Raw genomic sequence first — 72,089 nt, forward strand, 5'->3', positions numbered from 1 at the left:
GTATCAGAAAGAAGCTAGAGAGGTACAGAAAGAAGCAAGAAAAGTGCAGGAAGAAGCAACAGAGGGCAGAAAGAGGGATAAGAGGTGGAGAAGGAGGCACGAGGGGTACAGAAAGCAGCAAGAGAGGTGCAGAAAGAGGGAAAAAGGGGTGGAGAAATAGACAAGAGAATTGCTGAAAGAAGCACCAGAGAGGCAGAAAGGGGTAAAGTGGGTAGAAAAGAGACACGAAGGGTGCAGAAAGAAGCAAGAGAGGTACAGAAAGAAACAAAATAAGTACAGAAAGAAGGAACAGAGGTGCAGAAAGAGGCAAGGGGGTGCAGAAAGAGGAAAGAGGGGTACAGTAAAAGTAATGAGGGGTGCAGAAAGAAGCAATAGGGGTGCAGAAAGAAGAACGAGGGGTTCAGAAAAGGGCACTAGGGGTGTAGAAAGAAGCAAGAGAGGTGTAGAAAGAGGCAAGAGAAGTACAGAAAGAAGCAACAGATGTCCAGAAAGAGGGAGGGGTGGAGAAAGAGGCAGTGTGTGAAGAAAGAAGAAAGAGACTTGCAGAAAGAAACAAAAGAAGTGCAGAAATAAGCAAGAGGGGTAAAGAAAGTGGGAAGAGGGGTTTGAAAGGGGCACGATGGGTACAGAAAGAAGCAAGAGAGGTACAGAAAGAAGTAACAGGGGTGCAGTAAGAGCGAAGAGGGGAGAAGAAAGAGACAAGAGAGGTGAAGAAAGATGTAACAGATATGCAGAGAAAGGTAATAGGGTGGTGAAAGAGACAGGAGGGGTGCAGAAAGGAGCAAGAGAGGTGCAGAAAGAAACAAAAGAAGTGCAGAAAGAAGAAACAAAGGTTTGGAAAGAGGCAAGGGGTGCAGAAAGAGGAAAGAGCGGTACAGTAAAAGTCATGAGGGGTGCAGAAAGAAGCAAGCGTGGTACAGAAAGAAGCAAGAAAAGTACAGGAAGAAGCAACAGAGGTGCTGAAAGAGGTGGAGAAAGAGGCAAGAGATATTCAGAAAGAAGCAACAGAGGGGAACAGGGGTGGAGTAAGTGGCAAGAGGGTTGCAGAAAGAAGTAAGAGATGTGCAGAAAGTAGAAGAGATGTGCAGAAAGAGGCAAGAAAAGTGTTAAAAAGAAAGAAAGGTGCAGAAAGAAGCAACAGAAGTGTAGAGAAAGGCAAGAGAGACGCAGAAAGAAGGAAGAGTGGTTTGCACAACATTAATAGCAATTTAAGGCCCACATTTAGCAAGTGACCATTCTAGGTTTGCAAAGAGCCTTCCACCACGCTGTAACACTCGTCACTGCATTCTTGGTAACGTATGAGCTGTTTGAGCTAGAAACACAGCTTTTTTGTTCAAATCTGCAGATTAGCCAGCAGATGATGGATTTTGTTGCTAATGCAGAAATTGTATAATAGTGCAAAAAGTCGGTGCAGTCAAACAGTTGCATAATTCCAGTGGCCCTGCTCATACCTTTGACTAGGTCCAGTAGTGCTCCTCAGTGGTTCCTTCTTTTTTTATCTCATTGAGTTCATAGTTTAGCTTCTATGGAAACAAGGAAGACTAAACCTGAGGTTACCACTTCACAACACAGACTACCACACCATATAATTGCTCTCCATAACACATAATCCCACTCTACATAATTCCAATACACTAAATACCACATAATTTCTATCCACATAATTTCACTGCACAATATACCAAATAATTCCACTACACACGTACATCCGCTCCACTCCAAAAAACATCAGTAAAAAAACTTTACATTTACAACACCAACAGCTCTAACTCTCACAAATGCGAAACCTATTACATTACAAATGCTTCTTTAACTAGTAGTCGCATTTGCAGAGTGGCGGAGAAAGGATGCTGGGCCTCCGACCAGCGCTCAGGAATTCCGCTGCATAGGACTTACAGGAGGTACCAGGAGGGCTTCTTCATCGGCTCTTGGTTGGGGATGAAGTCCCCTCATCTCCTGAGGGTCACTAAGGTCAACTAGCCCTCCTGTTATCTCTAGTAAGCCCCACACAGCTGGATTGCTGAGAGTGGTCTGAGGCCATGCCCCCATTTTCCACCATTCTGCAAACCCGCCTCCTAAGGATGCTCGGGAGATGAAGTCCACTTTAGTCCTTAGTTTCTCAGGATACAAGAGGACCTCATCGCCCCACCAGCAATGTGCCAAGAGGAGTGTTTGCAGAGTGGTGTAAAAAGGGGCATGGACTCAGACCACCTCCCAGCAATCCCACTGTGTGGGGCTTCCTGGAGGTACCTGATGGGCAAGTTGCCCCTAAGCACTCTTAAGATTCAAGTGGACTTAATCCCCCAACCCGGAACATGCCAGGAGGTGCGTTTGCAGAGTGGTGCAGGGAGAGGGCAGGGTCTCCGGCAAGATGCCAGCTTCTCCTCTTTTTAGTTAGAAGGGGGGGATGTGTGCCCTCCTTCTCTTAATATTTTTTGGGTCCTGGGTACCCCATCCCAAGGGCCTGAACCATTTTTTAAATAATTTTTTATAAAAGAAACAGGAAGGGGTCCACAGGGCCCCCCCTACTGAGGCCGACTTTGGCCCCAGGGACCCCATGCCCCGGAGCATGGCCATTTGTTTTCTTTAAAACTACAATTAAAGGAGGGGGCGCGTGGCCCCCCTCCTGAGGCCTTTTTTAGCCCTGGGTACCCCATCCCCTGGGGCTATGCCTCTTTTTGTTTTTTTTTAAGGCGGGGGCAACGTGTCCCCTTTCCTTGGGGACGTTTGACCCCGGGGACTCAATCCCCCAGGGCCTGGCCTCACGTTGTGGACCATGGGGGACCCCCAATGCCCCCGCGGTCCCTGCTGGCTTCCCACCTCCTGGGGAGCTGGCATTGCTTTTGAACACAGGGATCTGCAAACATGCAGGTCCCTTTGCCCAAAAGCAATACTGTTTTGCCCTCATGGAAGCAAGTGCAGTTTTCCTGCTCTCGCTTTCATGAAGCGAAGCAGAAGTTTGCAATGGCAGGGCAGGAGCAGTGCTCCCGTCAAGTCAATGCAAACTGCAATGTCCCGGGGTGGGCACCCCGGGACATTGCTGGAGCCGACCCTGGGGGGTGGTGGTCCCCAGGGCCAAGGAGAGCTCCTGGATGAGAGCTGCATGGCCCCCCTCCCAACTGATGTGAAGCCCAGGGGAGGTAGTGGTCCAGAACGGACACCCATATTTAAATGAAGAGTGCCCCGGGGAGGTGGACGTGCCGGGGCAGCATGGGGGAAGGACCCCCACAGACTTTTTTCACTAGGCCCCAGGGAGGGAGGTGGTAGTCCCTGGGGTTGCCGGGGCCCCCCGGACCCTTGCAACTTAATATTGGATTGCCCCCAGGACCTGGCCCCACAAGGGGAATAAAACAAACTGAGCACTGGAATCCTCACTTAATTCTGCAGGATTCGCTGATCCTACGTCCAGTCAAATGTGTTTGCCCTGGGGGTCCCTGTGGGACCCTCTGAAAAGGCCTAGGGTGTCAGGTTGTTCCCACACTGCCCCCTTTTCTTGTTTTTTACGTTTTTTCTTGTGACTCAGTTCTACTGATTTTAAGCGGTTTTTGTTTTGCGTCGGTTGACAAATCTTTGGCGTCGGTTGACAAATCTTTGCAAAATTTTATAAACAAATGGCCCTTTCCAGTCAGCTCCTGTCTTGAAAGTTATGGCTTGATTCGTCAAGCGGGGGCAGAGAAAAAAGGGGGGTCCCAAAACACGTTTCGTGACTACAGCCCGAACTGCTGAACGGAATTACACCAAATTTTGCTTATATATAAACATGAATGTAGATACAAACACAATTTCACCACTATTTTTAAAAAGAGCATTGGGTTCTGAGCACAGAGCGGGATGGTGCCGCTCATTGAAGATATACATTATGGATGGCGCTACATTGACAGGAGAACTATGCCACTGCTGCCCGAACATAAGGAAATAAGCTACAATATTCGGGGTAGAAAATATATAACAGTTTCAGGCACACATATGAAGGAAAACATTTACATAGCGGGAAAAACTTGACAATTGTATTGAAATATATTGTGATTGCATTGCTTTAATAGTTATGAAGTTATGCCAAAAAGAGACAGCAAGTCCCAACGAGGTGGAATAGGACTGCACCTGTGTGCGTATTGTGCACACAGCGAACATTGCCGCACTTCAACATCAAGTGTACACCACATTTCAAGTCTAATACATGGGGAGCACATTTGCCTCACCCATATTATTTGTCTGGATTTGGTATTCTCTTCATTGACACACCCAGATCTAAGGGTTTAATATGTGAAGCAAGAGAAGTAATTGTTCTTAGATGTAAATCACCGGAGAAGGTAAGTTCAGAAGACAGCACACATTGTATCAATGTAAGCTGCTGTGTTTCATTATTTTTATGCAAAACATTTCATGCACCCCACTGAAAATTTGACGTCTTTACCCATGGAGAATTATGTTCAAATCAAATTCATAAAGAACATGTGAAGAAAACTTAATTGAACACACAGCTTGATTCACCATTGTTAATTCTATTTATGATGTCACCGAAGACTGGATTTACTCTAACTGTACCAGTCAAGTTAGACTCGGTATGGGGTCAGGGCTTTAAGTGGATTTAAAAAACGGTGGGTCTCCCATAGCGGTCTGCCCAATGGAATTAAGGGTGTGGCTTAAAACACACAAAAAATGTGTGCTGAGCATAGTGTGCCGCCCAACTGGTATTTTGCTACTTCTGTCCCTTCATCCAGATCGATAACACAGCAAATAACATTATACGTACAAATTAGCAACAACTATAGCTTCGTTGTATATATTATTGAAAATGCATCCGTTCTTGTGGGCGAGGTTGTGGCGTACGGCTAGAGCTGATGACTATTGCGCTGAGAAAGCAGGTTCAAGACTGTCGTCCGCCCAACATCCTGGGGTCCGGAAGATGAACACGTCTATGTTTGTGATATATAAAACTGACAATCGAGTCACTCACTTTGAAAATACATCAGAATCAGTGAAGGGTGCTACTATTGCAGAGTTAAGTTTTGTTCCCCCCACCCCCAGGGTAAAAATCGAGAGTCCGATAGGCACCTGCTTTAAAGAACAGCCGGTGCTGAGCACCAATGCACACCACCAACTCATCAGAAAAATGAGGAAATAAACGATTGAAGACAGAATCTCCACACACGCACACAACAGCAAAGAACTCTTCAACGTCATCAAGGCGTTCGCCCAACCCACCAGCGAGTCGACTGACATCCCTCCCTCACAAGACCTCTGCGACAAACGCAGCACCTTCTTTCACCACAAAATGAAGAGCATTTATGACAACTTTGATGAAGACAACCAACACACAGAACCCCCACCAACCACTCCCAAACACCCTGAAGCCAATGATTGACAGCTGGACAGCCCCCACCACCGAAGATACACTGAAGATGATGACGTAAATTCACTCCGGGGCCCCCATATACCCCTGCCCCATCATATCTTCAACAGAGCCACCAACACTATCGCACCCATTCTCCGCCGCACCATGAACAGCTCCCTGGAGACTGCGTCGTTCCCCGATGACTGGAAACACGCCTAAGTCAACCCCCTCCTGAAGAAAGCCTTGATGGACCCCAAAGAACTCAAAAACTACATATCCATCTCCCTGCTCCCGTACCCTGTGAAAGTTATTGAGAAAGTCTTACACAGCCAACTCGCCACATTCATCGAAGAGCACAACATGACTGACTGACTGACTGACTGTTCTTATAGAGCGCACTAATGCCAAGGCGTCTTGGCGCTGTGTTAGAGTTAGGCAATATCTTAGAGGCATCTTACTAATGCTTGGGAAAGAGCCATGTTTTAATTTCCTTCCTGAACGCCAGTCTATTAGATAGACCTAGAATAAAGTTGGTGATAAGGCAGATCCCTGTGGGACTCCACCCGGCAAGGTAAATTCTTTTATCTTAGGCCATTCCAACAGATCATTTGTTTCCTGTCTGACAGAAAGGATGATAGAAGAGAAAGTGCTTTGTCCCTTGTTCCCGTCTCCTGCAGCCTTTGATTCAACACTGTATGATTCACCGTGTCAAAGGCTGCAGTTAGATCTAACAGGACTAATATAGCCCTTCCCCCTCCATATGTTACCTTACATATTTCACTGTTGCCATTATTAAGGCAGTCTCCGTAGAATGTTTAGCACGGAAACCATGCTGGGTGGTATCTAGCAGATTATTTGTCTCAAGTAAAGCCATCAGTTCACAATTAATGGCCTTTTCCAGTACCTTTGCTGCAAATGGCAGACCGGAGATAGTTCATCTCAACCTGTGGGTCCATTTTGGGTTTTTTCAAAAGTGGGCTTATATAGGCTTTTTTCCATGCCTTGGGGAACAATCCGTCCGCCAAACTTTTGTTAACACCTTAGATGTGGCGCAAATATCCCTCCCCAGTGCTGCGTTGTCCATTGGAACTAGTGCTGAATGGACGTCCAATGGACGTGCCCAGCACTGGGGAGGTAGTGCTGCCGTCGGCCAACGCCCCGACGCAGCACTTAAGAGGTTAACTTTTGGGGATAGGGCAGAGCTGATAACTTTAGATGCCATGTGAAGTATATAAGGGGGACACGGATCCAGGGGTGAGCCAGACTTAATACTCAGGACCAGTTCCTCCACCCTGTCTTCTGAGATTGGGGGGAATGATAACAAGACAGCTTGTTCCTTCATACATTCTAGGTGCACTATGTTTATTTGTTCTGTGTTATGTCTTGATTTTTCTAAACTGTCGTACACTGTTTGGACTTTGTTTTGGAAAAAAGTGGCTATTTTATTTACAAATTCTTGTTCTGACGTGAACACTATGTCACGTGGACATCTCATCAGTCCATTGACTGTTTGGAATAATTCTTTAGATGAATTTGCGGCTTCTTGGATCCTTATCGTAAAGTAGGCGGTCTTTGCTTGTATAATTGCGGCCTTGTATTCTTCCAGGACTTTGCAATATTTCTTTTTATGATCAGTGCTATACTGAGATCTCCAAAGTCGCTCTTTTTGTCTGCATTTGATCTTTATCCGCTTTAAGTCAGGTGAATACCATGGTGATGAGACCTTTTTTGGTGTAGATTTCTTTATTACCTCAGGTGCCACCTTGTCTACTGCTTTGTTTAGCCAATTTTAGAACATTTCAATAGATTGGTTTAAATCATTGGATATACCAGGTTCTTTTTATTAGAGTTGATAAAAGATTTGGTTTGTCTATTGATTTCCATATCCTATATTTATTATCTAGGGGGCGAGCAGTGCGCCTTCTAGTAGATGTTATTCGTGCTATATCAAAGTACACGGTGGAATGATCAGTCCACGGCAGTGGGCAGATTTTCCTGATTGATAAGCTAGAATTATTAGTACATATCCCATCTAGCGTATGTCCTGCTATATTTGTAGGCTCACTAATAATCTGAATAAAATCAAGGCTAGCTAACTTATCTAGCAGGCAATTTGTATCTGGATTACTTTTATCTTCCAAATGGAAGTTAAAATCCCCCAGGATTGTAAAATGCTCAGATTCAAAACAGGTTTCCAATTGATTAAAAATAGCTTTTAAGAAGCCTGCTTTGGGTCCAGGGGGTCTTTAAATTAGCAAGCCTGGGAATATTTCTACTTTATTATATTTTATGGAGAAGGAGATAGCCTCCATCTCCGCTATGAACTCAGGGCTTATTTTAACCGAATATGCCGAGCAGGTAAATTATTGCAACTCCTCCGCCCTTAGCTCCTACTCGGTCTTGATTAGTGACACAATAACCAGCTGGAGTTGTTATGTGCCAGTCTGGATCACTATTTTCATTTGCCCAGGTTTCTGTAAGAAAAACAAAATCAGGTTTTTCCAGTTGGATCATACATTCAAGCTGGAATTTGTGTTTTACCATTGATCTGGTATTTAATAAAATACATTTGATAGGAATTTTAGTACTCTGGGCCTCCATCTTTAGAGGGGGATATAATAATGCATTCCCATCACATATCTTGCAGTTAGCATGCAATATTTCTATTAGGCCTGGTGCTATGGTGTGTGGGTCACATACTAGATTATTTAGGCGATGTAATTGCTCATTGGTATAGACCAACCTAGTGGTTTGCACAGGACTTCTGGCCCTGGGCACGTCTCTGGCGCGGACGGGCGCGGATGGGTGCAGACGGGCTTGCCTTTGGCACGCCCGCTGTGCTCGTCCGCTGCGCGGACGATACATCCCTCCTTATTATAGGAAGTGACGTGGGAATGGAGTGAACCACGGTGGCGCCAGCAACAACTAGAGCGCTACTCTTCTATCGGGTCCACTTCCTGGACTCCGCGTTAGCGCTAGAGTTGTATTTAGTCTGCTGAGCCTCAGAGTCCTTGCAGAAAAATGCCCATACGTTTTTAAATATTTACATCAGTTTAAAAATACCAGCAGTTTGGCTGCCTTGCAGTATGCATCCTCTAACAACGAGCAAGCAGCGATTTGGCCCTTATATAGGAAGTGACGTGGGGAGGGAGTGAACCACAGTGGTGCCAGCAACAATTAAAACGCTACTCTTATAGCGGGTCCACTTCCTGTACTCCGCGTTAGCACCAGAGTTGTATTTAGTCTGCTGAGCCTCAGAGTCCTTGCAGAAAAATGCCCGTAAGTTTTAAAATATTTACATCAGTTTAAAATACCAGCAGTTTGGCTGCCTTGCAGTATGAGTCCTCGACTCCTCCCAATCCGGCTTCAGGAAAAACCACAGTACGGAAACATCCCTCCTTGCTGCAACATACGACAACCGCACCCTACTGGACAGAGGAGAAACAGTAGCTCTCATCTTCCTCAATTTCTCTGCGGCATTCAACACAGTCTCCCACTGCTCCCTAATACACAGACACTACAACACAGGGATCTAGAACAAGGCCCTCGACTGGATCTGCTCCATCCTGTCCGACAGGACGCAGTGGGTCAGACTCCCACCGTTCCTCTCGGACCCTACACCAAAGACCTGCCGAGTCTTTCAGCCCAACGCTCTTCAACATCTACATGACTCCACTCGCCCCCATCGTCAAAACCCACGGACTCAACATTGTGTCATATGCAGACAACACCCAACTCATCCTCTCCCTATCCAACGAACCCAACACCGCCAGTCAACACTTCCAAGAAGGCATGGCAGCCGTCGCCAAATGGATGAAAAACAGCTGCCTACAACTAAACACCAACAAGATAGAAATACTGACCATGGGCCCAAACCCTGATGCCTTGAACGACACCTGGTGGCCCCCCGCCCTCGGAAACCCACCCACCCCCACGGACCATGCACGCAACCTGGGAATCATCCTGGACTCCAAGCTCAAAATGGAACACTAGATCAACGTAGTCTTGTCCTCCTGCTTCCACACCCTCCGCCTCCTACGTCAGACCTTCAAATGGATCCCCCTCGAACACAGAAAGACAGTCACTCACACCCTGGTCACCAGCAGACTTGACTACGGCAACTCACTCTATGCCAAAATAAACAAAAACCTGACTGCAAGCTACAGAACATCCAGAACTCCACTGCAAGACTGATTCTCAACCTGCCAAAACACTGCCACATCTCCCAGCACCTGCGCACACTCCACTGGCTCCCCATCGAGGCAAGAGTCACCTTCAAAATGCTCACCCACGCACACAAGGCCCTCCACAACACCAGACCAGCATACCTAAACAGCTGACTCAATTTCAACGCACCCCAAAGGACCCTATGATAAGTCTAACTCGCCTATGCTGTGGTCCCATGCACCAGAAAAAAACAGATTAGGAGGTCGCTCCTTCTCCTTCCTCGCGGCCAAAGCCTGGAATGTACTTCCGCTCCGCCTCAGACAGACAACATTGCTTCCCACCTGTGCATGAAACCTCAAAACTTGGCTCTTTGACGGACCCCCCCTTGAGGGACTGGATCCTTCATGCCCCCAGCCCCAGAGCCTTAAGACCCTTGCGGGTGAGTAGTTGTGCTTAACAAAAGCCTGATTGATTGATTGATTGTGTGTCGCCCCATTGGTATTTTGCTGCATCTGTCCATTCCTGAGAGTTACTGCATGAGCTGCAGCCAGCACAGCTTTAAAGCACAGAGTGCAGACACTGCCCAATCAGCTGTGCACCTTTGTTACTATCTGGCCTATTGCTCCGCTCTGCACCTCCATGCAGGTAGAGGGCATGTTCATGATTTTTGCCAGAGTGTTTTTCTACATTCCACTGCATAGCGTGCCACAACCTATCCTTTTGTTGAGTTTACCTGCATGCATTGCTTGTGAAAGAAGAAGAGGATGGCAGAGAAGAGAAAAGAGTCACATACAATACTCTCCCCCTCCAGGTGTCTTAGGGAGGTCACACTCGCTGCAGTCATAAGATGTGATCGGCAGGTGAAGAATTTGAATGCGAGCGTGGTTAACCCAAGTCGATAAATTGAGTACTATTAAGTAAGACATAGCAAAGCCTTTTAATTACAGCGCTCAATCCGCTGAAGTGTAGTATGATGTGCTATATAAACAATGTTTTTTAATTTTATTAGTCATCTTTTTACCACTGTTGCCCACATTCACTCTAAACATGACTTTCATTGTTCCTTGCTCAAACACAAACTATTTGATCTTTCCGTATATTTCCTTTACAAATTCAAGAGTCCATAGGATTGGGCAGGCAGAATAAAGCACTTACACAGTATGCAAAACCTGAATTATAGAGGGGACATTCACATCTGGACGGGGTTGAGGGGAGTGTGCTGGGGCAATGTTGGAAATCCTTTGAGGAACCAAGAGAAGCTGGTGCCTGACTCACTCATATTCAGTGACCCCACAGTGGGGGAACACTCGACAGTAGGAGCCAGGTGTTTCTTCTTCATAGAGGACATTATCAGCAAATTGGCATTTAAGAGCGTGTCCTTCCATTTGTAGAAGAATTTAGGGCGTGTCTTTCTACGCCGTATGAAGGAATACATATATCTCTTTACTGTAGCTTCATGCTGGAGGCTGCAAAGTGTTGTAAGTGTTCTGAGTACCAAGAAGCTCTTATTTCCTCCTGGTTCTAGCTACTGGACTTTGTTCCTTTTGCATGCTGGCAGTTGTGAGGCATCCACATGCTACCATAGTACATACTTTGAACCAGGCTTTTCTATGGCCCACTTAGACTCAAGAGCTCTCATGCTCTGTTCCGCTGATCACCTCCTTTTGTTGAATTCCCTAAAGCAAGACTTGAAAGCACACCTTTTTCTGGTAAACTTTGAACAGATGCTGTTGTGCGGTAATTGACTAGTTATTGTCAAAATGATTTTGGGCGTCCCATTGTTCTGTAACATTGTATTGATGTGTATATTGATCGTGTAGTGTTTGAATAAATTCAAGAAAATACTAAAAACGTGTCTGATTGATTGGTTGATTGATAGATTGATTGAGAGTTTTATAACACTGCAAATACCCAGGAAAAGGACTGAATTAAAAGCCACAAGTTCAAGATCAGCTTGAGGACATTTCAGGAGCTCGCGAAAAGTCATCGTTCCAACAGTACTGGGTGTTTTCCAAGATTTGCATTATACCAGTGTGTGTCATGGAACCAAAACACAGGGAGTGTTTGTAGCAGCAGTGCATATGCATCGAACAGACTATAATATAGATGATGACTGGACTCAATTGAATTTAGAAAAGCTCCAACCTTTTCTCATAAAAATTTACATTTATATTTTTTTTTATATTTGTTTGTGAATTAAATACATTATTTCATAATTTGTGTATTAGTTTCATGAATGATTGTTTGTTCGTATTTTTTAAGGTTCAAAATGCTTATCCAGTGTCCACACCTTCCACTAAAGACTTAGTGAGGGCACCCAGATTCCAAAATGATTCAATGTGGGTTTCCGGGTTCCAGTAATAATTAAACGGGGGGGGGTCCGCAGAAGTCATAAGGTTAAGAACCGCTACTGCACTAGATGGGTCTAAATACTCCTGTGAATCCATTTTGGGTGCAAGAACATCTCTTCTTGGATATACTATTGGGCATTTTAAGAATGATTGGTAATATTGGCCTTTCTGGTAGGAGATCAAATTCCAAGGAGGAATCAGTTTCAGTTTCAGTTTGTAAATCTTTATTTCGGCATAGTAGCCATAAAAGAAAAGCATGCATAATTAAAACAAACATAGATGACATAAATTCATTTTTTATAGGAAAAAAAGGAATCTGTTAGGGTGCCCACCTCATGGTTTTGAAAGACAGAGTCCATCTTTCTGTCGTAAAACAACCTCGAAAGGTGAGATCACATTGCAACTATTCAAAGGGTCATCCCATAAAGCTGGTATACCCAACCAACCACATTCATTCTTGACATACATAAGCCAAGGTATTTTCCTAATCTTGGGCAAACTTATTATTTCTGCCAGTTCCAACCTGTAATTTGATAACTCAGGTGTTGCCCAGAGCCTGCGCCAAAAACCTTAAAGGTTTGACGCCAAGCTCATGGGTAATCGGTCTTACGCCCAAGTCTAACCTCAGTGGGAGGAGTGGAGTACTGGTGGTAGGACCAGGAGTTTTCTTAGAAATGTATTTTCGGTCATACTAATGTCAGGCTTGCAGGCATGGCCCCATAGTTCACCCCCATACATCGCCGCGCCCCTGGCTTGTGTTTTGTAAATCTCTAGCGGAGGTCCTATTGGCTTTATGGTCGAATTATTAGCAAGCTTTAGGATGCCCCCTGCCAATTGTGCCAATTTCAATTGAGACTTGATTTGCTGGGCGGCCACGTCATGCTCTTATTAATAGTTACCCCTAGGTAGTCGAATGTCTGGACCCTCTCCAGTCTAATAGTGCCTATACTTAGATTGGGGCGTGTAGTAGCCGGTGGATTGAAAATCATAAATTTTGTTTTTAGAACATTTATCTCCAATCCCCGCTCAATGCAGAAGGACTCGAATCCATCCAGTATACGTTGAATCCCCAATGGGGATTTTGAGAGCAGAAGGGTGTCGTCTGCAAACAGAATTGCAGACACCCTATTTCCCGCCAACTTTGGGGCATCGGTGTTTCGAACCGCATTCAGATGAGTAATCACTCCGTTGACGTAGAAACAGAACAGAGTCGGTGCCAAGACGCACCCCTGCCTTACCCCCAGTCAACTTAAAATCGTGTTGTCAGAGCTCCATTCCTCCCGCACCTGACCCGGGCGAAGTTAGCTTCATGGAGCCTAATCAAGATGTTTAAAAGATGATGCGGTATACCCAGCTCATAGAGCACAGACCACAATTTCTGGCGTGGAACCAGATCAAAGGCGGCACGTAGGTCCACGAACACCATGTAGAGGCTGCCACCCTCTAACGTGACCGTCTTCCAGAAAAGAAGAGATAAACGGAAGATTTGATCCATGGTGGACATGTTTTTTCTAAACCCCGCCTGGTAGGGGCTCATCACCGAGTGCTCATCAAACCAGTCCTGCAGATGATTTAGAATTAACCTGGCAAAGATCTTTTGTGGGACATCTATGAGGCTGATGGGCCTGTAGTTGGCTGGGAGCAGAGGAGAGCTCTTTTTATATAAAGGGACTATCTCTGCGCCCAGCCAAGTACAGGGCACATCCATGCCTCTCAGGACGGCATTATACAGGATGGATAAATATGGGTCCCATATCCTTGGTTCGTGTCTAAAGAGGTCTCCCGGGAGTTTATCCAATCCCGGAGCTTTGCCTGGTATAACTTTGCCAATTGCTTCACAGACCTCTTCTAGCGTGAATTCAAGGACCTCCTTAGGACGCGGTAGATATAGACAAGATCCAGTCGGTCCCCCCAGTTTCAGGGCCCTCAACTGAGCTATACAGACTGTGAAAATGCTCCTCCCAGACCTCTGCTGCAATGTGAGGTTCAATTGCCTCCACCGGCTCCCCAGAACCAGTGTTGACAATTGACCAAAATTCCTGGTAGTTTTTGGTCGCAAGGGCAGCTGTTAAATTTCTCCATTTATCATGGTCCCACTCTGTCTTAGCATTCTGAAGCAGTTGTCTATATTCTACTCTCCTTTCTTTTATTTGGAGTTTGTTAATGTTCTGTTTAAGTGCCTGTATAAGCTTGGAGTTGGACTTTCTACATGATGCATTGTACCAGGAGGTCGGATAGGGCCTCTTGGTCCGTTTTGGTGCCACGGGGTTGAACACTTCAGCCAAGGTGCTTGCTAGGGCAGCATGGAGTGCCTGTAGTTTGTGGTGGTAGTCGGTGGGGCAAGGTTGAGCAAGTAGGGCGCTCACCTCTTCAAATACGGGAACTATCCCTAAGTAGAGATTATGCAGTTCTTCCGGGTGTGATACCAAACTGTCCTATCTGACTCTACGCCTGTTGTTAGAAATGGTCAACCTGGTGTCTAAGTCCATGGAGCTCGTACGACTTTCATTTATAAATCCAGCTAAGCTTAGTTCCAGAATTAGAGCGTTGTGATCGCTCTCAATTCTAGAGGAGACCACAAAGTCAATAGCCCGAGGCCACAACCTTGTTTCGACCAAAATATAGTCCTGGTATAACTCGTGGCCCACTTTGTTGAATGTGCACTTTGCTGGCAGGTCCGAAGGCATACGACCGTTACAAGCCCTAATTGAGTGGTTCAGGGTTAGAGATGTGATTTGAATGGCTAGGGGAGACCATGACCCCGATACTGGGGCCTGGGGCAGTGAAATTGTCCAATGGTCATCCTCTGGCATTGACACTCCATCCCTTAGACCAGCCAAGGGCTCGTAGTGGCAGTTCAGATCACCCCCCACCACAAGGTGTGCATCACTGGGGATAGTGTGTAAGAAGGACGACAACTCCTCGATGGTTGGAGATTCCTTAGCTCCACTGACCGGCCGAGCGTATACATTACCAAGTGCAAGTTTGGAAAGATTAGGCCATTCAAGAACAACACATCTTGAGAATGAGTGGTCAATGTCATAGCCCTACAACCCTGGTGTGAACTCACCCAGATGGTGAGGCCCCCTGACCGGCACCCCTTTCCTTCCCAAATCGCCAGCACGCTAAAGGAAGCAAAACCCCTATGTAGCTGGTCGTCTCGGGCCCATGTCTCCTGGAAGAGGCATACATCACTCTTATCAATAAGGATCCCCATTTTGGGCACAACAATTTGTTAGGCAGCCCGCTACATTCCAGGACAGTATTCTAAATATAGAACGTATAGGGTACCCGGGGGAAATAGCAACCCCTACCCCTTCCCCACTGCTCCCTTGGGTCATGGGTTCTCCTACCAGAGTAACGTTTAGATCAGTTGTTTTGACGACTGGGGATAAATCACTAGGGACCTTGTTAACAAGTAATGGTAGAGTTTGCAAAGATGTGAAATTTATGCTCTCCCTACTGTGACCCATATAGCTGCCTACTCGGTGGTGTCCTATTTGTCCTCTATATGAAGTTGGTGGTTTGGACCCTCCGTTATTACGCCCGGACCTGATTGGGGTACATTTAATCCACCATATCCAAACAGCTGTAGCGGTTGAAGGTCGAAATGTGGGGAAATGTATATGGTTGGGTCAACCTATCCCTATTAATCCTTGCCTCCCCTCTATGTGCCACTCTCGTCCAATCAGATTCCCTCCCGTGGTTGTAACATGTGGAATTAGAAGGGTAAAATTAGGTCAAGGGAAGTGGTTGTATAGCAGTGATGGTATCACTATGGGCCCAATCACATATATGGGATACTGTCCGGGGATCCCTAAAATTTACCAAAACACAATCGCCATTGATGGTCTTTGAACTATGGCCCACCCAGGAGACCTTACGTACCATAATTATCTCACTGCTGACATAACGTGGAAGCGGTCTGTTCTTATTTATCCAGTCAGCAACTTTATTTTTAAGAGAAGTAAAAGATTCCCCATTCGGGTCTATTAACTCGGGTTCCCCAGTGAGTACCACTATGTAAGGACTAGATTCCGGAGGTAAATCCAGTCGGATTTTATGATTCGGAACCAAACCCTGAGCGGGATGGTGTGAATCATGGGATTTGTCCTTAATGGTCATAGCTGCACTCTTGTGGTTAGGGACAACGCAAGAGTCCCGACTGGCGGTCTCTACTGGGGGTGGGGGGGCGGCGGTGGTGGCACAGAATGATTTAATGTCGGTAAGCCTCCCTGAGTGTTGTTTAATGTGACACCCTTCACCGCAGGAATAGTAGTTTTTAGGCATTTACTTTCAAAGAGGTTGCCTTCTCAATGTTGCCTAGCCTAAGCTCTATCTGGTGGAGTCTCGACTCGAGAGGGTGGAGAATGGACCTAAAGAGATCCGCCATTTTTTGAAGAAATGAGGGGCATATTATCAAGGGGGTTTATCTTAGCTTTTTTGGCTTTAAAAGCCAAGAAAGCGGAGATAAAATTATCTCCCTATTACCTAGCTGTCGCTAACACCAGTTAGCAACAGGTAGTAGGAGATAGCGACCATCTTGGGCCCCGCTTTGCATGTCAGTGAAATTTATCACTAATGACATGCAAAGTGGGCGTGCTAAGATGTTAGCGACTGGAAACAGTCGCTAACATCGCTATCTCCTATTACCAACTTTTGGAGATATTCGCGCTAAGCGCGATTATCTCCAAAAGCTAACACCTGCGCCTGAGCAGTTCTTAGCCATGTTATCCAATGGTAGGTGGATAACATGGCTCGGAGCATTAGCTCGGTAATGCATGAATATCGCTAACTTTTTAGCGATATTCATGCATTTCCGCCGATTTTTATCGCTTAGGAGATAAACCTTGATAATAGCAAGGTTCCTAAGCGATAAAAATCGCCGCAGTTGGCGATAAAACGATTGGCGCTAAGCCACCATAGCGATAATTATCGCTAGTTGTTGGTAATATGCCCCTGAGTCCTCCCTAGCTGGTGTAACTACAGGGATGGTCCCTTCTGTTGGGTTAAATGTGGGTATAGTGACTGGTGTTCTGATATCCGGGATAGTAGAAGCCTCCATATCCTTGCCCAGACCAATATGGTCGCCAGTGTTAGAATGTTTAGGAAGCTTTGGCTGCCTTCCACTGCCCTTTTGGGGACTACGTTTTCTCTTCGGGACTGCCCCCTCCCGGTTCCCCCATTTCTGTCGTGTAGTGGGCCTTGGTAGTATATCAGAAACCAACATATCCCTCTGGTCTAATACTGGGCTGGGCTCCAGTACAGTTTGTAGAAGTGTCGCGCCAGTCGGTGATAATGTACCCAAATTCTGCAATGGTTCCGGGCGTTGAGGGTTGCCCAGGGTATCAGTGGCGTCAGTAGCCAACATACTCAATGTACGGTCTGGTGAGCGTGCATTCGCAATATGACCCAGTGAGGATCTTTTGGCTGCGGCGATGTTCGAAGAAAGCTGACGCTCCAGCAGAGTTATTTCATGACCCAACAAAGAGTTGGCTCTGATTATAAAATTATCCAAGGTCCCAGTCACATATCTACCTGAGGTGAGAGCCTTGCACCGACTTTCCCGTCCAGACATTGCAGTGAAATTAACAACCGAACAGACAATTGAATAAAACTCACTGAGTGCCACTAGCGGCTCAGGATGCGGAGGACTAGGTGTTAGAGAGGTGGCCCGATCTGGTCTCCTCTGGGCTGCAACGGGCTGAAACAGGCCCGCCCTTGGCCCGGAGCGTGCCTGCGCGCGTTCCGCGAAGCGGGATATGTGGTCAATTAAGTACCTGCAGGCAGAGGGCGTGAGCAATGCGGGAAGAGGATACAGCTGTCCAAGGCAGAACAAACCGTTGCAAACGGCTCCCACGGAGCGGGGGCCACGAGCAGTTTTTCAAGTGCAGGCAGAGGGCGTGAGCAATGCGGGAAGATGATACAGCTGTGAGGAAAACGGGCTGCTGGTCCTCGCAGTCCCTGACGCTGCAATCCCCAAAATCCAAGGCAGAACCAACCGCTGCGAGCAATTTATTCTCTGAACTGGCGCATATAGCTGATTCTGGTTTCTCATTATTGCGGGCTTCCTGACTCTAAACTCATCTTTAAAGCAATCTTGAAATAGAATGTAAGTGGGCAGAAGTAGACAAGAATAATTACTTATTTAAAGTGTTCACCACACCATTATGTTTTTAATTCAAATACTTCTATTGTGATTTTCACTCAAAACCAATGTTCCTAAGCTTTGAATTGTTGAGGCCCTGTAATGTTTACAAATGTAGAATTGTAAATGCCCCGAAATATGATCTGAGAACTGCAGAGCTCCCTGCCGGAATTCCTTTCTAAGGTGGGGATTAAAGAATTCTTACCTACTTGCACTTCAAAGAGGAACTTGCTGGTAAACACCTTCTTGGCTGATGGGGTGATGAGGTCCTCTTGTGTCCCTCTTTCTGTACCTCTCTTGCTTTTTTTGTATCACTCTTATGTCTTTCTGCGCCCTTCTTCCCCCTTTCTGCACCTCTCTTGTCTTTTTCTGTATCCCTCCTATGTCTTTCTGCACCTCTCTTGTCTTTTTCTGTATCCCTCTTATGTCTTTCTGCACCATTTTGCCTCTTTATGCACCTCTGTTACTTCTTTCTGCACCTCAGTTACTTCTTTCTGTACTTCTCTTCCTTCTTTCTGTACCTCTCTTGCTTCTTTCTGCACCTCACTTACCTCTTTCTGCACCTCTTTTGCTATTTTCTGCAGATCTTTTGCCTCTTTCTGCACCAAATTTGCCTCTTTCAGTACCTCTGTTGGTTCTTTTTGCACTGCTCTTGCTTCTTTCTGCATCTAACTTGCCTCTTTCTACACTTTCCTTGCTTGCTTCTTTCTAAACCTCTGCTGCTTCTTTCAGCAATTCTCATTCCTCTTTCTACACTTCTCTTGCTTGTTTCTGCACCTCTCTTGCCTGTTCCTGCACTTCACTTGCTTCTTTCTATACCTCACTTACCTCTTTCCTCACCCTTGTGTAGAGATGTTTTCACTTTGTAATGGAATATAGAACTATCTCCATGGGTGGAATGTTATGCTTTGAATGTGAAGGGTGATTAAAGATGTGAATCTGAAGTGCTAGCTGGAGGTATTTTACCTGCTCTCTTACTGAATAAAGATCTTACATGAACTAAACTCTACTGGATACCATCTTTACATTGGCGACGAGTTGGCGAACCCATACTGCGCAGGGGTCAATCTACTTACACCTCCACCCCTGGATTTCCATTTCTGTAACTACTGTAAGTGTTCCTATAAAGCTTCTTGAAGCCTTGACCATGTGGAGCATTACTAGATGATTTTATAACATTGTTACTGACAATGAGCAGTGTGAATTGAATGAAGTACTGCTCCATTTCACTAGTACTGAATGTGTGATGGAGCGCTGTGATTTAGTGCCATATAAAGCCGAAGGGAGCCTTACTGGATGAATTACAATATCCTTACTGGCACTGAACAGTGTGAATTGAATGAAACACTACCCTGTTTCACAAGCGCCGAATGTGTAATGAAGTGCTGTGAAGTAGTGTCATACAAAACAGGAAGCGGCGTGATCTTATTCTTAAATTTAAAGCTACTATTCTCATTTTGCTGCCGGCGTTAGCGGAGTCAGTGAAATTGACTTGTTGTTCCTCTTTATTAGTGTCACCTGAAAATTACATGAATCTGGAAAAACTCCTTCCCCAATTCCTAGATTTGATTCTAGAGTAGTTAAATGTTACCGTTGCGGTGCTCCTAGCCATACTGCTTCTAGTACTATGTGCATGGGCAGGAATGCCACCTGTCGAGCTTGTGTTGGGAAAGGTCACCTTGCTAAGGTTTGAAGAACTAAAACCCAATTCACTTGAGTACAAGAGGTACATGACACTTGGGAAAGCGTGTGTGAACTAATGTTGAGCGTAGAAGTTTGTGAAAAGTCAAAGCATGCCAATATTGAACCACATTTATCTCTAGCTGGTGTTCCAGAGAGCAATGCAATGCTTTTTTGAATGGCTAAGTAATGTTCTTTGCTTTCAACATGATGTGTTAATTGTAGGAAAATATGGTACACATCATGATGAGGTCTTGGATGAGGTGTTGAGAAGAATGGAAGAGATTGGCCTGACAATTAAGAAAGAAAAATGTCGGGGGAGGAGCCAAGATGGCCGCGGAGACGGACGTGTGATCTCCCGGCTCCCTACGCCCCTGCTTCCCGCACAATGATCCTGCTCCCTATCCTGTACTTGTGCACCGGCGGATTGAAGAAGGAGGATTCCTGATTCCGGAGGTGTCCCTCCGGTGTCTCTACCCGCTCGGCGGACCGAGAACCGTCGTGAGTTATATGGGAGATGACCCTGGCCCGGACCCGTGCTCTGCATTACAAAGCACCGCCAGTGACTGCCGCAACCGCAGGAGACGACTATCCTGCGGGGGCGCTGATATCCTGGACTGGCTGACGGGAGAGTCGACCCTTGTGTTGGCGCGCTCTGGCGACTGTCTCTGCCTGCTGACGGAGTTCCTGACTTGTTCTTCGTGGAACCAGCGGTGAGGCACCCTTTCGTTGCTTTAGCATGCCGTGGGCGCCTCAGTGGCCGTAGCCTCCCCGTTGCCTCGCCCCTCCGGTGTCGGCCGGCAAGGAGCCCCCCCCCCATTGTTGGCATCCTGCGACGGGGGTCCTATCCTGCCTTGGGGGAACGGCTCATATTCTCCTGCCCCGGCGCTGCCTGACAACGCTATATGCTCGAAGGTGGGGACCCGAGCGGCGGCTCCTCTGTGGGGATGGCGGGTGGCGCTCTGGCCTCCGTCCGACAGCTCCGTTCCACGTCTGCTTTGGGAGCTGCCTTATCTGCGGAGGCACATTCTGCGGGGGAAACGGAAGATCGCACACAAATTACCCTCGCCTCTGTTCTCCTGGCTTTGGCTGAACTGCGGTGCGAATGGCGTGCCAATCTGATGCAGTTGGAGGAGAAGGTCGAAGGCTGCCTGGCTGGATCGGATTACATTCTGCCTATCCTCTCCCCCTGCTCCGCGGCACAGCCCCCCCTGATCCCGGTCAGTGCGACATTGTTGCCGGAAAAGTGTGGACTTACTCGACGACCCCGTGTTGTTCAGGAGACTGAGTTACAATGTTCCCGCTTGTGTACTGCTACGTTGTTTCCCTCTCCAGCCCGGAGTGCAACCCCTCCCACGGAGCCCCAGAGGCTGCTGCCACTATGTTTGCCTATCCTGCCTGACTGTGCTTCTTTTGTGAGGGCCTCATTGTTTGCCGCTCTGTGTAGTACTGTGGGTTTCATCTGGCTGCTTGACTTCAGTACCGGACTGGTTTGGGACTGGCGTGTTTTATTTTGTTCCGGGACCTTTCTTCATTGCCGAGAGTGGCCATCTTGTCCCTTTGTTCTTAAGGGGGAGGGCTTTCCCCTTCTTCTTGCTGGATCAGGCCTCTCGGGGTGGGCGGACACAGGGGGACGTCGTAAATCGGGCCAGGGCTAGGCTTTATTCAATGTGATAGATGCAGGGGCGGGCGGAGAATGGGTTGGGACTGTTCCGGTTTCCCATGCCTGTTTCCTTAGAATTGCTCCTCCTCTCCTACATGACGCTGATTGTTTACTCCGCAAGGCGCTAGGGTTGCAGATGGCTGGGAGTCCGGGAGATCGGCTGCTGGGTGGGCTCCTCCCCGCCTCCTTCTTGTGGGAGTGGTAGATTAGCTTGTCCTTTTCTCCCTCCCCATAGTCAAGAGTGACATTTTCTTTCTTTTCATCTCCTTTTTCCTTCTTTCGGCATTCTTGCTGTCTCTTCTCCTCTCTTCTGACTTCTCTTCTTCCTAAATTTCGGGTTTATAGGGCGACAGGCACGCTGCTAGAGGGGGGGGTAGGCCATAGCCTCTGCATGTGTGTAGGGTGGGGGGTTATATTTCCTTTTTGTTAGTTTCTATGGGACCTGTTTTATTCCTTTATGATTTCACCTTTTTGCCCATGGCAGGGAGTGCTGGGTGTTGGGTGGCAGTGGTAATGTGACTGGGTTATAGGCGCTACTCTGTAGCACGGATATTGTGTAACCATCCTGCCTGGCGGGGACTTGATTGTTGATATACGAACTGCTTGTTATAGTTGCCAATGTCGTGTCCCACCTACATGGACCTTGTTCTAATTTTTTATTTTTAGTACGGAACACTACGGTCTGAACGATAGTTGCATAACAAAAAACTTTAAAATTTAACCTTCATACATCCTGAGCCACGGTGCTGCGACATCCTCCAGTTTTTCTTCCTTTCAATGTTTGCGGTTCTGATGCAGTACTGTGTCGATATAATGTAAGCTGTAGTGCTCAACTGAATGTTCGTGGCCGGCCGGATGGTTGTAGGCCCGTACTTGTTATTTTCCTTGTGCACAATAAAGGTTTTCAAAAATTTAAAAAAAAAAAAAAGAAAGAAAAATGTCAATAAAAAAAATTGTGTGACTTATATGGGACATAAGATATCTAAGGATAGAATCAAACCGATAAAAGTATTGTCTCTGCAGTAAAGAATGTTCCTATTCCTCTTACTAAGAATCAGTTGAAATCATTCCTCAGCTTAGCGGAATATTGTTTAAAGTTTGTGGAAGGTTTCACTGAGCTTGCAGATCTCTTAAGGCAATTGACGAAGAAAGGTATTCTATTTGAATGGAATGAAGCCTGTAGTGAAGCATTTGATAAAGTGAAAAGCTGCATTGCTCAAGCTCCTACACATGGTCATTTTCAAGCCAATCATAAAACGTTTATTACCACTGATGCAAGTGCTGTTGGAGTTGGAGCCGTGTTGACTCAGATTTATGATGGCCAAGAAAGAGTCATTGGATTTGCATGTTGGAGACTTCGTAATGCCAAAATATCCTACTCTGGTCTAGCGTACTGTTGAGGCATAAATCCTTTCAGATACTTTGTTTGGGGTCTACCATCAAGGTCCATACTGACAACAAACCCCTTATTCATTTGTTTAAGGGAGGAAGGGGTTTAGAGGTTAGGGTAACCCCTAGGATCTCGAGATGGATGTTATCGGTGCTAGAGTACAATTTTGAAATGAAATATATGAGGGGCTTGAAAAATTAAGTTGCTGATTGCTTGTCCAGGATGCCTCTTGATACGGTGGAATTGGTGCTGGATGAGGATGTGGTAGATGAGGAGATTGATGTAGTAGGGAGTGAGAAGGTGGAATTAGCTCTCAATAAAGAAGAGTGGGCATTTGCCACATCTGAGGATGATATTCCGCAAGTTAGGAAATTTGTATATGAAGGTTGGGGTGATCACAAGAATGATGTCCGTTTTAAAGGTTATCATCATGTTCATGACGAGTTGAGTGTGTGTCATGGGAGGTTGTTAAGGAGGAGTCAATTTGTGCCAAGAGTGGATAAGAAGGAGGATTATTGATATTGCTCATGGGGGTCATCTGGGAAGGAATATAATGAAGAGGAGGATCCAACAGTCTTTCTGGTGACCAGGATTGGACAGTGACATTGAGGAAGTAGTGAAGGTGTGCTATGTGTGTGCAAACAGTGACATGACTAAGATAATATGACAGCCTCCTTTGAGTTGTAATGTTTTTCCCAAATGTCCTTGGGAGAGAGTAGCAATTAATTTCTTGGGTCCATTTTCCAAACTTAGTTTTCGCAACAGGTTTGTAATGGTTTTGGGGGACAATCACTCAAAGTGGTTTGTTAATGAAACTACAGATTGCATAGACACAGACAAGGTTGTAGGAGTTTTGGAGAGAGTATTTATGAATAAAAATATTCAGAAGATCTTGGTGTCTGACAATGGTGTGCAGTTGGCGCCGAAGAAGATGGTGGATTTCTTGAGTAAATTAGGAATCAAACATGAAAGATTTGCCTTGTTCAGGCCCCAGGTTAATGAATTAGTGGAAAGGATAAATCATTTGTTGGTGGATAATACACAATTATCCCTATCTAATGGATTGTCTTGGTTCGAAGAATTGAAGAAATTGGTGTGGTCGTACAGAGTGATGCCACATTCTGTGACTGGTGTGTCACTGTTTGTCTCTTTTAAAGTTTGTGAGCCAGGTGTAAAGGAAGTACTTGGCTGGCAATAGGATAAAGAGTGTGTGTGGGTTGATCGTACTGTTGTTGAGAATGATGTATGCAAAAAGCAATTAGTTGCCACTAGTCATTAAAATGACAGGAAAGCTGTTAAATGTCTGGATTTAAAACAAGGAGATTGGGTCGTACTCAGGAAAAGTGGGATAGTAATTAAGAGTGAGAGCAAATTTTCAAAACATGTACAAGCAAAAGCTATCAAGAAGAATATTCTTATTTTAGCTGATGGCGCTGCTTGGAGCACAGGAAATGTGTGTAAATGTAATGCTCCTTAACCAGTTCTCTGTGATTGATGTATAATTGGATGTGATCCTATTCTATTTGTTGAAACAGTTATTTTCTAATGTAGTGTCATACGTTGAAATGTAAGTTTTGATTGTTACTTTTATTGTTTTCCTTGTCTATAAGGGGGAAGATGTGTAGAGATGTATTCACTTTGTAATGGAATATAGAACTATCTGCATGGGTGGAATGTTATACTTTGAATGTGAAGGGTTGTTAGAGCTGTGAAGCTGAAGTCGTAGCTGGAGGTGTTTTACTTGATTTCTTACTGAATAAAGATCTTACATGAACTTAACTCCACTGGATATCATTGTTACACCTCCGTGCCTCTTTCAGACCCTCCTTTGTTTCTTTCTAAACTTCTCTCTCCTCTTTTTGCACACCTCTTGCCTCTTTCTGCATCTCTGTTGTTTCTTTCTGCACTTTTATTACCTCTTTCTGCAGGTCTCTTGCTTCTTTCTGCCCCTCACTTGCCTCTTTCAACATCTCTGGTGTTTTTTTCTGCAGATCTCTTACCTCTTTCTGCAGCTCACTTGCGTCTTTCAGCACCTCTGTTGCTTTTTTCTGCACATCTCTAGGCCCTTTCTGCACCCCTGTTCCCTGTTTCTGTACCGGTTCTGTCTCTTTCTGCACATCTCTTGCCTCTTTCTGTACCTCTGTTACCACTTTCTGCATTTCACTTGCTTCTTTCTGTACCTCTCTTGCCTCTTTCGGCACCTCTTTTGCTTCTTTCTGCATCCTTCCTGCCTCTTTCTGCACTCCTCTTCCCTGTGTGTCCAACTCTGTTGCCTCTTTCTACACCTCCCTCCCCTCTTTCTGTACCACTCTTGCCTCTTTCTGTACCCCTGTTGTTTCTTTCTGCACTTCTCTTACCTCTTTCTGCACCCTTTGTACCTCTTTCAGCACCTGTTGCTTTTGTCTGCGCTTCTCTTCCTTCTTTCTTCACCCCTTTTGCCTCCTTCTGCACCTTTGTTACTTCTTTCTGCACTTCTCCTGGTTCTTTTTACACCTCTGTTGCTTCTTTCAGAAATTATTTTGCCTCTTTCTGTACCTCTCTTGCCTCTTTGTGCACAACTCTTATATTTTTCTGCACCCCTCTTTCCTCTTTTTTCACCTCTGTTGGTTCTTTCTGCACTGCCCTTGCTTTTTTCTACACTTCTGTTGCTTCTTTCAGCAATTCTCTTGCCTCTTTCTGCACTTCTCTTCCTTCTTTTTGCACCCCTCCTGCCTCTTTATGTACCTCCCTTTCCTCTGTGTGCACCTCTCCTACCTATTTCTGCATCCCTCGTGCCTCTTTTTGCACCTCTGTTGGTTCATTCTGCACTGCTTCTGCTTCTTTCCGCACCTCTCTTGCCTCTTTCTGCACTTCTCTTGTTTCTTTCCATACCTCTGGAGCTCCGTTCAGCAATTCTCGTGCCTCTTTCTGCACTTCTCTTGCTTGTTTCTACACCTCTTTTGCAAATGTCTGTATTCTCTGCCTCTTTCTGCTCCCTCTTCCCTATTTATCCACCTCTTTTGCTTATTTCTACATTTCTCTTGGTTCTTTCTGCACTGCTCTTGCTTCTTTCTCTACCTTTCTTGCCTGTTTCTGTACCTCTAACCTCTTTCAGCACCTCTGTTGCTTCTTCTTGTACTTCTCTTGCCTATTCAGACCCTCCAGGATATCGCGATTTCGCGATTTGCCGCGAAATCGGCATTTTAGTGAAAATGCCGCGATTTTTACAAAAGTGCCCGCGAAATCGGCACTTTTCGTAGAAATCGCGGCATTTTTACAAAAGCCGCTATATCCTGGGGGGGTCTGACTTACTTTGTTTATTGGGGCGGGCGGGAAGGACACAGAAGCACAAAAGAATGACATTCCGGGCTTAATGGGGCATTAGCAGCTCACTCAGCTCACAATCAATAGAAGCGCACAGAACGACCTGGGACTGCAGGTGGCCAGAGGCCGCGGGCAGCTATCTTCCGGAGGGGGCAGGGCAGAGAGCAAGAGGTGTTTGCTGGAGGGGGGCAGCGTGCTTTCCAGTGTGTGTGTGCCCTGTGTACAGACTGCGCTCCTGTGATGTGGGGTGCGTATGGACACCGCTGCAGGGCGGGCCGGGGGCTGCAAGTGGCCAGAGGCTGGGGGGCATCGATCTTCCAGAGGGCGGGGGGGGGGGAGGAGGGTGGGGAGTAGAGACAAGGTGAGGGTGTCTGCTCAAGAGAAGCGTCGTGCCTTGCAGTGTGTGTGTGTCTGCCCTGTGTACAGACTGCACTGCCTGTGAAGTGGGGTGAGCGTGAACACCGCTGCAGGGCGGACCGGGGGGGGGGGCTCGAAGTGGACACCCGACCCCCCCACCTTGAAGACAAGCCTCAGTGTAATACCGACATTCCTCTCTGTAATGAGCTCTGGAGCGGGGGGGGGGTGTCTCGGGAGGGAAATGAAACAAACACGAGGATACTATCAACAAATCACGTTGCAACGTCAGCAACTACAGAGTAGCACATCAGAATAAGTGCTACTTTCAAATTGCACATTATCTAGCATCGAAAAGTGTGTCACTTTCACTTAAAAGCCTGAGTAATCACCGATGTGAGTAGCCTCCAGCCAATGAAAGACAGCCTATAGCAGCCTGTGCCTACTTTTGCCCTATCCAGTAGCAGTGGAGCGCAAAGGTAAAGAGGGGGAGCAAGAATGAAAACTGAGGGTATGGGGCAGGTGAGACGAGAAAGAACGGTTGAAAGAGAGGGGGAGTGAGCAAAGAAGTCACAGGTGGGAAAGAAGTAAAGGGTAGTAGGGGGTGAGAGAAACTGGGCGAATGAAAGTGAAAGGTGGAGAAAAGTAGAGAGGAGTGAGCAGGAGAGAAAGAGGGAGGGTGAATGAGCGAGAAATAGGGCGAGAGAGGAAGGGGAAGAAAGACAGTGTCTGGAAGAACGAAAGTATGAGAGTTAGAGAGAAGAGAGGGCTAGGAAGGGAGAGAGGGCGACAAGAGAGAACTAGAGAGGCAGGGTGCTAGAGAGATAAGAAGATGGAAAGAGAGAGGGACGGGGGGAGAAGAGACTGGGCTGATGAGAGAGATATCGATAAGGAGAGAAAGATGTGTGTGTGTGTGTGTGTGTGAGAGAGAGGATGAGTGAATGAGGCACAGAAAGGAGGGGGCATGAGAAACAGAAAGCTGAATGGGACAGTGGAAAGAGTGAATTAGGAAGGAAGATAGAGGAGCTAAAAGCGGCAAAACACAACAAAGAGGGAGAATTGGGAGGCAGAAAGAGTGTAAGGAAGGGCGGGTGACGGATGGGGTCACTGGAGGCCGCTTTATGAAGGTCCAGGGCCAAATGAAATGCCGCAAAATTGCCGCTAAATTTCCATATTTGTGCCGCTAAATTTCCATTTTTGTGCCGCTAAATTTGCTAATCCATGCCGCTATATCCTGGGGGGTCTGCCTATTACTGCATCTCTGACTTAGAGGTAGTTTTAATACCCCTGCCCTATTATGTACTAGGGCCTTACAATGGAGGTCATGCCAATCACATGGGTACCCCAACCCATAGTGTACCTAAGTGTAAGTGTATGTAGATGTTTTCACTGTATTCTAAGTGTCTTTCAGGATATCACTGGCTCTGGGCCTGGTTAGTCAGAGTCAGTTACCACCAGTACCAATCAGCAAAAAAGTTGGGGGGCACAGGATGACTTTGCCTCTTTCTGCATTTCTCTTGCTTCTTTCTGCGCATTTCTTCCTTTTTCTGCACATGTCCTAACTCTGTAGGAATACTTAGAAATTATCCTTTAAAAAACCTTTAAAATTCACTGAATATAGGTGTATTAGTACACATGATAGTGCTGTATTGATGAGTGACTGCATGAATGAGTGAATGTATGGGTGAATGAGTGGATGTGCGTGTAGACCTAGCAATCAGTGGGTGGGTATGTAGTAATTGGTATTGGTGTGTCTATGGTTTCGAAAAAGGTAGTCTGTATTTTAGAGTGGGTGTATCAAAGATTATATTAGGGTGCGCGGAGGTGCATCAGATTATCACATGGATGATGTCATCAGTGATGTCACTGACCATGTCATGAATGATGTAATATGTGACATCATCAGCACTGCATTGCGGGAGCGCAAGTTATAGTTAGCTCAACCAACTATAACAGCTGAATATCTCTGGTTTTGTGTGAGTGAAATGTCCAACTAACTATAATGTACCTGAAACCAGTGTTTTTTTTCAGTGAATATATATATTGTAACAACAATCCCCAATGTACTCCGACATCTACGATACACTGGGCACAGACTGCAAAGTTCTGGTGCTTTTAAAAATTGTTTTGCTCATTTTGTGCCATGATGCATTTTGGCCACCTCAAGTGGCCTTGTATATATATATATATATATATATATATATATATATATATATATTAGCTCACAGACAGCATTTGAGAAAGAACAGGCTTCAATGGCCAAAAGATTTAAGGCCAGGAGTGTCCTGTATCACGAAGTTGGCCGACCGAGGCAGCCGGCGGAACCCCATCAAGCGAAAATGACCGACTCTTAGACGGGACTCGCGGAAGCGGCACTCCGCCATGGTTCCGAACATTGTCGGTGGAATCCATAACCAAAAGCCCGGCTTGATTTAACCTTAAGTTACGGAAATACCTGACGCATTATTTTTACCTGATCTATGGCATCGAAAGCAAAGGATTAGAAAGTGCAGGATTACCTATCAATCAACCTCCTTCCTGATGCCCGGCAGTCTTTAATGAAGAAGCTATAAAATAATTAACAGAGCAACAAATCGGAAGAAGGATCTGATATCTCTGTCTGTCCGAGTGATAGAAGTCATTCGGTTGAATAAACTGACCTGTTAACCCTACAGGAGGGATCACCGGTGGATTCCTTAAACCTTGGTGATAAATGGAACTTACTCCCTCCTAAAATGGTGAAGGTGGCCCTTACTCCATAGGCGCCCCCAATGAACTAAACAGATTTTTACTCCTTACCCCTGCCCAGCTTACTACCTTGGCCCTGACGAAGGTGCGGCCATATTGGCTTTCCACCGAAACGCGCGTCGGCACGTTGTCCCAGGAATACGGCAATCCGTTCCAAATACATCAGGACCCGTATTTATACCACCTTCCTGGTTGAACCCCCCGTTTTAGGCAACTTATTTAAGATCTATTGTTGTCTACGCCAGGACTATAAGAATGGATGAATGAGAGTTGAATGTTTCTATCGTAGCTAGGAAAATCCCTGTGTGAATGAGTGTGGTAGTTTGTTTGAAGTGTGGGCAGATCTTAATCCTGAAAAGAATTTTGTTTATGTGTTTTGCGAAATATCACTGACTATTTAAATTTATACATGTATGTCTTTTGAATATATTTAAGAAGAGAAAAATAAAAAAATATGTATTTTTTCAAAACATGTTGTTGAGTTTGTTTGGAATGACTTAGTTTTGTCCTGTGCAGCCTCAGCCTCTGGGCTAACCACCCCCTCACTTTATCACAGTAGGATCCCCTAGCTGGGACCTCTATAAATAATTGGCAGGGTACCTTCTATTTTTCTCTATACAGGGGCTATTCCGACCAGGTACTGCTGGTGGCCGAAAGGAAAGCTAAGGCCAGGAATAGAGAGACACTCTTGACAAAGGGGACAGGGAAAGCCACAGAGAACCTTAATTCCAACAAATTCAGGTTGATAACCACTTTCAATGTAGAAGCAGGCAAAGTACGTGAGATACTTAAGAAACATTGGCACATCATCAAGAGTGATCCTGTCTGTTAGATCTATCAAAAGGATACTTCTTTGTAGCTGCACAGGAACAGAGATGCTGGCTCCCGAATCTTCCCCGAGCAACAAGCCAGACCTCGTTGTATACAAGTCTCAAAATTGTTACCCCAGGGGGAAGGGGGAAATTGGATAAAATATTAAACAACAAGAGAAGAGACTTTCTTGGCTGGTTCCTCTCGTCAGTCCGACCTGCAGACCGCTTGTAACTTAGGACCCTGAAGAAAGAAACACAATTAACCCTTGCTCTAATCCTACTCTTCCTTATTCTAAAACTTCCCTCCTGAACTCTCACATACCATTTATTTCCAAGAGTCTTGCCCTCTCTTCTATGCTTCTTTTCTTGGTTTTTGATTGACAGAGTTCTTATTTATTTTCCTGTAATACAGAAATTAGTATTTCTCCTTACTTATGTGTGATAGTCTTCAACTAAACCTTCTAACCTTATTCTTTTCTCTACTCACTTCTTCTCTGTCCTTCTGCTCCTTATCCTAGATTCTTCTTATTTTTCCAGCTGTCTTATTAATCTGTAAGGTGCGACAATTAATACAACTGTGGTTATTGATTGGGTACTCTCCTTCCTAGAACTTATCTATTTATTTTTTATATGTCTGTGACTTACTGTATTATTTACTCTGTGTTCTTTTCTGTACTCATTGCTGTCTTCTTATTAACCTTTTGACTAATTTCTTGTAGGTGTACATCTATTGACTCCTGTTCTGCAATAGCTATGCGCCTCAAACCAATTACAACTATGTACAAGGTAAGTATTGCTTTACATTCTGTTACTTCTGCTTTTTCATTAGCATGAACTGAATTTGTTTCCACTTATCGTCTCTTTGTCTCCGTAGGTGTGTCAAGAAGTTTTCTTGCAGTCTCTCCAGCCGCTTCCGTCTTCTTCTGACGAGGTAAGCTGCGTCGTCTTTCTTTACTGTAAGTATCTCTGGTCTCGGGGTTCATTCTCTGAACTCCTCTGATGCAGAATTTCTAGGGAACGGTTCTAATTCTTAAGGGCACTCGCAAAAGAATTCTATACTGAAAGACGCGCCGCATTCAACTACACACGGTCGTCTTTAATTTCCAACAAAGTTCTACTTCGTTCACGCGCTGTATTAAAGCGGCGAGAACGTCGATATCTATAATTAAGGCCTTTGAAAATCTCCTCACGGACGTCGATCATTTCGTTCCCCATCGGGTAAGCTCTCAGGTGAAGTGCGCAGATTTGCACCAGCGTGTGCTTCACCTGAACTCGGCTGATGATGTCAATCGAAACACTAGACTGCGAGTCTCGACTCCAGCCTTGCGGCCATGTTGGAGTTCCGTACTCGCACTCTTCCTGACCATGAGCTTCCATTCACATTCTGAGTTAGATAAGGGTACCTCCGATACGAGATTACAGCTACCTGTGGGTTTTGGATCCTGACACTGTCATAGGGAGCACAGTTAACAAACAACCCCAGATTACTTACAGAAAAGCACGCTCATTAAAGGACATGTTAGTGAGAAGTTACTTTGGGGCCACAAAGAAAAAGACTTGGCTTAAGGAACAGAAAGGCTTTTACAAATGTGGAAAATGCCAGGCCTGTGGTACTAGCAAGAATGTCAAATCGTATCCCCTTCCTACTGGCAAAAGTGAACAGATTGTGAAATTCATGAATTGCAACACGGATTTCTGTGTTTATGTGATTGTATGTCCATGTGGAAAGTTCTATATTGGGAGCGCCATCTTCCCAATCAAGAAACAAATATTGGAACAGATGAGGGCTATTAAAAATGGCGACATGAGCTATGCCACAGCACGCCATTGGATGCGATTTCATGACAATGATGTTAATCATTTCTCGTTTTTTGGTATTGACAGAGTTCCTGCAAATCCCAGAGGGGGTAACAGACTTAAACAGCTACGAGTCCTGGAATCTCAGTACATCATCCGTCTGGATTCAAGAAACCCCTTTGGCATGAATGAGGATGAGGAGTTGCATGTGCACATCGGCTAAATACCTCACGTATGGCCCTGGAACTACTCTGCCTAGCCCTTGTACCCCACCCTCTACCCGCCCCTCCTCTCTGCTGTTGTGATCGCAACCTTCTATACCATACTATAATACAGGAGAGGGCTCTCTCTTGTGACAGTTTTGGATTTAGGAATTTCACATTATAGCTTAGACACCACTACCTTGGGACAACCCATCTGGTCCCGCACATGTGAGAGCATGCTCTCCGTGAGAAACCCACCCCATTTCACTTTTGATTAATTTCCTTTTTTTGCTTACAACCAACACCCTACTGTTTTCACTACACAATCACACCCACAACTGTACTCTTTGCTGCAGGTCTGAGAAGACTGTCAACAGATAGTATAGGGTTAACGTTTTTGCACAAATCACGGCGCTGAAACAAGTATTTCAGTGCTGCAGGTTTTATTTAGCTATATCTGTGGATCAGCTTTATTCTCTTTCACCACCCTCCACCCTCTGAAGACATAGCACCACATGCCTTGGATTATAAACCTTAATAGAATTATTCTTGGAAATTGGAAATATGAACATGGTAATAATCAAATCACTAATGCCTTTATATTAAATTGTCACAATTTGTGGTTGGCCACTTGGCCCGGACGGTTTTCTTAAGAAATTATATCCTAATTCACAACCTGTATTTATGCAATCCATTCCGAGAGTTGAAACGAGGCCACTTGGCCGGAACTCATGTTTAAGTAGTGTGTACTATGTTATGAATTCAACATATACTAATTTTCTTTACTGCTTCTAATTTATGTTATTAAAATTGATACTTGAATATTCATCCCTAGATTATCAATATACAAATATGGGCTTGCGTAAATGTAAAATAATGCAATGCAAGCATGCATTTACAGAGCAGTTAAACAACAGAGTCTTTTCTCTATATCACTTGTAGTTCATCTCGGAATATGGTCCTTTGTCTATGTTCACTTTTCTATGTGCACTTTAAAATGGAGATTGTGTGTTTATTTGGATGGCTAGCGAATAAGACCGTCTGGTCGAAACGCGTCGCCAATAAACGATCTTTCACACACGGACCCTGGAGTGCGAGTCTTTTGTGTTCTCTCAAACCACATTCACTGAAAAACCCTTTCAGACCAATATATATATATATATATATTCACTGAAAAAACCATAGGTTTCACACCAGTTATAGTTAGCTGGACATTTTACTGACATAAAACCATTGAAATTCGCACGTTATAGTTAGTTGGACTCACTCTAACTTGCGCGCCTGCAATGCACTGCTGATGACGTCACATATTACATCATTCATGACATGGTCAGTGACATCACTCATGACATCACTGATGACACCATCCAGTGAATGTGTGTCTTTCTGAAAAATAAATATGTTTTATATATGTATTTGTAAAGGTCGATGGAAGAATAAATGTTTAAATAAGTGTGTAAATGGATGTTTTTTTAATGTTATTGGTTAACTGGCTTATTAAGTGTATCTTAGTGAATACATATATTAGCAAGTAATTTTTAAATATTTAAATATATGTATAAGTGTTTCACTTTGTTGTATAAGTGGCTGCATGGGTTGGTGACTGACTCACTCTTTGTATGTGTTTTGAAGCCAGCATATGTGCAGGACTGTATGGGTGGATGAGTGTGTATATATGTGTGTTAGTGATTGAATGCCTGCCTCACTAGTGTCTTTATGAGTAACTACATATGTTTTAATGTAGTATATGTGAGTATTGATGTATATAAGTAAGTATATGTGAGAGTGAGAGATTGAAAGAGTTCCTGTTTAAATAAGTATGTGTTTCTATAAGTGATTGTTTAAGAGAGTAAGTATGTGTAAGTTTCCTTAGAAGTAATGTGCTAGTGTGTGTATAGCTGTATATGCAAATAAATGGATGTTCAATAGTTTATTTGCATGTGTGAGTATGTGTGTGAGTAACTTTTGGAAGACTGTCAGTGTGTAACAGGATGTATAGGTGTATGACTACATATGATGAGTGAGTATATGTATGAGTGACTATATAGAACTGTTGCTGAATGAGTGGATGTTTATATAGATGGTGGAATTACTGAATTGGTTGTTGTAACTAGTCTGGGTATCTTCATTTTTTTGAAAATGTTAATTTCTATTTTTGAATATGTGTTTCAAGGGTTACATTACACTAAAAGGAGGTCTGTCAGTCTGTACCAAAGATGGTGTCATCAGTGAAGTCATGAGTGATGTCACTGACCATGTCATGAGTGATATAATATGTGACGTCATCAGCAGTGCGTTGCAGGCGCGCAAGTTATAGTGAGTCCAACTAACTATAACGTGGGAATTTCAATGGTTTTGTGTCAGTAAAATGTCCGGCTAACTATAACTGGTGTGAAACCTATGGTTTTTTCAGTGAATTTCATAGGTTTTTTAAATGCTAATTCCTAACTATAACTGGTGTGAAACCTATGGTTTTTTGAGTAGATTTCAAAGGTTTTTTAATAGCAAATTTCTATAGCTATGAAATGTAATATTTTTAAAATGAATCCTATATTGTATATTTATATAATACTATTTTTTATGTTTTTTAAAAAAAAATGTTTTGCCCCGGAGCGCTCCCATGGCGCGTACTGATGCGCTTACCGGTAAGCGCGTACCGGGGCGCGCTTACAGATATATATATTTTTTTGAACCTAAATTACTCAAAATCCACTGGAGCACATATCTTGAGACATAGCAAAGGCACATAGCAAAGGCATATCGGGCTACCAGTCCCTACAATTTTGCCAAGTTTGGTGGAAGTCCATTCAGCCGTTCGGGCTAAAAGTAAGGTCGACCGCCCTAAGGAAATTAACATGGGGAAAACACGTTTTGGGATCCCCTTTTTTCTCGGCCCCCGCTTGACGAACCCCCCCCAAACTTTCACCGGAGCGCCGCGAGGCATATTTGAGGACATTTTCAGGCAGATTCCTCAACCGGCGCCAAAGTTATTCCCAATAGAATGTTGCGATTTTCCTATTGAAAATAATCCTAACTATAACTACCTACTGGCGACCGCCAGTAGGTAATATATACATATATATATATATATATATATATATATATATATATATATATATATATATATATATATATATATATATATATTCACTGAAAAAACCATAGGTTATAGACCATATATAGTTAGGAATTAGCATTTACAAAACCTTGAAAATTCACTGAAAAAAACATAGGTTATAGACCATATATCGTTAGGGATTAGCATTTACAAAACCTTATTTTACTCACACAAAACCATTGAAATTCGCATATATAGTTAGTTGCACTAACTATATATCGCGCACCCACAATCCACTGCTCATGATGTCACATATTACATCATTCATGACATGGTCAGTGACATCACTGATGACATCATCCAGTGACTGTATGTTTCTGTAAAGTTAAAATATGTCTTACATATTGGAGAATGAGTGAATGTATAAGTGTCTGGATGAAGGATTTAGTAGGTGCATGAATGACTGTATGAGAGAGTGATTAAATGTGTCTCACTGAGTGCATGGGTTAGTGACTAAACTGTCTTAATTTGTGCATCTTTATTTCTGTTGTTCTGTAATCTGCTGAATGTGTTGATCAGTAGCTATATGAGTAACTATATGGATTATTGATTGGTTGCCCAAGTATTTGTATGGGAGACTGAGCGTGTGTGTGGGTAGCTTTGAGGTGTATGACTCTGTGCATAGATGTGTGAGCAGTTGATTCACTGGATGTATGGGTTCAAAAGTGCATGTGGAAACAGCTGTATGGGCGGTTGACTGTGTGCATGAGTATATTGGTGATTGAATGGATATCTCAGTGCTACATGTCAAAGTAAGTACATATGTAAAACACAGTACATGTGAGAGTTGACATATATTAATAACTGTGCATAAGAGCCAGTAAATGTGTGAGTGGCTGTATGGATCATTGTGAACTTGTATCAGGGATTGTATAAGAGAGTAAATATGTGTTAGTATATGTTTGAATAAGTAAGGTGTGTATAACTGTATAGTTGGGGAAATGGAGGTGTGATTGATTCTTGGCATGACTGACTAGGTGTGTGAGTAACTCCATGGATGAGTGACAGTCTGTAAGTGTCTGTTTACACTGATTGTATCTAAGGTTATATTAGAGTCTGAAGAGATTCATTGTATTATCACATAAAATATATCATCAGTGATGTGATCAGTAATGTCAAATGAAATGTCATCAGTGATGTCATTTGAGATGTCATCAGTGATGTCATCAGTGATGTCACTGACCATGTCATGAATGATGTAATATGTGACATCATTAGCAGTGGATTGCGGGTGCGCGATATATAGTTAGTGCAACTAACTATATATGCGAATTCCAATGGTTTTGTGTGAGTGAAATAAGGTTTTGTAAATGCTAATCCCTAACTATATATGGTCTATAACCTATGGTTTTTTCAGTGAATTTTCAAGGTTTTGTAAATGCTAATTCCTAACTATATATGGTCTATAACCTATGGTTTTTTTCAGTGAATTTCAATGGTTTTTTAATAGCAAATATCAAAAGCTGTAAAATGTATTCTTCTTTTAAATGAAAAATATATTTTATATGTTTTAATTATAATTGTTTTATGCATCTGCCAAACCCTGACCTCTTAATAGTGCACTGTGGTGGAAATGATTTGGGCACTATGACTGGGGTTGGTCTGGAAATGCTTTTAAAGGACACCTTTCATCAATTGATGACACTTTTTCCCCAAACTGCCTTGGTATATTCCAATATATGTCAAAGATAGAAATGGAATTGGTCCAACCAATTTTGTCCACAATTTGAGAAAGCACGGAAACATGTGAATAAATCTCTTTCTGCTTACATGAGAGACTTTAGAATGGGTTCAATACACAACAATAACTTGCATTACAACATGCAAGACATCTACAGAGGAGATGGTGTGCACTTCTCAGATGAGGGGAATAGAATATTCCTCCTGAATTTAAAACTGTGCATTGGAACCTACTTGTAGGTACCTAAATCAGCCACAGAACCCAATAGCTCTTTTCAGAGCTACCCTACCTCTGATCATTCTAAACGTTAATCTTTTTCTAACTTTTTTCACTATTTTTCATCAAAGTACGCTCCCCGGTTTGCTTACCGGTGCGCGTACCGGGCGCTCCCCAGCGAAATTTTTTTCCTAGAGGGTCACAAAGTGTCTACCGTGCCCCCTTCTACCCATTCTGAACATTGTTTCCCCTCCATCTTGTGTCTCAATTCTACCGATACACAAAATGGAGGACTCCCGTAACGCTGCCAGTTCGCGTACCGGTGCGCGCACCGGTGAGCGCTCGCTAAAAAAAGGTGGGAAAGTATTTGACAGAAAAACCACTGGAGACACTTTCATCAAATATAGAATAGGCCCTACTACATAGCAGTCCCTACCATTTACCCAAATTTGATGGAATTCCATTGAGAAAATTATGGTGTAGGACTGACTAAATATCCTGAGGTAAATTACATGACAGAAACACATATGAAGTGTTAGAATTGACAACCAATTAAAATGTTACTTTCATTTTCTACTATTATTTCATGACATTTGATTGGTTATGTACCTGAATATATATAAAGAAAGAGAGAGAAACACAGCCATTTTGACTACTACTTCCTGAAGTACATTTCAAGAGCATTTTGACTGTGAACTTTAACTTCTTTTTCAAAGGTAAGATATAATTTTAAAAATTTGAAAGGAGAACTATGTTATGCACTTTAAATTAAATAAGGAAAACGTTTTCAGATAGTTACATACTGTCCCTCTATAAGAGTTAGTTATTGAGAAAGACGTAATTATTTAAATTATTGATTGAGTTAGGCTTCTGTGGTATAATTATGAATTTACTTAGGCTTCATCACAGGCACTTTTTAATAGTTTTACTTCCTGCCTGAAACCATGCACTGCCCAAAGATTACTTCACTGTTAAAAACTCACAAGCACCTGTGTGAACTTAAACCCAACAGTGCCCTATCTCCACTGATATATTTTTTATGCAATTTACAGCAAGAAAATGGAAGCACGACAGAAAGAAAATAATATTTCCTTTCAAATTAAGATTGAAAACAATCCAAAGGAAGAAAATGAAGAAATTGACTTTTTGGATGACACATTAGATGAAGAATTAATTAAATGTGCTGAAGAATGTGAATTTGATTCTTGGAATGAAAAGGAGGACATTCCTGATGATTTAATGCTACAAATTCTCTTAGATTATGAAAAATCAGAACAATAAATTTAAATTTTAAAAGTTAAAATTGTTTGAGACATTATTCTTTTTAATATGAAAATTATGAAATAGTGCCCAAAAAGATAAAATATAAACTGAGACTTAAAATATACTGTGCAACTTTTTTTGTGTTACATAGTAAGTGTGCTCATAGTTACTCCCTTTCTCCCACTATATTATCTCCATTGTGTATTTAACATCTCTTTATCATCTCCTGCCTCCATGTTCTTTCTGCTTTCCTCACAGACTATGCTATGAATTCCATATACCACAATAACTTCTGAAACAACATGCAAGATATCTCGAAAGAAAACGGTGTATATTTATTTTTAGACTCTGCATTGGTACCTACATGTTGGTACTTAAATAAAAAAATACAACAAAAAGAACAATCAATAAACATACAATATTTGAACATTCTTTCATTCTTTTTTCTGTATATTATGCTCCCCGGACCACTTCCCGGTGCGCGTACCGGGCACTCCCCCCGCAAAAAAACGATAATAAATTATTATTTTTTTTGCCCCGCGGGGCCCTTTTAAAGCCTCCTCATCAAACCTAGGGGGTCAGGGAGGATGTACTCTGCCCACTTATGCTCATTTCCCACTTTGTTTTTTCCACCTCTTGTGTCTCGATCCTACTGAGACACAAGATGGCGGCCGCTCCGGATTGTTTAGAATGTTGACAGTCACCGGGGAGCCAATCCGCTTCTCCTCGCGAAGTTCCGTTACGCATCAGGTACGCGAACCGGGGCGCTAACCGGGACGCTGTCACAGATATATCTGTTTTTTCAAATGTTAATTTCTCAAAATCCACTGGAGCACATATATTGAGACATAGCAAAGGCACGTCGGGCAAACCAAATCTACAATTTTGCCAAGTTTCGTATAAATCCATTCAGCCGTTCGAGCTAAAAGTGATTCCAACCGCCCTATGGAAAAATGAATGGAAAAAAAATGTGTTTTGGGACCCCCCTTTTTTCTCAACCCCCCCTTGACGAAACCCCCCCCAAATTTTCAGGTGCTGCTCAGAAACAATATGTGCCATTTTCCTGAAAATTTCAGCCAATTCTGTCCACAAACGGCAAAGTTATTCGACATAGAATTTTCAGAAATCCCATAGGAAAAAAATCCTAACTATATACACCTACTGGCGACCGCCAGTAGGTAATATATATATATATATATATATATATATATATATATATATATATATATATATATATATATATATATATATATATAGCTTCTTGCTTGAACTTACAATTCCATTTTAGAAAAAACGAGCGTGGACCCAAAAGTATTGCGCAGTTGATTTCCTTTATTCAGCCATCTCTGCCACTACGCATTTCGGGCGCTCCTGCCCTTGATCACATGACATCCTCATACATTTTACCTCGGTATTTAAAGTGCAAGTGCATTAACAATCAAAGCATGGACATAGAAAAATACTGTGTTTCATAGCCGGCATGTCTTTAAAAGTGAAAAGTTCATTATCCACATTAAAGTTTGCATTTGGATATAGTCAAAGGAGAATAACTGCTTAAATGCACATCAGTATTCAATTCATTTTTGCTTTGTATATCCTAATGTTATTTACACAAGATTTTAGCTTCAATGATGAAATACATAATCATCGCCCAAACAATTTCTCAGTCCATGTCCCAAAACTTTGTTTATGATAAATCGTGCTAACCCTGTGTGGGGCTTACTGGAGGTACCTGGCGGGCTAGTTGCCCCTAAGCACCCTTAAGATTCAAGTGGACTTAATCCCCCAACCCGGGACATGCCAGGAGGCGCGTTTGCAGAGTGGTGCAGGGAGAGGGCAGGGTCTCCGGCGAGATGCCAGCTTCTCCTTTTTTTAGTTAGAAGGGGGGCTGTGTGCCCCCTACTCTTAATATTATCTGGTTCCTGGGTACCCCATCCCCCAGGGCCTGAACCATTTTTTAAATTATTTTTTATCAAAAAACAGGAAGGGGTCCACATGGCCCACCTATTGAGGCCGATTTCGACCCCGGGGACCCCATCCCCCGGAGCACTGCCATTTGTTTTTTTTTTAAACTACAATTAAAGGAGGGGGCACGTGGCCCCCCTCCTGAGGCCTTTTTTTTAGCCCTGGGTACCCCAATTTTTTCACTATTTGCAGTAGCAGTTCTGTCATTGCTTAGGTCCTGATGAAAGCACTGGTGTCCTTTTCACCACTGAAACATGTTGACCAATATACATTTAGGGATGGCTATTCATTAAAACTATCCCCCTGCACTGTTTTTAATGATTGTACGTTTCAGACAAGAATAAACTAGGGTTCTGATAACGCTTCAATTTTAGTATTCACTCTATATATATTCTTTGCACTGCATCACTCTTCCCATACACTTCATAAACAACACCTGCTCACATGTGTGTTAACGAACTTCGAAAACATCCTTGGGTTCCTCCATCATTAGGGTGGAGTGTTAGCCCTGTTAAAGGAGACCCAGATGATGAAGCATGTCACCTGGAATGGTGAGTGATGGGAATCCATACAAATGTGTTGTATTTTTTTGAGAAGTCTTGTTTTTTTTTCGTGTTTTGCCTTTTTCTGAGACTACGGGCTATATATTGTGTTTTAGTTGCCAGTGGCTTTTGACCAGCAGCTCCAGGTAGCCTGGGCACTCAAGTCACCAACTCCAATGGAACTTGGGTATTTAGCTTGGGCAATCTGATTGGTGCCTGGCCTGGGCTACCTAGCTGCTGGCTGACCAGGGCTGTTTGGTTAGCAGCTGATAAATGCCATGTGATTGGTGGACCAGATGGCTAAAGGCATGGCTGGTTAAGTTCAACCTGCCACTCCTCTCACGTTCCATAATTCATGGGGGCTTAATGTTCAAGTAACATTAGTTTCCTAGGAAGGCCTAACCTATTCCCATTGTATAGAGGTTCACGAAAGGCTGACAGCACCCTCAGGCACCCAAGGCCATCCAATTGTGTTGAAATCCTAGTAGTTGAAAGGTTGCACTGTGCTCAAAGAAACTGAAGTGAGAGCTCCATGAAGTGAGCAGTGATGCCTTGAGCCATTCTGCTCAGGGTCAGGGTTCCAGCTACTGGCTGCTCTTAGCCAACTAACTCAAAGAAGTGCCAGTGAAGTATGCATAAACGCCCTTGTCCCAGCCGTGCCTGGGTAGAGTTTTAAGCACTCTTTGCTCCAGATTCGACTGTTAAAGCTTGACAGTTCAGAAATCACATTTTCGCCAATGGTCACCAGTGATTTTTTCTTTTGGACAATTCATTCACAAGGCAGATCAGGCCAATGGTCAAGTACCAGCATTCCAACTCAGAGTACATGTTCATTTTTTATACAAAGTGTCACCAGCGAAGTAGGCTTGATAAGTTTCACACACTGTAGTAAGAAGTCAGCCCTCTCCCATGGTTTTACATGACATCTTCAACTGTGTAATGGATGTAAAACTATTTATTTTGAAAGGCATTTCCTATAGTTTTTTACTTCAGTAGCCCACTGCAATTGATCATAGCAACAAAGCAATATGCAAGGGATATGCACCCCCATAAAGTCTATACCAATCTGCAATATTAAGTGCAAGATTTATCAAATCATTACTTTGCCCTTGTGTCATGGAAAGGGCAACGCGGAAGTCAAATTTACCAAGCCACACAATGCCATCACCTTGTGTAGCCCTACAGTGCTTGGTAAATATGTAGTAACACAAGATGCTGACTTGCGTTACTGTTCCCCGGGGAGGCATTCCCCCAGGGACGCATTCCATGGGGGGGTGACTCCTGACCCACCTCAGGCCCAGCCGCCACACAGCTCCACCGGTCTGACGCCTCGCCACTGCCATCTCAGCGCGAGTTTGTGGCTGCTGAGAGCGCTGCCCTGCTCATAGCTGCGGGTAAAGTGTCTTGTTTTATTCTGCTTATCTTGTTATCTTTTGACTTCGTGTTTTCTCCCACTGTCCAGGCCTTCCTTTTCCACCCTGATCACCCCCCCAGACCCCCTTCTTTCTTCTGTATCCCTGGTTTTTCCCACCACTGCCTCCTGTGGCCACGGCCCCCCGCCGCCCCGCTCCCTCCTCCCAGCTGCTCCTCCCTCCCTCTCTGCCTCAAAAGGTGGCTGCTGCTGGATGACAGAGGTGACTCCTGACCCGCCTCAGGCCAGGTCACCCCCCCATCCGCCTCACAGCTCCACCGGTCTGACACCTCGCTGCTGCCTCCCAGCGAGAGTTTGCGGCCGCTGAGAGCGCTGCCCTGCTCGTAGCTGCATGTAGTGTCTTGTTTTATTCTGCTTATCTTGTTATTTTTTGACTTTGTGTTTTCTCCCACTGTCAAGACCTTCCATTGCTGCCCTGATCGCCCCCCACCCCTTCTCTCTTCTGTATCTGTGTTTTTTCCCCGCTGCTGCCTCCTGCGACCACGTGTCATGAATCTGCCTACCCCTTCATGTCTATTCATGTCCCTACACAGGTCCCTGGAGAATCACGCAACACATGACCCTCAGACACATGCAATACACATGCCCTTTAGACACATGTAGTACTTTCCTTATTAAAACCCGCCCCTGTCCCGTGCGACCCGCACGCTTGCATAATCAGTGTGGTTAGGTGTTTTATACATTTGTGCTTTTGTGCCTTTTGATATTTGTATTCATGATCAATCATGCCTTTTAGGATTTGAGCCTTACGCTGGTTTCGTGGCCTGATCTCATTATGTGCCTTTATTTCAGAGGTTTGGACTTTGCGCTAGCTAAAACCTGAGACCTTGTACTCTGAAGGTCTTGTCATTCTCTCCTCGCATCCCTCGCACGCACATTTTGGTGCGCATCCGAGAAGGAATGAAGACTTCGTCTTCACGCACGTTCTTGTACGTAACTGGGAGCGGTTGGGTGCGGTCCGGTATTTAAACCGCACCCAGCCTTCTGGAAGGCGCTTTGCCTTCGGGTTTCCTCCAGAGAAGGTCGCGTCTTGAGGCAGCCCAGTTTGGGAACTTACCTGATGGCTTTTCGGTTCCGGCTGAACTCCAAATCTGCTAATCTTCAAAGCGGTTCTTCTTTAACACCGGAACAAGAATTCTGAGAGACAAAGAGTTTGAAAGCTAAGCACTTTTGAATATTTAAAGGCGCCCTTCGCAAGAAAGGTCAACAATAATTTTTGGAACTCTAAACTTGCAGAAAAAGATGCAAAGAAGAGACTTTGGACATTTCTGATTAATGTTGGTTAATGCATTTTGGATTTTGAGGAACCTTTGTTTACATGAGAAATGTATGTAACATGCTGTGAAATAATTTAGTTTTCTAGAGTAAGAGTAAATTCTGTTTTTGAGTCTAAAGAAAGGTGATGAGAAGAAGGACATTTAGGATATAGTGTTTTTTGGTCTGTGCTTATATTTTATTGATCATTAGAAAATACAAGAACCCCCAAGACAAAGAAGCAAGAAGTGATTTTCAAGTAAGTGATAGGAATTAGTTAGAAAGGTTCGCGGAGAGACTTTTAAAGATTTGAAAGTAATCCTTCCTTTTATATTTTAGCTTACAACTACTTGACAGTAAAAGCTGACCAACTATCCTAAAGGACGTCTGACGACTTCATCATCACAACCTCCAAAAGAAATACTGGACGATAGTCAACACTACACTGATCGCAGGTAATGGAATACCTGAACACCCAGACTGATTTAGGTTCTCAAAAGAAGTTAGTTAGAATAGCTAAAATGGCCACAGTTTAGTTAGGAGAACTCCTTTTTGATTTGATTATTAAAGTCTTTTGTGCTTGTTGCTTCGCCGGTCGACAGCAAGAACAAAATTCTACACTTCAACGTCCAGTACCGGCCCTCCTCCCTAATTCCTAGTTTAAACCTTGCTGTTAAACTATTAGGATCAGTAGGTTTAGGTTAGTGATTTGGGAAGTTGGTCCCTTGCGTCTCTGCAAAATCATCTGCGTCATCCAAGAGGGCTTCAATCAAGGACAAGGTAAGGGACGACGTGGATTGGTTTGACAGAAGGCAAAGCCTACGTTGATAATTTCGCCCAGACGCAATGGATCAAATTACCCTACAGGAGTTAGCCACAGTTTTAGACGGAATTAGACAAGATAATGCGGCCTTACGCAGAGACTTGTCCTCTCTTCAAGACTCTGTTCAACAGAAGACAGTTTTGAAACCAGCCACTTTTCAGGGTCCATCCTCCAGTTCAGATTCTCAAACACAGATCCAAGTTGTAACTCCGGTTCCAACCCCTTTAGCCACACCTGAGAGATTTTATGGGGATTGTAACAAATTCTCAGTATTCCTACAACAATGTCATTTACACTTTATAGCTAAAACTTCAGCCTTTCCTGATGATTCCTCCAGAGTAGCGTTTATGTTATCCTACATGGGTGGAGACGCAGCTCTTTGGTCAGTCCCCTTAGTGGAAAATAATGATCAGATTTTGTACAACTTTAAAAATTTTGAGAGGGCTTTAAAAAAGATGTTTGCAAAACATCTTTTTGTTCAATCAGCTGACAATGAGCTTTTAGGATTAAAGCAAGGATCATCAGATTTACTACATTATATTTCAACCTTTAACCGTTTGGTTTTAGAAGCTGGTTGGCCTTATGAAAAGAGAGTCTCAATCTTCTACAGAGGATTAAGAGACGAATTAAAAGATATGATAACTCAAATTTTAGAGCCTCCCGAAGACATAAGTGAATTCATCGATTTAGTGGTTAAGTTGAATCATCGTATTTCTGAGAGAAAGGGAGAAAAAAGGAAATCTGAGCATAAGTTAGTGTTCCTCAAGGAAAGATCAGTACCTAACCGAGAAATGAGCTCAAAATCTGATTCTGTAGAACCCATGCAAATAGGCTCTATCCGTGGTCCTTTATCAAAAAAAGAAAAGGAAAAGAGACGACGATTAAATCAGTGCCTTTATTGTGGAAAGACAGGACACTTTGTAAAGGAATTCCCCACACGACCAAATAAATTCAAGACTAAATCATCTGATTTAGCCATCACACAAGAAAAGACGGAAAACTAGAAAACTCGGTAAAGGGAGAGGTCATTTTATCGGGTTTATTCTCTAGTTTAGCCTCAACTCTTCCTCCCATAGGTTGTCGACACTTTTCCATTCTAGTAGAACTTCGAGGTCTGATTCCTGACTCTCGCATTAGAAAGGTAGAAGCCATTATAGATTCAGGAGCTACAGGAAATTTTATTGACTCTCATTTCTTCCTCCAGTTAGGTTTTAAGTCTTTATTTAAGGACCATCCAGAAACCGTTAAAGCTGTAGACGGCAAGGAGTTGACTTCAGGACCTGTAAATAGACAGACAGAATTATTGGAGATGGATTGTTCTCCTATTCATAGAGAAAACATACAATTTGACATTATTGATGCTCCTCAATTTAAAATGATACTTGGAATCCCTTGGTTGGTAAAACATAACCCACTCATAGATTGGGTGACCAAGACAATTACTTTCACTTCTTCTACCTGTACAGATCATTGCTTCCTTATTAAAAGATATAAGGATGTTATTCAAGGTTTTGACTTTGGATTGGAATCGCCCAATATTCTGATTTTGGATGGGGTTCCATCTGTGTACAATGATTTAACTGACGTATTTGACAAAAAGAAAGCTAACACCCTTCCACCACATAGGGATTTTGACTGTAGGATTGATTTAATGCCTGGAGCAACCTTACCCTGCAGCAGGATATATGCCCTTACAGAGACTGAAAATGTTCATCTGAGGGAATACTTAGATGAGTACCTTGCCAATGGATTCATTAGACACTCTAAATCCCCTGTTTCTTCAGCTCTTTTTTTCATTTCAAAGAAGGGAGGGGAATTGCGCACTTGCATCGATTATAGAGCTTTAAACAATGTGACCATTAAGAATAGGTACCCCCTACCTTTGATTCCAACACTTTTGGACCAAATAAAGAAGGCCAAGATTTATACTAAACTGGACTTACGAGGAGCTTATCATTTAGTCAGGGTAAGAAAAGGAGACGAATTGAAGACAGCATTCCGCACAAAATTTGGTCTCTTCGAATACCAAGTTATGCCATTTGGTCTTTGTAATGCTCCTGCCGCCTTCCAGTTTTTTATAAATGAGGTTTTACATGAGTTCATTGACATCTGTTGTGTAGTCTACATTGATGATATTCTCATCTATTCAGATTCAGAAGAAGAACATGTACGGCAGGTCCGCGCCATTCTTCAAAAACTGCTTTCGAACTCACTCTTTGTGAAATTGGAAAAAAAGTCTGTTTCATGTCTCTAAGGTGGACTTTCTGGGCTATATTATCAGTCCAGATGGAATAGAAATGGACCCAAAAAAGGTTGAAGCTGTAACAACTTGGCCAAGCCCCATTTCTGTGAAACAAATTCAAAGTTTCCTTGGATTTGCAAATTTCTACCGCAGATTCATTCAAGACTTCTCTCAAATTATAACACCCATTACCAAGTTATTGAGAAAAGGAGTAAAATTTTTATGGTCTCCAGCTGCTGAGGAAGCTTTTCAGAAATTAAAGAAAAGGTTTACTATGGCTCCAATTTTATGCCATCCTGACCCCAGTCAACCCTTTATAATAGAAGCAGATGCATCTCAATTTGCCTTGGGCGGAATTCTTTCACAACGAAGTCCTGATACCGGCCAAATGCATCCTATAGCTTGCTATTCAAGAAAGTTGTCTGAAGCAGAACAAAATTATGCGATTGCTGATAAGGAGTTATTGGCAATAAAAGCAGTGTTTGAAGAACGGCGTCACTACTTGTTAGGGGCTCGTCATCCGGTAACAATTTACACAGACCACAGAAATCTTCAAGCTTTAAGATCAGTAAAAGCTCTATCTGCTAGACAGTTACGTTGGTCTATGTTCTTCAATGATTACAATTTTGTAATTACATATCGTCCTGGAAAGGAGAACCTAAAAGCAGATGCTTTATCTAGAATAGGTGAAAAGGGCCCAGATCAACCGGAAATAATCCATCCTGTAATCCCTACTTCTTGTTTTCAGGGTAGTTTATCTGTTTGCGACATTATTGATGACATTAAAGAAGCTTTGAAAGAAAAGGATTCTGAACTTTGGAAAAAAGATTATCCTTTTCTACAAGGGAAAGACAATTTAATGATGGTTCATGATTTAATTTTTGTTCCTAATGAAAAGATTCGAAAATCCATAATTCATCTTCATCATGATACTATGTTGTCAGCTCACCCTAGCATTTTGAAAGCCATGGAACTTATTAAAAGGAACTTTTGGTGGCCTTCCATGTCCAAAGACGTTCAACAATTTGTAGAAACTTGCAGCATTTGTATTCAACACAAAACTTCTCATCAAGCGCCTAGTGGATTGTTAATGCCACTGCCAATTCCACCTCAACCCTGGCATACTATATCGTTGGATTTTATTGTCGAACTACCTGAAACCAAGAAGGGATTCAATATTATTTTAACTGTTGTAGATCAGTTCACCCGAATGGCCCATTTTATTCCATTAAAGAAGCTCCCTACAGCTTTGGAACTCGCTCATTTAATCATGATCCATGTAGTAAGACTACATGGAATTCCTTCAGTAGTGATTTCTGATAGGGGTTCCCAATTTATTTCTAAAGTTTGGCGAAATCTGAGTTCTTTGCTACATATGGTGGTTCGTTTATCTTCTAGTTATCATCCCCAAACAGATGGTTTAACTGAACGAACCAATCAAACTATCGAACAATATCTTCGTTGTATGTTGCCTAATGTTTCGGAAGAATGGTCCGATCCTTTGAGTCCTTTGGAATTTGCCTACAATAACTCTGAACATTCTTCCATAAAAATGTCTCCTTTCTTTTGTAATTTCGGATTTCATCCTAAAAGTATTCCTAAAAGTTCTAACAACAATGAGTCTGTACCTGCAGTTTCTGACTATGTATCCAAGGTATTCTCCATTCAGGAAGAAGCTAAATTCAACTTGGCTAAAGCAAAAGAATCCCAAAAAGAAGCCAAGGATAAACATCGAACTGAGCAACCTCAGTATGAAGCTGGGGATAAAGTATGGTTGAGTACAAAAAATTTGAAGTTAAAAGGAAACAGGAAATTTAATCCAAAGTTTATTGGTCACTTTTCTATTGAAAAAGTAATTAACTAGGTTTGTGAGGGAATGATTCTTCCTCGCAAGTATTTGATACACCCTGTTTTCCATGTCTCTCTGATTAAACCTTTCCATTCCCAAACTCGTATTGCTAAATCTCTGCCTTCCGTCCAAATTGAAGGTCATCCAGAGTTTGAAGTTAAGGCAATTCTTGATTCAAAACGAGTTAGGGGAAGGCTTTTTTACCTCATAGATTGGAAAGGTTATGGCCCTGAGGAAAGATCGTTGGAACCTTTAGAACATCTTAAAAATGCTCCTAGATTGGTCCGATCTTTTCATTTGAGACATCCTGATAAACCTAGACCCATTTCCACTGTTCTTAGGGGGATCTTGAGGTGGGAGTACTGTCATGAATCTGCCTACCCCTTCATGTCTATTCATGTCCCTACACAGGTCCCTGGAGAATCACGCAACACATGACCCTCAGACACATGCAATACACATGCCCTTTAGACACATGTAGTACTTTCCTTATTAAAACCCGCCCCTGTCCCGTGCGCCCCGCACGCTTCATAATCAGTGTGGTTAGGTGTTTTATACATTTGTGCTTTTGTGCCTTTTGAAATTTGTATTCATGATCAATCATGCCTTTTAGGATTTGAGCCTTACCCTGGTTTCGTGGCCTGATCTCATTATGTGCCTTTATTTCAGAGGTTTGGACTTTGCGCTAGCTAAAACCTGAGACCTTGTACTCTGAAGGTCTTGTCATTCGCTCCTCGCATCCCTCGCACGCACATTTTGGTGCGCATCCGAGAAGGAATGAAGACTTCGTCTTCACGCACGTTCTTGTACGTAACTGGGAGCGGTTGGGTGCGGTCCGGTATTTAAACCGCACCCAGCCTTCTGGAAGGCGCTTTGCCTTCGGGTTTCCTCCAGAGAAGGTCGCGTCTTGAGGCAGCCCAGTTTGGGAACTTACCTGATGGCTTTTCGGTTCCGGCTGAACTCCAAATCTGCTAATCTTCAAAGCGGTTCTTCTTTAACACCGGAACAAGAATTCTGAGAGACAAAGAGTTTGAAAGCTAAGCACTTTTGAATATTTAAAGGCGCCCTTCGCAAGAAAGGTCAACAATAATTTTTGGAACTCTAAACTTGCAGAAAAAGATGCAAAGAAGAGACTTTGGACATTTCTGATTAATGTTGGTTAATGCATTTTGGATTTTGAGGAACCTTTGTTTACATGAGAAATGTATGTAACATGCTGTGAAATAATTTAGTAAGAGTAAATTCTGTTTTTGAGTCTAAAGAAAGGTGATGAGAAGAAAGACATTTAGGATATAGTGTTTTTTGGTCTGTGCTTATCTTTTATTGATCATTAGAAAATACAAGAACCCCCAAGACAAAGAAGCAAGAAGTGATTTTCAAGTAAGTGATAGGAATTAGTTAGAAAGGTTCGCGGAGAGACTTTTAAAGATTTGAAAGTAATCCTTCCTTTTATATTTTAGCTTACAACTACTTGACAGTAAAAGCTGACCAACTATCCTAAAGGACGTCTGACGACTTCATCATCGCAACCTCCAAAAGAAATACTGGACGATAGTCAACACTACACTGATCGCAGGTAAGGGAATACCTGAACACCCAGACTGATTTAGGTCCTCAAAAGAAGTTAGTTAGAATAGCTAAAATGGCCACAGTTTAGTTAGGAGAACTCCTTTTTGATTTGATTATTAAAGTCTTTTGTGCTTGTTGCTTCGCAGGTCGACAGCAAGAACAAAATTCTACACTTCAACGTCCAGTACCGGCCCTCCTCCCTAATTCCTAGTTTAAACCTTGCTGTTAAACTATTAGGATCAGTAGGTTTAGGTTAGTGATTTGGGAAGTTGGTCCCTTGCGTCTCTGCGAAATCATCTGCGTCATCCAAGAGGGCTTCAATCAAGGACAAGGTAAGGGACGACGTGGATTGGTTTGACACCACGGCCTCCGCAGCCCCGCTCCCACCTCCCAGCTGCTCCTCTCTCCCTCTCCGCCTCAAAAGGTGGCTGATGCAGGACGACAGAGGTGACTTCTGACCTGGCTCAGGCCAGGTCGTCCCCCCAGCCGCCACACAGCTCCACCTGTCTGATGCCTCGCTGCTGCCACCCAGCGTGAGTTTGCGGCCGCTCAGGACGCTGCCCTGCTCGTAGCTCCGTGTAAAGTGTCTTGTTTTATTCTGCCTATCTTGTTATTTTTTGACTGTGTTTTCTACCACTGTCCAGTCCTTCTTTTTACACCCTGATCGCCCCCACCCCTTCTTTCTTCTGTATCCCTGGTTTTTCCCGCCGCTGCCTCCTGCGGCCACGCCCCCCCCGCCGCCCCGCTCCCGCCTCCCAGCTGCTCCTCCCTCCCTCTCCGCCTCAAAAGGTGGCTACTGCCGGATGACAGAGATGACTCCTGACCCGCCTCCGGCCAGGTCGCCCCCCCAGTTACCACACAGCTCCGCCTCGCAACTGCCATCTCAGCGCAAGTTCGCGGCTGCTGAGAGCGCTGCCCTGCTCGTAGCTGCGTGTAAAGTGTCTTATTTTATTCTGCTTATCTTGTTATTCTTGACTTTGTGTTTTCTCCCACTGTCCAGACCTTCCTTTTCCACCCTGATCGCCTCCCCACCCCCCTTCTTTCTTCTGTATCCCTGGTTTTTCCCGCCACTGCCTCCTGCGGCCACGCCCCCCGCAGCCCCGCTCCTGCCTCCCATGCTGCTCCTCCCTCCCTCTCCCCCTCAAGAGGTGACTCCTGACCCGCCTCGGGCCAGGTCGGCTCCCAGCCGCCACACAGCCCCACCGGTCTGACGCCTCACCGCTGCCTCCCAGCGTGAATTTGCGGCTGCTGAGGACGCTGCCCTGCTTGTAGCTGCATGTAAAGTGTCTTATTTTATTCTTAAAAGGTGGCTGCTGCCATACGACGGAGGTGACTCCTGACCCTCCTCCCTCCCTCTCCACCTTAAATGGCAGCCGCCGCCCAGACGCGCAGCGGGCGCGTGCAGTGGGCACACTGCTGGCAAGCCCATCTACACCCGTCCGCACCTGGACCGTGCCCAGCGCCAGACCTCCTGGACCTCGCACATGCCACAACACCAGACTCAGATACGACGCCAACACCCTCCACGCTCTCAACACAGGCAGAGATCACCGCTACTTCCAGGCCGCCCCGAAATACACCCACGGACTCTTCTCCTGCCACACCTGCAACTTCACATGCGACAGAAACACCAAACCCTCAAAGAATGGACCCAACCACCTGATGCATACTCCTCAACACCCGCTGCGCACGCAAACACACCGTCGAGCTCTGGGACCTGCTCGACACCACTGCCCCAGACTTTGCCTTCCTGACCAAAACATGGTGGAATTTCCCCTCGGCACCGGATGTCACCGTAGCCATCCCGGACGGCTACAAGATCTCCTGCAGAGACCGCACCAACGGAGTGGAAGGAGGTATAGGCATCGTCCACAAGTCCACCCTCCAGGTCTACACCCTAGAAGACGACTCCCTCAACTCCGCCAAACACCTTCACTTCTGGATCCACACTGACCCCAACACCACCCTCAGAGGAACACTCATCTACAGACCTCCTGGACCCCAGGCCCTCTTCAGCGATTCCATCGTCGACCTCGCCAGCACCCACGCACTCGCCTCCACGGACTACATCCTCCTCGGAGACCTGAGCTTCCTCTCGAGAACAACAATGACGCCAACTCCACCGCTCTGATCGACTACCTCAATAACCTCGGCCTCTGACAACTCGTCACCGAACACATGCCACCGGCCACACGCTCGACCCCATCTTCTCCACGAGCATCCACGTCGCCTTCAACCACACCACCGAACTCCACTGGATTGACCACTGATGCATCCACTTCACCTTCAAGAAACCTACCATGCACCACCACACTCAACAACTGCCTCGATGCTGCTGGAGCAAAGTTACAGAAGACAAACTGACCTCCACCCTCACCAAGAACCCACCCACCGACACAGACGCTGCCGCCCGAAACTTCAGACAATGGATCGACAACTGCGCCAACACCCACGCCCCGATCAAGAAACCCTCCACCGACCACCCCAGCAAGAAAGCCGCCTGGTTCAACGAAGAACTCCAGACCTCCAAACGAACTTGCCGGAAGCTGGAGAAGAAATGGCTCCACGACCACACACCAGACAGCCACGCAGCCCACAAGGACGCCACCCGCAGACATCACCACCTCATGAGAACAGCCAGGAGATCAACCTTCAAAGCCCGACTGGAGAACAATGCACACGACATCAAAGAACTTTTCAACATACTGAAGCAACTCTCCAACCCCAGCGCCAACACCAACAATATTCTGCCCTTACAGGATCTGTGCGACTCACTGGCCACCTTTTTCCATCGCAAGAGAGCCACCATCCACAATAGCTTCAACTCATCATCCGCCCGACCACAATAGACCACTCCCCGAATGCCACCTGCACCAACAAGCTGACCTCCTGGACCCACGTCAATGACAAAGAGACACGCAAGGTCATGAACTCCATCCACTCAGGATCCCCATCAGACCCCTGCCCACACCACATTTTCAACAAAGCAGACGCAACCATCACACCCCAGTAGCAAAAGATCCTTAACATCTCCTTCGACACTGCGACATTCCCAGAAAGCAGGAAGCACGCCGATATCAACGCCCTCCTAAAGAAGCCCAAGGCAGACCCCAAAGACCTCAAGAACTCCCGGAATCCATAAAAAGGCCCTGGAGTGGACCACATCCTTCCTCTCCGGTAGAACTCAGAGAGTCCGACTCCTGCCCTTCTGATCCGAAGTAACCAACATCATCTGCAGCGTACCTCAGGGCTCATCCCTCATACCGACCCTGTTCAATGTCTACATGGCTCACACAAGTGGCCCGCCAGCACAACCTGAACATCATCTCCAATGCCGACGACACCCAGCTCCTCCTCTCCCTGACCAAGGACCCGCACACCGCCAGAACCAATCTCCACGAGGGAATGAAGGCCGTCGCTGAGTGGATGAGGAGCAGCCGTCTGAAACTGAACTCGGACAAGACAGAGTTCCTCATCCTAGGTCCGCCCCCTCTGCTTGGGACTGCTCCTGGTGACCGACCGCACTGGGAGCAGCTCGAACACCATCCACGCACGCAACCTGGGATTCATCCTCGACTCCTCCCTCTCCATGTCGAAGCAGGTCAACACCATCTCCTCCTCCTGCTACATCACCCTCAGCATGCTTCGCAGGATCTACAAGTGGAGTCCGACTGAAACAAGAAAAACAGTGACCCAGGCCCTCGTCAGCAGCAGGCTCGACTATGGCAACACACTCTATGCAGGAATCCCGGCCAAACACCTGCGACGACTACAATGAATCCAGAACACCTCAGCCCGACTGATCCTCAACGTCCCCCGCCGCAGCCATATCTCCTCCCACCTAAGAGACCTGCACTGGCTCCCTGTCAACAAGAGGATCACCTTCAAACTCCTCACCCACACACACAAAGCACTCCACAACACCGGACCAGCCTTCCTGAACAACAGACTCAACTTCTTCACCCCCGCCCGTCAACTCCACTCAGCCAGCCTCGCTTTCCGCCTTCCTGCGCATTCAATGAACGACCTCCAGTGGAAGATCCTTCTCCTTCCTCGCCACCAAGACCTGGAACACCCTCCCCACCCATCCACGGCAGAAACAAGACCTGCTCACCTTCAGAAGGCTCCTCAAGACCTGGCTCTTCAAACAGTAGCAGCAACCCCCCCGCCCCCCAAACCCCCTCCTCCCCAGCACCTTGAGACCCTCACGGGTAAGTAGCTCTCTTTACAAATTTGACAATCGATTGATTGATTGATTGATTGAGTGTGGGTGTTTCAATGCATCCACCCATGGAAGATTTCAATATTTACCATGAGTGGAAGACCTGGGAATATGTCAAATTGCTACGCCTTCCCAGGGGGGCAAACGAGGAGAAAATATATTTATTTCTCCATGTTTTTCCTCTTTCTAACAAAAAAGCCTCAGAGGATTCGTTTTTGCCTGCAGCATGGGCACCCTGGTACCATGACTTAAGGATGCCTGCGCTGGGGATAAGCAGTCAGAAGTGCACCCAGCCAAGGAGAGGATAGGAATGTGCCCTGTAATGTCAAATCTAGCACATTCCTGCCCTCTCCCTTTCATGCAAAGGAGTGCAGCAAGTTGTATTGTTGAGCTGTTTTGAATGAAACGCTGATAAATCTGTCCCTTCATTATTTGTTTCAATATCCAAAAGAATTCACAGGTACTTAAAGTGACACAACACATTGGTCAGTTTTATTCCAAGCATCATTAAAAGTAGAATGCAAATCGCTTTTGTAAAACTGCTTATAGAGAAGTTTTGGGAGTTGGCTCAGACATCAATTTAAACACCCGAGACCAGATAAATATCATATTAAATTAGTGTATCTACATAAACGCCATTTTCTGCATATATAAATTATATATACAGATGTGCAGAGTAGACATGTGAATGTGCGTTTGTTGTTATACGTTTCTTTTCTCTTGTGTGGTTTACAGATACTTTGCATGTTTCCACCAGGGCTTTTTGCTCCAACAGCGCTCTACTTGTGATCAATGCCTATATAGTAATAATAACACAAAGTAAGCTGGAATGTTTTTTAACTCTGCATCAATGTGGTCAATTTTTTATTTGTAGTCTTGGGCCCTGATAAGTGCGTCTACAACCAGCCAAAGCTGAAAGTCAACTCACTTAAAGGAGAAAAAAAGTGAAAGAAATTCTAAACATTTATACAGTGCTAAATAAACATCCAAGAAATAACATTTCGAACCCAATGATTTTTTGTTGTTTTGAATGCTCTTTTTATCATCAGACGGAGCGCTCTAGCCAATTATACAGATTCCTCGAAGTGTTTTGAATCGCCCTCGGAGCTATGAGGGGAAAGCTTTTTAGAACAACCCCTGCTGAGAGGGGCTAGCGCAGCCTGCAGAGATAAAAAGAGTGCTGTCTGTGCCTATTAGTGTAACATTGATATACATATCTTCCACTCCTCATTCATTACGTTCTAATGTAATTAGGGCAGGCCTGGAGCAGTTTGAAAGGAGAGCTGTGCGGGCCTTTGACGTCATTGCGTGAGGTCCTGACTGCGTCCCTGGCGCGTTCTCCATGATCTACTGTATAAAAATCCATGTCAGGACTGGCTGTCAGGGTGCGCTGGAAGTGATTCAGCTGTCTGGTATGGGCAGATGGCGGCCATCAAACTTTTATTATCATTATTATTACAGTGGTTTGTTTCTGCGACAGACACATGGTGAATGAACTTTCAAACTAAGGCTTAAAGCCACAGTCGTGGAGGCGCATGGTAAAAGTCGAACCTTCACAAAACGCTGGTCAAAATTTAGCATACACATCTAGGTGCAGCGGTTGGTTTTAGATACTTATAATATTTTCCAGCTCAGGTAAAAATAGTAATGTTTGGGTGGTACGATCATGAGATGCAATGTTGATATTTTCCAAGTTCACAGCACTTACTTCTTTCTATGTATTGCCTCAAGGCAGACGTGTATTGGGCGATTAGCTAGGTGTGCTTAGTGAGGTTTGAAATTCTTTGTCGACATGAGGGTGCGAAGGCTTCAAGGACCATGGGGCATATTAGCAAGGAAACTCGTTAAAATTATCGCCGTTTTATCAGCAGTTTCCTGCCTATAAAACGGCGATAATGGGCTTGCTAATATGCGTTATAGAATTCCTGTGAAATCCCAGGTTAGATGTGCAGGACATCTAACCTGGGATTCTATAGGAATTCTATAACGCATATTAGCAAGCCCATTATCGCCATTTTATTGGCAGTTTCCTGCCGATAAAACTGCGATAGTTTTAACGAGGTTCCTTGCTAATATGCCCCCTTGATCAGAAAATCGAGGCGAAACCTGGGATATATGCATGCCATTGTGTCATTGGGGCATATTATCAAGCACAGATGATAAAATTATCCCCGCTTTATCGGCAGGAAACTGCAGCTAAAGCAGCGATAATGAGCTTGATAATATATCCTTGTAAATTCCCAGTTCTGATGTTAACCTGGGCTGCTATGGGAATTCACAAGGGCATATTATCAAGCCCATTATTGCCGCTTTAGCTGCAGTTTCCTGCCGATAAAGCGGCGATAATTTTATCACCTGTTCTTGATAATATGCCCCCTAGTTCTTACTTTAAAATGCCACCACCCTCCACTGTTGTGTTTGCTGATGCTTGGTCCAGATAAGTTCTCCTGGTGTCAGCCACAAAAATGCAACAGAACAAATCATACAATCATTAACCTGTCTTGCAGCACTGATTTTCTTTAATCCGACTAACATTACGCTGAGTACCATTCAACTGAGACCCATTAAATCGGGCACTATTGCGAACTGTTATTTACAAGGTTTAGAAACAACACAAGAGGAGTATGACGTGTGCATATTTAGAAGCCTTATTTCTAATTCTTCCATCTCTTCCTCCTACCCATTTTTAATCTTGTAAATTGTAATTATATTTATGCACTGCTTACTGCACCTAACGAGGCACTAAAGTGCTTTGCAGCGAGTAACACTCTACTTCGGAACAAATGTAAATAGGTAGTATATTAGTAATATGTGCTTCCTTTTCCCTTAGTTGTGCGTGTGTTAAGTGTCTGCTCCTGGGATTACATGCATTTACTCTTGGGCTAGATCAGTTGAGATTGATTAGTAAAGGGAAGAAGCACATTTGATGTGCAGTGTTTATTGTAATTATATCTTTCACATAGCCACACTTGGAATTATTGTATCTAACTAAACCTTAGTTATGAGTGTACACAAAGAAACACCCATAATCCATATTGGTTATTTGATAACTGCAATCTACCATTTTTTTGGCATCTAGCTGACTTCTGCTTTTAATAGACTTTTCCATGAATTTATCGTTCCGGATTATCTGCATCTAAATACATTTACCAGACCTCCTGACATTTTCTACTATTGCAGTAATGTAATAGCGATGATGAATTATGAATGATGAAATCTTAGTTTAAAAATATTCACCCATTAATTTGTTAATTAACGTATTTCCCCCAAATTAACAGTCTAGTTCAAGACCCATGGCATCTGTGTGCGCGAACATTCTTAACAAACAAAAATGCTTTTTTTATTATAGTCAGGCAAAGCCTACGTTTAAACAGCACATACATTAGATCCAAACATTTGTAGTAGGCAGTCATACTTAAATATTACGGACCTAAATGTGCAGTAAATAACTGCTGTTTTAAATTACCCTAACTGTGGGTGACATGTTAAATGTGAATAATACATTAACATTCAAAGGTCTGTTTTTTCATTGAGATTGTTGTTTGCATGAGATGTTTTTTTTTCTCTTTGTTGCCGATGTCATTTTCCAGATAACCTTATGTTAGCAAAGGAATAGGTGCTTGTTTTGTATCAAGTGGTAGTCAGCTTGGCACCGGGTGCAGAAGATGCAACAGGAAGAATGACCGAAGCAGCTCGTCACCACCCCCACTCACAGAGCAAGTCACACCCTGGACCCCATCTTTGTAGGAGAGACTAACATCCACTTCAGTCACCCCTCGCAGCCCCGTTGGACGGACACTTCACCTTCAACACCACCACTACACCCAAACCCCCTGTGCCCGCCATGAAGGAACTGGAGCAAGATCACAGAGGAACACCTCAACACCACCCTCCTCCTAGACCCCCCGTGCGCTGCCAAAACCGATGCCAACTCCGCAGCCAAGGAACCGCACCGCTGGCTCTTCAGCTGCGCCGACAAACTCGCACACTTCCAACACCCCGCCAAACAACACCGCCTGGTTAACCACCAAACTCCAAGAAGCCAAGCGCTCCTGCAGACGCCTCGAGAAAACCTGCCGAAACCAGAACACCATGGAAGATCTGAACAACTACAGGAACGCCCTGAAGGAATACCACCAGCTCCTAAGAGACGCTAAGTGGACTTTCATCAAGAACAAGATCCACACCAACACAACCAACGCTAAAGAACTCTTTAACGTCATACAGCCATTCATCAAACTCCCCAGCGAAGCTACGGACGTCACACCATCCCAGGAACTCTGCAACAAGCTCATCTCCTACTTACATCTAAAAATCAAGGCCCTCTACAACAACCTCAGTGAACAACCGCCAGACACTACCCCCCCACCACCGACAAAGAGCCAACCATCACAGCCTGGAACCCTGCCACTATGAAACACATCACCACAACCATAAAGAACACCCACTCAGGAGCCCCCACGGACCCCTGCCCACCGCACATCTACCACAGGGCCACCACCGCCATCGTACCCGAACTAGGAATGACCATCAACAACTCCTTTAAATCCGTCATATTCCCAGGCAACAGGAAGTGGGCTGAGGTCAAGCCTCTCCTCAAGAAGCCCACAGCCGACTTGACAGACCTGCTCTCTCCTCCCCTTTGCTGCCAACTGACCGCCTTCATCGAAGAGAACTCCATCCTAGACTTCTCGCAGTCCGGATTCTGCAGCAACCACAGCACTGAGACCGCACTCCTCGCTGCCATTGATGACATCTGCATGCTACTCACCCATGGTCACACCGCAGCTCTCATCCTACTAGACCTCTCCACAGCCTTCGACACCGTCTCTCACCGCACGCTCGCAGCCAGACTTCACGACGCCGGGATACGAGGAACCGCACTCAACTGGATCCAATCCTTTCTCTTTGGAAGAACTCAGAGGATCAGACTCACTCTCTTCCTCTCCGAACCCACAGAGATCAACTGTGGAGTACCCCAAGGATCTTTGCTCAACCCCACACTCTTCAACATCTACATGACCCCCCTCGACGTCATCGTCAGACAGCATGGGCTCAGCATCATATCTTATGCCAATATATATTTCATCGAGCACTCAAATAAGACCAATAGAAATCTTTTTCAAGTAGTGAGGAAGTCATTAGTCAAATCAGACTAGACTAGACGAAACACGTGTTGGCTGCACATTTTGGAGACTGTTGAAGATTGTATTTCAATGAAGAGAAGAATTGAAATATTCAAGATTAAATAACAAATGCACTACTTGAAAAAGATTTCTATTGGACTTATTTGAGTGCTCGATGAAATATATATTTGTTTGAGCTATTTATAGCACTATTCTTGTCGTGGTAACCGACTTGCTTCATTTTGAGCACCACTTTGGACAATCAAGTTATAATACTCCTTTACCTGCTGTGCGCTCTAACCTTAACAGTTACCGCTTTTTGATTGTATCATATCTTATGCCGACGACACCCAGCTCATCCTCTCCCTCACAAAGAACCCCGAAAACACCAGACTCTGTTTCCAGGAAGGAACCTGGATGAAAAACAGCTGCCTGAAGCTCAACTCAGAGAAGACTGAGGTCCTCATCCTCGGACCATTCACCTCAAATTGGGACAACACCTGGTGGCCCTCCACCCTCGGGAGTCCACCAACCCCTACGGACCACGCACGGAATCTCAGCACCATCCTTGACTCTTCCCTCAGCATGACCCACCAGATCAACTCAATCGCCTCCACCAGTTTCAACTGCCTCTGCATCCTCCGTAAGACCTTCAAATAGATTCCCCTGAATGTAGAAATACCGTCACCCATGTACTCATAACCAGCAGACTTGACTACATCAGCGCCCTCTTCGCCGGAATCAACAAAACTCTCCTACACAAGCTCTAAACCATCCAGAACACGGCAGCCAGATTCGTCCTCGGGACACCACAACACAAACACATGACTCAACACCTACGAGAACTATTCTGGCTCCCCGTCGAGAAGAGAGTCACCTTCAAACTTCTCACCCACGTCTACAAATCCCTCCACAACATCTGACCCAAATACCTCAATGAGAGAGTCTGCTTCCCCGTACCCAAGAGGAACCTCCACTCCACTAACCCCCCCTGGCAGAGATCCCTGGCATGCGCAGAAGCAGAGCAGGTGGAAGAACCTTCTCCTACATCGCAGTCAAGACCTGGAACGAGCTCCCAGGGAACATTAGACGCTCCCCGACCCTGCACACCTTCAGGAAGAACCTCAAGACCTGGCTCTTCGACTGAACCTGCACTACCCCTCATCCCCTCCCCAAAGCGCCTTGAGACCCTCACAGGTAATAATCTCTCGATTGATTGATTGATTGACTTATTGAATGAGTCATGACAAGAACAGTCTGGACCACAGAATGTGAACGATGTATCTTTTCAAAGTGTACGGCCATACTTAGTGAGGCTGTGGGCCTGCTAATAAGACGCACATCCCAGCTGTTCTCTCTCTAAATTGATACAATGTACTTTAGGTACATACCAGATTGGGTATTGGGTCACCTTTGTGAGTCCCTGTATAGTGTACCATAGGTACCCAGGGCATAAGTGCATCCAAGGCCTACCAGGGGCTGCAGCATGTATTATGCCACCCCTGGCTGGCCCTCCAAACTGACACCACAGGCTGATCACTCAGCTTGGGTAAGGTGGTGTAATCACCCCTTACTTAGATATAGTATATCTATATCTACCTATACAAATAGACACATATGTGTATGTCTTGTAAAGCGCACTGCTACCCAGAGACGTCCATATGCACCTATATGTCACTCCTATGGTAGGCTTCGACAATCCTGGAGGCAGAGTGATTGGTTTTATGTGAGAGGGTGCCCTAGCATGAGCTGAGCCCCTCTGCAGCTTTCGGAACCATCTCCTTATAGCTGTTCTAAGATATAGCCTTACCATATCCTCTTAAGTGCATTATAATCCTCGCGGGTAATGCTAACTTTGGTTTGGCTTTATAGAAACATGTTGTGTAATGTGTCAAACACATTGGAATACTAACCACCCCCCACCAGTTCTGGTGGCGGGGGTAGCATTCCACCTTTCTAGAGGGAGAAGACATGTAGTTACTGCTTTACCCAGTTAAAGTTAAACAGAGCCCCAGCATCACAAAATGGATGCTGCTGCCACAGACACAAGTCTGACCTCCTGCTGCTGGATGAAACTCCAGCAGGGGAGGCCTGGACAATAGGTTTCCTGTCCAGGGAGGTGACAGCACCTCCCCAGACAGGCTGATATGTATTGGGACAGGGAGGGCTGCATTAGAAGATGCATTTTGAGACACTGCCTGGGGCACACAAGATGCTCCATGCATAGCCCGGTTCAAACCAGTTGCTGGGGCACTCCAGCCCCGCTCTGACGTGAAACTGGACAAAGAGAAAGGGGTGTAACCACCCCCTTCCCAGGTCTACCCCTAGGAGGGACCTAGCAGATAATCCAGCCCCTTAGCTTAGTATAAGTATAGGAGCTGTGTCCCCAGGACTTTAGATTATCCTGGAACGAAACTTTGATACAGAACTCTTGGACCTTCGACATTCTTTTCTGACTAGAAGACGGAAGACATCTCCCTTGTGGTCAAGGAGTGACCATCCTGTGCAAACAGGCACCACCAGTAACTTTCTGGTCTGCTTTGTCGACATTTCCCCTGAAACCCGAAGACTTAGCGACACAGGAACTGTACTTCCAGACTTTTCTGACTCCGACCCACATCCACAGCAAAGCTGAGACCTGTGGTGGACACGGGAGACATGGGACCGGACACCCTGGACATCCTGCATTTTGCTAACTGCATCGACTCCTGAAGTAACTCACAGTTGTACATTGGGGTACGAGAAGCCCCAGACCCGAGCACCATTTGCACTGAAGCACAGCCCTCCAAACTCAAAAGAGTGCCGCGTGGGGCCTGCTCTTGCATTTCAGCTTGACGCATCTTCCCAGTTGCTAGCCCATTGGCTAGTGAGCCCACTGAAGACATTCCTTTGAAACCAAACTGCTTTCCTGGTTGCTCCAGGCTTGCTCTAGCTTCCCTGAAAAAGAGAAGCTTCTCGGACCTTGATGGTCTGCACTAAGCCCATCTTCACTTCCTGTATGGAATGCGGTTTCCAAAGGCTTGTTGGGTCCAATTCAGATACTGACACCGCAGTCAACTACATCCTTTGTGGGACAGCTTGAATCCAGCTCCTGGTCACCGTCGACACCTCCTGGTCCTCAGGAGGTGTAGGTGCACATACCACATCTCACTTGAAAATGCCCTTGGAAGAAGGGCCTAGTGGGCCTCTGCCAAAAGCTGACCCTCCCGGGGTACCTTCTAAATATGATACATTCACTTTTCATGAATTGAGAAGCCTGTGTACAGCCAATCAATCAATCAATCATTGACACTTATAAAGCGCGCTACATACCCGTAGGGTCTCAAGGCGCTGGGGGGTGGGGGGGTGCCGCTACTGCTCGAACAGCCAGGTCTTCAGCTTCTTCCTGAAGGAGAGGTGGTCTTGGGTCAGGCGCAGGTCGGTCGGGAGGGAGTTCCAGGTCTTGGCGGCCAGGTAGGAGAAGGACCTTCCTCCTGTAGTCGCTCTTCGGATGCGGGGGACGGCGGCGAGGGCGTGGTTGGCTGATCGGAGGTGGCGTTTGGGAGCGTAGAAGTTGACTCGGCTGTTGAGGTAGCTCGGGCCTTGGTCGTGTAGGGCTTTGTGTGCGTGGGTGAGGAGGCAGAAGGTGATTCTTTTGTTGACGGGGAGCCAGTGAAGGTCTCTCAGATGTCCGGAGATGTGGCTGGTTCGTGGGATGTCGAGGATGAGTCTGGCTGAGGCGTTCTGGATCCGCTGGAGTCTCTTCTGGAGCTTGGCGGTGGTACCGGCGTAGAGGGCGTTGCCGTAGTCCAGTCGGCTAGTGACGAGGGCCTGGGTGACGGTCTTCCTGGTCTCGGTGGGGATCCACCAGAAGATCTTCCGTAGCATGCGTAGGATGTTGAAGCACGCCGAGGAGACGTTGTTGACTTGCCTGGTCATGGAGAGGGAGGAGTCCAGGATGAAGCCCAGGTTGCGTGCATGGTCTGTCGGTTTGGGTGCGGTGCCCAGGGCGGGAGGCCACCAGGAGTCGTCCCAGGCGGAGGGTGAGGAGCCCAGGATGAGGACCTCCGTCTTGTCCGAGTTCAGTTTCAGGCGGCTGGTCGTCATCCACTCGGCTACCTCTTTCATCCCTTCGTGCAGGTTGGCTCTGGCGGCGGCGGGGTCGTTGGTCAGGGAGAGGATCAGCTGGGTATCGTCGGCGTAGGAGATTATGCTGAGGTTGTGTTTGCGTACGATGGCCGCGAGGGGGCTCATGTAGACGTTGAAGAGGGTGGGGCTCAGAGATGATCCTTGGGGGACGCCGCAGATGACTTCGGAGGCCTCTGACTTGTACGGTGGTAGGCGGACTCTCTGTGTTCTTCCGTCGAGGAAGGAGATGATCCATTCCAGCGCCTTGTCCTGGATTCCGATGTTGCTGAGGCGCCGTACTAGGGTGCGGTGGCAGACCGTGTCGAATGCCGCGGAGAGGTCTAGGAGGATGAGGGCCGCTGTTTCTCCATTGTCCATCAGGGCTCGGATGTCATCGGTGGCGGCGATGAGGGCGGTCTCGGTGCTGTGGTTGGCTCGGAAGCCGGACTGTGAGGGGTCGAGGGATCCGTTCGTCTCGAGGAAGGCGGCCATCTGCTTGTTGACGGTCTTCTCGATGACTTTGGCTGGAAACGGGAGGAGCGAGATGGGGCGGTAATTCTTGAGGTCGGTGGGGTCCGCTGTTGGTTTCTTGAGTAGAGCGCTGAGTTCGGCGTGTTTCCAGCTCTCAGGGAAGATGGTGGTGTCGAAGGATGTGTTGATGATGTCTCGCAGGTGGGGTGCGATGACAGCGTCGGCCTTGTTGAAGACGTGGTGAGGGCAGGGGTCGGTCGGTGATCCGGAGTGGATGGAGTTCATCGTGCGGATGGTGTCTTCGGTGCTGATCGGGGTCCAGGCGTGGAGGGTGGTGGTGGGGGGTGGTTGTTCGGTCATGGTGTGCGTTGGTTGGTTGTTGAAGCTGTTGTGTATGTCCGCGATCTTGTTGTGGAAGTATGAAGCGAGGGAGTTGCAGAGGTCTTGCGATGGGGTGATGTCGTTGTTTCCTGCGCTGGGGTTGGAAAGCTCTTTCACGATGTTGAAGAGTTCCTTGCAGTTGTGTGCGTTGTTGTCCAACCGGTCCTTGAATGCTGTTTTCTTGGCGGCGCGGATCAGCTGGTGGCCAGAAGGCTGAGACAAGGACAGAGTCCAACCTTTAACCACCTGTTAGATATTTTAGTGGAGTATGATGTAGAAAAGGCATCCAACCCAGATCAAACAGGTAGTACAGAGGGGGGCCAGCCCTCAACAGAAGATCCCACTGGTGAGAACCCAGAGGATTCTGATGATGATGTGGTTGCTAACCAGGTAGAAGTCAGGGAACTGAACCAGGTTAACCTAAGACTACTTGGGACTGGAGGAGGAAGAATCCAATCCAGACCCCCAAGTAGATCTAACACTGAGCACAGAAGAGGAAGGTCACTCTCCAGCGAGTCCAACCACTCTGATGATTCAGTAGGGTCCCATGCCTCAGCTCTAGGGAGGATGACTTCCCCTCAGAGAAGAGAGCATAAGGCTAGGATGAGGGAATCCAAGCTTAGAATCAAGAGTCAAGAAGTTGCCCTTGCAAAAGAGACCCTGACTCTTGAGATTGAGAGAAAATTGTGTGGGCTAGAGCCCACTGGTGGTAACATAATTCCTAGAGATAGGGAAAGGTCTCATGACCATAAAAACCTAAATAAGATTGTCCCTCCCTACAAGAGTGGGGATGACATCCACAAGTGGATAACTGCTTTGGAGAGGGCCTGCAGAGTACAGCAGGTACCCCAGAGTCAGTGGGCAGCAATCTTATGGCTCCCCTTTTCAGATAAAGGGAGTGAAGGACTGGGTTCTTTTGGACCCAGCGGTGCCAGGGCACAACACCTGAAACCTTCGTGGGTAACCTGCTCCGGCGTACAAGTCACAGAGACACGGGACACTTCCTTCGGCGTCAAAGATTCAAGGTTTATTTGCTGCAGGGAACACAGAAGTCACAGGAAGTACATCGAGTGTAGTTCGGGGAGACTGCTTCAAATTGGTTCTGTGGATCGCTCCTTTTATACAGTTTTTACCCATAGGATAACATTGAGCACAAAAGTTTACAACCCGGTTCCCACAATTAGCCCCCAGAGGGGTCGCTTTGGTCACTTTGAAACACACAAGGTCCGGAACATAAGTGCGGAAACATTTGGCGGTTCCCAACTGTAAAAACCCATCTTCCCACATTTAGCAAATTCCAATCAGCAGTAAAATAGATCGAAATAGGAACAAAGACAGGTGCAGAGGAAGACGGAGACAGTGGGGAGATCGGAAAGGGTGTAAAAGGGGAGGTATCGAGAGACACGAGATACAGGCATCAAAGGGACGCGCCTAATGAGATGCACGGCTGAGACAATAAGCCCGTGCGGCAAGATGAGCCTCGAGCGGCGCCATCTGCCTTACAGCAGCAACCCCCTCGTCATAAAGACACTTACAAAGAACATGTGTCTTCCGCAAAATATCTTGGGAGTCCCAGGGTCGCGAAGCGGACAGCGTCCGTTCGCTGGCTACTTGAGGGCAAGAGACAAAATGGATGCCGTATCTAAGATGGAACCCGTGGGTACAGATGAAAAACCCACATAACAAACGAACGGTTTAAGTTAGCACAGCGAAACTGCGCACACTTACTAAACTCGTCATTTGCGGTTCGTAGATACCAGACTCGACCATATTCGTGCGAGTCGAAAACACCACTTACAATTGTCACGGAACCTCAGACGCTCCTTTTGCCCTCATGTAGGCAAGCACTAGTCGGAATCATATTCGATATTCATCAGACCATCGAGATGTTGTTGTAGCATAGCTCTGTCCAACCGAGTCCCCTTGGTAACAGATGGTTGTCTCATACACGTTGTAGCACAGAGGCCACATAAGGCAGGACCACACTGCACGCAAAGGCAACACGTGAACAGGAACACTACCACAACCCCGATGATCATCAGAATCTTCCAACCCCAAGTCGACATCAGGCCCCAAAACCATCCAAGTAGCGTCCAATCCCCTACATCCACGTGTATGGATTCGGAGATCTTATGTAACTTCGAAATGGCTTGATAGACAGTAGGAGCATTATCTGGAATGAAAATGCAGCAGCTCGAATGGATCACCTTACATACCCCACCGCGATCTGCTAAGATGACATCTAAAACCATACGGTTTTGTAACGTCATAAGTCTCTCCGCCTGAAGTTCTGTGGTGATATTACCAAGGGCACTGGCAGTAATATTAGCTGTCGATTCTACCACTCGAGTCAACTGTCTCAGGTTCCTACTATTAACCATAGGTCCCCAAAACGGGAGGAAACCCTTGAAAAAGTCTCCTGCCTCTTGACCGGCAGTGTCTTCTTCGCTAACTACGCCTCGTACAACTCTAGTCTTATAATAATCGGCATCTACAGTGAACGTCGGAGGCAACAAATTTGCAATGAAGCATGAGCCCATGAAGTCTGCGGGCAACCATGCGTATGCACGATCATAACAGATAAAGTAGGTACCCTTGGCAGCCAGAAACACAGGGGACGAGAACATTGGCAGAACGTAACTTTCAGTGCAAGCACTTGCTCCAAGTGGGGCTTGCGAACCACGACCCATAAGACAAAGATTACCAGTGTGGGGTACGACCCATATTGGAGGCGAGCTTTTAAGCTGCTTTTCACTAGTGAACATACTATATTCCCCTCTACTTAGGACCCTATAGGTTTGTACCTCTTCTTCAGGGATAAGAAAAGGATCATGGATCTCATCTTCCATATCCTCTATTGCCATCGATAGCAGCCTCTGATACGAGGTAGGACCAGAGTAGGGGGAACGTTGTTCTTGAATGGGGTGGAAACCCAGTGCGCTTCGAAACATTGTTTGGAATGCTCGAGCTGACCCTTGGGAACTATACGGTAACACCAGATATGGAATTCCCTTACCCGTAGTATGTGGCATCAACCCACACACCCAACAATTAGTAGTGTTAACCACTAACTGATGCTGATGGAGGAGCTGAATAAAGGAATTGTTGCGGAATTCTACACGTCTAGCCTGCTCGTGTTCCGGTAACATATGAAAGGAATGAGGAGAAGCAGTCGAAGTAAGGTTAGGGTAAGGAGTAGGAGTAGGGGTAGCAAGTAAGAAGTAAGACATAGTGTAATACACCCCACCCGTCAAAAATGCAGAAGCAGTCAGAAACAACACAAACAATTGAAATATAAAACATTTAGTACGACTGAGTTGCTGCAGCTTGAATCTATAGACTTGAGCTCCCTCCAAATCATTCAGCTTCGAAAATGCCATTCCCTACGACCGTCCGCAACGTTTCTTGACGCACTTCGTTCTGTGCAGCAATAGTCAATCCCCAGGGGTTCCTAGGAACCGACGGCCTTTAACCTAGCGTCAAGACCTACTGTCCAGAAGGAAGTACGCGCGCGGCCCTACGGCCTTCAATACACAATATGTATATATATTAGCACAATGTCTCTCAGCTGTGGAAGGAAAAAGATACAAGGAAGAAGCTTAATATATGTACAAAAAATTTTCAATGATACGAATGTTCAAAGTTGATCATGGGAAACGAGGATATTGCAGTTGTCAATTTCAGCAAAGCAAGAAAATTTTATTTGTCCTTAGTGTGAGATCGCAAAGAATATCGATGTTTCCCGGGACGTGTCTGCTCGTCGAACAAAGGATCCGTTGAAGAGACAGCGTCCTGCTGATCAGTTGGTTGATCTGGTCTTGAGTCTTTTGCTGACAAGTGTTCAACAGTGGCTTTCTGCTGCGCTGAGGGTTCTCCAACAAGCTGTGCGTCGCTAAAAGGTACAAACGCCAGCAATGTTTCTGTTTCTGCTGACGCAATGCCTTTCCTTACCCACGGGTCTGCCGGCAAAGGAATAGGGACTCGCTTACAATGGGTAGCATGTACCCAATTTTTCCGCCCCTCAAGACGAACGGCAGTCCTCGTGGCCAGGAGTACCTGGTAAGGTCCGGTAAATCGGGGGTCCAGATTGTTCTTGCGTGAAAAGTTGCGAGTAACCACCCAGTCCCCGGGCTGGAGCTGGTGGCCTGGACCCTCCGTCTGCGTCGGCAAGGCGTCGTAAACCTGTTGGTGAATTAACCTCAGTTTAGCAGTCAAGTCATGTAAGTAGTCAATCAACATCGGATACTCAAGATCAGAGAATATTCCTGGCCTAGGAACCCCCCACACATTCGCAGGACGGCCGAACACTATCTCATAGGGACTAAGCCCTATTCGGGAGTGTACAGTCGCCCTAGTTGACAGTAATGCTAGAGGCAAAGCATCAGGCCACGAAAGTCCAGTCGTAGCCTGAATCTTTGCTAGCTTTAGTTTAAGGGTACCATTGTACCCCTCAACCAATCCAGCTGACTGGGGATGATTGGCGCTATGGAATTTTTGATTAATTCCAAGGCCCTTACACACACTCTTCATCACACTTCCAACAAACTCACTTCCGTTATCTGACCACACGACTCTAGGCATTCCATACCGAGGAAAGTATTCCTTCAGTAGGATTTTCGCAGTAGACAAAGCAGTATTGTCTTTGAGGGGATAGGCCTCGATCCATCGGGAGAATGCGCAAACCACAACCAAAACGTATTTCAGGTTATTGCATCGCTCCATATGGATGAAGTCCAATTGAATCACCTCAAAGGGATACGAAGGAGGAGCAAAACTGCCAGGGGGAGTTGGGGTTCCTTTGCCAGGGTTGTACATTATACACACCATACAATTCTTCACCAAACGTTCAGCACATTTCGTAATGCCATCATTCTTCCACACAGCAGCCAACAACTTGCAAATACCTTTCGCGCTAATATGTGCTAACCCATGTGCCATTGTCACAACGGCCAGCACATACGCATCAGGCAACAACCATCTTTTCTGATCCGACAAATCAATCCAGCAACCATTCACATCCAACTTTCCCGTACTTTCTTTCCACTTCGTCTTTTCAGTGTCGGTGGCCTCATTCTGAATTGCTTTCACGCTCTCTATGGTATTTTCACACATACTTGATTCTGCAGGCCACCTAACCGAACTCGTCACATACATTCGAGTGCTAAGGTTCCGGGCAGTCTCCTTAGCAATCTTGTCTGCAAACGCATTACCACGACCAACATCATCCGTCACTTTACGATGCGCACTACACTTAACAATTGCAACTTGCGCAGGCAAAGTCAATGCATCCAAAAGATCGTTCACAAGCTGGCCATGCTGGATTTTCGTGCCATGCGACGTCAAGAAACCACGCTCTCGCCACAATCGTCCAAAACTATGCGCTACACCGAAAGCGTACTGGCTATCGGTGTACACATTCACACGTTTACCTTTTGCTAACACACATGCTCTAGTAAGAGCGATCAGCTCTGCAGCTTGGGCAGAATTCTGATTCAATCTTGCAGTCTCAACAACAGTATTCAATGTTACAACAGCATAAGCAGTAGTCACATCGCCATTCGGCAACTTAAAACATGACCCATCCACATACAGAGTGCCATCCGGGTCTTCCAATGGGGTGTTTTTAAGGTCCACACGACCTTTTGTTTCCTCTTCTGTCCGCAAGTAACAGTCATGTTCTGCTACTTCATCTGACTCTGCACTAATTGGTAACAAAGTTGCCGGATTTAGGACATTACAACGTTTTATCTGAATGTGGCTTGCCAAGAGCGTCAATTCGTACCCAGATAACCTCGCACTCGTCAAGTGCTGAGTTTTCGTTCGATTCAAAAGAGTATCGACTGCATGCGGAACCATCACTGTAAGCATATTATCCATGACCAATCCTGCTGATTGTCGGATGGAAACCGCAGCTGCCGCAGTTGCTCTCAAACAACTCGGCAATGCTCTAGCTACTGGGTCTAAGGTCGAGGAAAAATATGCACATGGACGTTGCTTACCACCAAAAGGTTGCGTTAAGACACTCAAAGCACAACCTTCCCTCTCGTGAACATATAACGTGAACGGCTTGCTGTAATCAGGGGTACCTAACACAGGAGCCGAACACAATGAATCACGTAATTCAGAAAAACTTTTCTGACATTCTTCCGTCCATGGTAAAGGAGTTGAAACATCCTTGCACGTAAGAGCCACCAATGGTTTCGCTAGCAATGAAAAATTAGGAATCCACTGCCTGCAGTACGACGTGATACCTAGAAAGGCACGCACATCTCTTTGGGTTTGTGGCACAGCCATTCGCGCAATCGCTGCAATTCTCTCTGGGGTCAATCTCCTTCCCTCCTTTGACAATAAGTGACCTAGATAGGTTACTTCTTGACAACAATATTGGAGTTTAGAAGGTGACACCTTGTGATTTAACTCACAGAGATGTTGCAGCAACGACACTGTAGCAATTTTGCAAATGTCCTGAGTATCAGCAGCCACCAATAAGTCATCGACGTATTGGATTAAAGCCGCACCAACCGGCAACCGAAAAGCATCCAGTTGACCCTTCAAAGCTTGACTGTAAATCGATGGACTTTCACAGTAGCCCTGAGGAGCGCGTTTGAACCGGAAGCTACGTCCACCAAGAGAGAAACCGAAAAGGTCCCTGCTCTCTTCGGCAATCGGGATGCTGAAAAATGCATTTTTCAAATCAATCACCGAAAACCATGAAGCAGTAGCTGGAATCAGAGTCAGTAGCGCCGTGATATCAGGCACAACAGGGAATTGAGGAACCACAATTTTATTTACCTCCCGTAAATCGATAACAAAACGATAAACAGGCGGTTTCGTAGGATCTGTACGTTTAAGAATGGGCAGTACAGGGCTATTGCACACGTTTCCCCGAGTCTCCTCAATAACATCTTTCTCGATCAGATCATAGATGATCGCTAACAGTGCTCGTTCACCATCAAGGGAGATACGGTATTGGGGAATACGTGGCAATCGCACATTAGATTTCAACTGAACAACATAAGGGGAGATATCAAGTAGGCCCACATCATTTGGACCCGTCGCCCACAAAGACGCAGGAAGAGAACTCAATTCTGGTGGGAGCTTATCAAGGGACAAATACATGGGAGAGACTACCCTCTCTCCTAACGTAAGCTTTACACCCGCAGGAGAACAATACAAAGTTGCATACAAACGTTTGAGCAAATCCAGACCCAAAAGATTCTCACCACAACCAGTAGTCAAAATCAACGGAGCTTGGAGCTCACGAGGCCCAATCTTAAGGGGCAAAGGGCGCGAAACTGGATTGCTAACGGGGGCGCCAGAGAATCCAACGGAAACATTCGTTAAGCCAGACAAAGGTGCGCCAGGGAGTTTCGAATGCATGATAGAACTTTTCGCTGCACCAGTGTCCAACAGAAAAGGCTCAACGACGCCCGATGTAGCAACTGCGACGTAAGGCCCTCTCTGATCAACCGGAACTGATACCACTCCCTCTCCTTGTCTTTGGCTGTCCTAGTAATTACTATCGTCAGTCCCCTGATCGACGTAATAATCGTCTACATTGTACTGCGCAGATCGTCCTTGCGATGATCCACGTTGATCGAAACAGTTATTAGAATTTGATGAATGGTCAGAGCGATCATTCTGAGCACCACGACCTCTACCACGTGATGCGTGCTGTGAACCACCACGGCCTCCTTTAGACGAATTACCACTATTACGTTCATTTAAAGCAGGACAATTGAATTTAATGTGTCCCTCCTGTCTACAATAAGCACATTGATTGTACCCTAATGAAGATCTTTGGAAAGAGGAATCATTACGCGACTGCGATCGATTCGATTGCGACTGTGATCTATTCTGCTGAGGCGCATTCAGAT

The sequence above is a fragment of the Lissotriton vulgaris genome, chromosome 1_1 (genome assembly GCF_964263255.1).
Source record: "Lissotriton vulgaris chromosome 1_1, aLisVul1.2, whole genome shotgun sequence".
Lineage (NCBI taxonomy): Eukaryota > Metazoa > Chordata > Amphibia > Caudata > Salamandridae > Lissotriton > Lissotriton vulgaris.